General features: G+C 32.5%; 2 protein-coding genes and 1 long non-coding RNA gene across 4 annotated transcripts; 2 read left to right on the top strand and 1 right to left on the bottom strand.

Annotated features, from left to right (window-relative positions):
- Positions 1 to 10,186: 10,186 nt before the first annotated feature.
- Positions 10,187 to 19,480, top strand: LOC116770431 (putative inorganic phosphate cotransporter). Of its 2 annotated transcripts, none has more exons than XM_061527997.1 (11): positions 10,187 to 10,400; positions 14,870 to 15,000; positions 15,610 to 15,789; positions 16,198 to 16,336; positions 16,425 to 16,651; positions 16,743 to 16,892; positions 17,181 to 17,313; positions 17,410 to 17,534; positions 17,739 to 17,858; positions 18,005 to 18,137; positions 18,478 to 19,480. In XM_061527997.1, the coding sequence occupies exons 1-11, from the start codon at positions 10,364 to 10,366 to the stop codon at positions 18,528 to 18,530; spliced, it is 1,428 nt and encodes a 475-aa protein (XP_061383981.1). In that variant the 5' UTR covers positions 10,187 to 10,363; the 3' UTR covers positions 18,531 to 19,480. The 2 variants fall into 2 exon arrangements, with proteins under 2 accessions (XP_061383981.1, XP_032517793.2); XM_032661902.2 differs by lacking the exon at positions 10,187 to 10,400 and adding an exon at positions 13,680 to 13,773.
- A 6,409-nt stretch (positions 19,481 to 25,889) lies between these two features.
- Positions 25,890 to 26,794, bottom strand: LOC133320238 (uncharacterized). Its single transcript, XR_009753669.1, has 2 exons — positions 26,489 to 26,794; positions 25,890 to 26,374 (listed from the first exon to the last, which is right to left on the bottom strand). It is a non-coding gene; the product is annotated as an uncharacterized LOC133320238 (long non-coding RNA).
- Positions 26,795 to 29,981: 3,187 nt separating this feature from the next.
- LOC133320233 (putative gustatory receptor 28b) lies at positions 29,982 to 36,240 on the top strand. The gene is made up of 10 exons (XM_061527984.1): positions 29,982 to 29,992; positions 30,103 to 30,260; positions 30,663 to 30,847; positions 31,232 to 31,376; positions 31,579 to 31,734; positions 34,401 to 34,502; positions 34,803 to 34,997; positions 35,067 to 35,167; positions 35,570 to 35,731; positions 35,947 to 36,240. The coding sequence occupies exons 2-10, from the start codon at positions 30,125 to 30,127 to the stop codon at positions 35,998 to 36,000; spliced, it is 1,236 nt and encodes a 411-aa protein (XP_061383968.1). The 5' UTR covers positions 29,982 to 29,992; positions 30,103 to 30,124; the 3' UTR covers positions 36,001 to 36,240.
- Positions 36,241 to 68,453: the final 32,213 nt, after the last annotated feature.

Below are 68,453 nucleotides of genomic sequence, written 5' to 3'. Positions count from 1 at the left end.
ATACTTCCAAAGTTTCGGTTACTTTCCAGCAACTGTGATCACGGATAAAGCGATAAGATTCCTCCTTTCTGATGCGCACAACGAGAGATTGGAACAGTTTGAATGCGTTTGTATTTCCTTCACGCTACAATGTGGGTGTCGACAAGAAAAGGGTAAATAGCCAAATACTAATGTAGCGCGTTCACCACCAAGACTTCATTTCCACCTTCTAAAGGGTGGAATGTAGGTCAAGCACTATCCAGTCGAGATAAAAAAAAATTGTATTATGAGGTTCTTTAAGAGAGGAATATACCGGTAATTGAAGGATCGGAACATGCAAGTAGTGTAGGAGTCTATAGTATATTGCGACCGCTTGCCATCAGGCGGCTTAGACGCTTGTTCGCCACCAGTATGTTTTTAAAAATATAATAAAAATAATTATATCAACTAAAGAAAAAAATTAAGAAAGTTGGCTTTGGTTTTACGTATTTTATTACATTTCTATTCACTTTTATCTTTCTTATCAAAGTTGCAAACCTTATTCAAAATAAAAAATATATTACAGTCGGGTAATTAGATACATTTTATTTGAGATCAGAAAGAAGTAGTCATAAACGTTGAAGAAACACCTTGATACATATTTAAACGGGATCATCCTAAAACAACACAAATTGGAGAATATGGCAAAAACCAAAAATAATATTGAAGTTTTCTCAAATGAAATGAATCCTTTCAATATTGAACATTTACTCAAGGTTCGAGTATTTTTAGATTACAAAGCTTTGTTATTTTTTGTAACAAGATACTAAAATATTTAAATCACTTTGTAAACCTATTTGAATATTTAATAATACGTCTTCAATATGTGAGTGTAATGAAAGTCCTTGACTTTTTATTTTTGTCTTATGATTTGGTCGTCTTTTGCATTGGTGAGATTGGAAAAAAGAAGAAATCGGTTACTTCATTACAGTGGAAATTGGTTTCATTGTCGCTATAACGACAATTCTCTTTAGAGTTTACTTATGATTTTTTATTAACACAGATTCCTAAATAGAATCATAATTCTGTAGAACCGCTGCTGTAGACATTAATTTTATTTATTCTACATATTTTAAGTGATTAATAAGTGTAGAGCAAGAGACTGAGAATTCTTCTGTCAGATATATATAAGGTACGGAAAGAAGAACTGACAGATATATAAAATTACTCTTCCATTTTCGTACTTGATCACAGATTGATCACAGTTTTCACAATCTATCTACCTTAGCTTGCCGACGCATAGATGACGTTAGTATAACCACTAGATCCAGACATCTCAGGGCTTGTCGTATTGGCGCTAACTTCAAGTCACATACGGTCATCAGTAGTTTTGAGAGGTTGATAAAGGATGAATATTACAGTTTTTTAAATTACATAATTACTCGTATCGTTTTTAATCGAATACAACTTTTGCCTTCAAAATATTTCAAAGCATTTCCTTGAAATTTACATTCCTATCTTTAAGTTATTATCTATTGAGTTCAGACTTATATTAAAAATTGCCGAACTGTGCAGACTACATGCAGTATGGTTCACGTAATGAATGTGATATAACGAAATCTATTTCGTCTTGTTGTAAACGCACATTTTGCTCTTAATGTAACCGACTTAATATTATAAATTGTCATGTAACAGATCTGATGATATTTATGAATTAGTTTGACCTATTTTATTACCTAATACGCTTTACATATTTGCTTTAAGTATACTCGTGACGTCAAACATCGATTATCAGGTATCAAGCAATAGATGACTTGAATGGCTAATTGAGGTTTTTCCTTGAAGTATGTTCGACAAAATATTGACATTCATAAATTGTAAACAGCTAATTTGAGTGCGACTTTATCTACTATTAGTAATTTCTGCTATCTTTGTAGTATTTTAATATCGCATAAAAAAATAATAACCCCAGGTGATACTTAGATTGTGGAAGATGTCAAAACTGTTAAACAAATAGCTCGACATTCACTTGTTGTAAAATAGTAAATATAAGATACTTAAAAATTCTAGTTTTAATGGTTGCTTACTAATAAAGAATACGCAATTCGAAAATTTGTTAATATTATTATTATGTTACAATAACAACAAATATGTGCCTTAATTGAACTGAAAATCGGAAGGGTAAGGACTTAGAGAGTTTCGAAACCCTTCGTAAAGGTATGTTAACTTAAAAATACATTTCCCTTTCTTACAATACTTTTTTTCTTTTTGTGTTTTTTTTTTTATTTCAGCCAAGTGACTTAAAGGGCATTGGAATAAAACTAATATTTTTCAGATTATTCTACGCATATGATATCGCGTATGTGATCAAACGGTTTCGTCTGTCCGGTGATCACGGTTGCTGCAAAGTAACCGAAACGTTGGGAGTATGTAGTTTTTTAAAATAATAAAATTAAGCGTCCCTGAAGTAAAAAATCCAAGGCTTAATAAATAGCAAAGCTGAAGTAAAGTGAAGCTGAATATAAGGATTGCTTGGCTAAAGTGAATTATTCATACAACTCTGAATTCTCACAAAGTGGTTACATAGAGTGCAGTCTGGAAACTTCACATATATTATGTGTTTTCAAGAAAATCATGCTTCTCCAGTGGTGATCATTAATTTCCTTATACGTGACTTTAGCATGCAACAAAAATGTATAAGTGTAAATTATATTTTAACAAATATGTTTTACAAGCATATTGTTTGTTTCGTTTTATTCCCGAACGTAATTGCTGAAACGACTGATATTCGCCAGAAAATAATTATACACGGGACTGCAGTTAAACGTACGGGTTATGAAAAACATCCTAATATCATAAGTCTATGAAATATTAGTTTATTATTGGTTGTCATGAAGTATTGTTCCATATATTATTTTAGATTCACCATGTAGGTGACCGGTCCATCACGTTGTCGGTAAGGGAGCGTTAATACTGCCGGAGACTTGCAACTTAGGCGTAGGTTTAAGGGGCCCCTGTCTAATGCGCATTAAACGCTCACTACCACCGTCCCAACTCCTCTCTACCTAAATAGATATAAATCGGACCTACTATGGCTACCATCGAAGTACGTTCTAAAAATGAATGGATGTTAGTTCTAGACAGGCCCAAGATTTTTAGTACGTTGTAGAGAGATTTAGCTTTTATACCTTCCCTTCACACTTCTACCATTTACAAATTTACTACGAACTTATTCCTAGTGAGTTCGTAATATTTATTAACCTTGATGACATAATGTTTGCGGATGTTGGTTTCCTAAGGAACCGTAAGCTCTATTATCACAACGTGCTTTAAAATTCATAAATAAAGAAATATGTCCAGCCTGGACGCCGACGCACAAATGTCCTTGGGGATTTTATATTGTTTCTAATACGTATCCATCATTATAATCTGATCCGGAGATGCTTTAAAGATAGAGTAAGGCTAGACGTTTCATTTTATAGTCCTAGTGCATTCATTCACAAAACCAATTGATCATTCGTTTGTGGTTATTTCTTTTTGCGCTCTAGCTATCGAAAGACTAACCGCTTCAAGTATGTTTTCTCAAAGCCTATTGTGACAACGCGAGTATTGACAGCTATCCAGAAGTACCGTACGTCCCACCAATACAGGCTTAGCAGTTTCAAGTGCCTCCCCGCAGATATAACAAATTTTTAGGTACCCTTACCCAATCTTACTAAATCACTCTGATCTGGGAGAATCATCTGGAACGCATTGAAATAAAATTTTTGTTATTCTAGATCCAAGTTTTTTTGACGTTACTTATCGTTTGGTTATTTACCTTTTTGAGATCGTTTAAAAAGCAACCTTCTATTTCCACCTAGAATGGAGTACAATCGATAATATTTTGTCTTACGATCTAGAAATTTAAATGAAGCATTTTCGGTTACCGCAGAAACGTACTGACCGCAAACGATAATCCTGGATCGTATGAGGTGTATCTTGTATTCCGCCTACCAAGACACAAACAGTGACATTTATTTGGTTTTGTCCTCAATCCATCCATCCAATCACAGAATTTATCCACTTCATCAGTACTTGACAGTGTTTGGGGTTACGTGTCAGTATTGCGAGATCGTCAGCGAGAGCTAAAATGTATTTTGTTTATTTATTATTAAACTTGAACCGATTTCACTACAATTTCTCGGTACTTATTGGTTTATTTACGAAGATATTAATTACAATAATAAATATTATTAGTAACAAATGGTCTTTGAAAGGATTGTTATAGAAAACTTTAATTTTGAGTAATATGACGTTATCATATCACTAACTAACTTGATATATATATAAATATGAATATAATATGTGAAAAAGATTTTTTTTTTTTATTTCTATAGAAATCTTTTTTAAGCATTCTCGATCGTCCAATACAGATTCATCCTAACAAATACTAGTAATTAGTTAATACTCAAAGATCAGATCTTTAATTAAGAATAATATTATAGGTTATAGATCTTGTATTAAATATGTAATATATTTATATGTTTAATGCGAGATCTGCTGTTTCGTTGTAAAATATTTCTAATTTTATTTAAAATTTTGTCTGCGTTCTTACTTCATGGTGAGATTCGTTCTTGTTATTCCATTAGCCGTGACATTTTAAAATTAAGTTTCAAATATACGACACGAACTTGAATTGCACCTGAGCACATCCAGCATACAGCAAACATTGTAAAAGAAAACCAAGAACAAAATAAATAATCATATTACCAACATCCTCTCTGTATTGATGGTAGCCTTAACGGAATTTTTGGAGACTATGTAATATACAAACAACTTTCTAGGTTATTCTTTTTATGACACGTTAGATGGTCTCGCTGAAGGTTCTTTAGGAATAATAAACCTTTGTTTAAAGTAAACACCTACAAGGTGTGTGACATTTATTAAATGGATTTACATTAATGTTACGCTGTGGTTTATCTCCTTATTTTATTAGGCAAATAAAAAACACTGTCTTAAATAGTTGGTGTATCGGATATTTAATAAATTTCAACTACTGCATACATCATAGCGTTATATTTTAAAAAAAAATTAATGTTTTTCCCAACACAATAACATGTAGGCCTACAAACTATGTCGAACTTAACTTTCTTATTCCAATAATAATATCTGTTGGATATTGAGGTCTTTGTAATTTTTTCTGTGGTATTGTCCTAGGAGATCAGTGTCAAAAAGGGTTGATCATAAAAAGGGCCATGTTAGTTAGGGATAAATTTATTCACGAATCTGTATAATTTTCATAGAGAAAAAAAAATTAAAATATTAATAATAAAAAAAAACATAACGTATTCGTAATTGTTGAATATATTTTGAACTATTTAAGGAATTCTTACAAGTTATATAATTATTTCTTTTATTGTATTGCAGATACAGAGGGGAATGAAAATATGTTTATATATAAATTTTTGTAAAAAGTTCTATAGTATATAAGATAATTCAAAAACAATACATGTACAGGTACAGGAGGTCGCTATAATAAAACAATACAGACATGTATCAAGGGTTTTATGACACCAAAACCATAACGCGGCCAAGCCTCCCGTAAAGTAGAGACGATCAGGAAATGTAATGAACTCAACTTGGAATTTCCTGTAACCCTGACTGATGTGCACTAAACACTCGTGACCCTATTGTCTAGAATCTTCCTTATTATGACCAACATTATTTATCACTAATTGTATTTAATGTTTTTTTTTTTAATCTAAAATTATGTAATTACTCTATGTAGTATGACTAGTAGTACATTTTTTCACCTTTGTGTAAGCTCATACATACCATGTTTTTTTGTGTCAAATAAAGATACCAGGGACCAGTTTTTGTATATCAATAAAAGATGCCATTTCGTACAATTAATATTCAAACTACCAGTAACTATAATATAAAACCCCGGACTTTTGTCTGAGTTAAGGTTTTTTACACTTTTAAAATTTGAAAGGGATAACTTAAGGTTTTTTGTTATTGGGAGTTTTTAAGATTTATAATTTTTTCTTTTGTTCTCCGTAGTTTTATCCTTGCAATTAAAATTAATCTACTGTTTCAAAGTATGGTAATTGTTATAGAAAGAGTACAAGCAATGATTTCTTATTTAGTAAGTAATATAGATTACAATGAATTTTTGTTGGTTTTTGTGACGTGTATAAGACTAAATTAATAGGAATTTTAACAATATAGTTTTTCAAAACAAAGAAATCAAAGTCAAATTTATTTTATAAAAAGAAATAGTATTAATTTAACATATTTCTTTTATATAGTAAGAGAGCGAAATACTAAACCGGCAACCTTTTTATAAATTCTTACATTTTATTTAAAAAATTTTTTTTTTTCTATTGATAGTGTTACTTACTATTAACACTTTAAATTTTAATAGCTTTACCTTAGATATTAATAATATTACAATATCTTCTATTTTACTTTTAATTAATTTGTTACGTGATAAACCAACGGTGTAGTTATTAAATGAAGGAAGAACCAAGACTTTTATTGCAAAAAAAAAAAAGAAATATATAAAATAAAAAATATTACCCGCCGATTATTTTTTAAATATTTGTATTTTAAACACGTATCAAAATTAGTTTCAATAAACGAGAAGTGAAATCATCAATGACGCAAAATCCCGCCAAGGTCCTAAGTGATAATGTGACAAGATTTAGAAAACGATTTACCTCAATAATTGACTTTCGTACTCATTTTCCTCGAACCTATTTAAGAAGCAATTGAATTAAATATAAACTATGTAAAACAGGCGATTAGAACTATGTCAATGATGAATGTATTGATTAATTTTGAATCCTTCATAAACTATGATAACGTACTTATATATTTTTTAAAGTGTTACATAAGTGTTTTTCAAATAATAAAAGGTACTACATACATAACTAGAAGCTGCATGTACATACATTAGGATAACATAAATAATATACTGAAAATAAAACATAACAAATTTAATGATATCATTATAATGTATAAGATATAGAGATAGAAACTGCGACGAATGGAATATGTTGTATCTCAAGTACAGGATTTACCTCTCCACGTACAAATCAGTCACACTTGATATTATTTGTTAAACTGATAACGATCCTCGCGGGACGTGAGGAAATGCGTTGAAAACATAATTATAAAGATATTATTTTAAATAAAGATACATTCCGATCACCATAGGATATAATAGAGTTAACTTAAGGAATGAAAAATATTAAATAGTTGTAACTAGAATTAATAAGTAATTCGAACAAACTGTTAATGATTTTTGAATGTTAGTAGCTTTCTAAGGATTTCAAATGCTTTTATTTGTTTCATCATCATCATCATCAGCCTATCGGAGCTCACTGCTGAGTAAAGGCCACTTCTCACATGGAGAAGGTTACAGCATTAATCACCACGCTTGCTCAAGACGGGTTTGCGATTTCAATCTTATAATTTGAAATTATAAGACCAGGTTTCCTCACGATGTTTTCCTTCACCGTCCGTCAGTGGTGTCTAAATACTCTTAGACACTACATATGACTCGGAAAAGATTACATTGGTACTTGCCAGGTTTCAAACCCACGCCCTCATGTATGAGAGGCGGGCCTTTAACCTCCAGGCCACCACGACTATATTTGTTTGTTGTGGTATAACTTTATTTATATAGTGATTTTCATTATTGTTTTTGAAAAAGGTTTTTTTTTTTTTTCAAATTATGTCTATTTAACATTAGAATTTTTTTATATTCTAAGAGGGCAAATAAGCATATGAACTACTAAAGGGAACTAGTCGCCATCGCTTATGGAAATCTGCAAAAAAATGAGTGGTGCGGATGGGTGGCTGGCTTTGTTCGTGGAAGAGCAGCCTTAATACCCGATATTTGAAAGACTCCATGGTGTAGCTCTTTGAGCGAAAGATCGGTCCTCCTTTAGACGGTAGTCTCCTGGATGTGTCCACAAAGACAGTTGACTTCGATGTTACCACTATGGGTTCTGTACAAGAACGATTACATGCGTGTGAGCTACCGTTAGCCACCGTTAGCTACCGTTATCCAAAAGAAAGGATGGGAAAAAGACAGGGTCACCAGAGTTCTCACTCATCGGATGAAAGGCAGCCATTAAAGACTACTTCTCGCCGAGTTTCTGTGAGAGTGTGGTACTTCCTTGGTCGATCCAGCTCAGGTTCGAACTGTAGTAATATGGCCATAGCTAGGATCCACCACCTAAAAAGTATTGATAATTAGACAGATTAGTTTACAAACTACTTCAAATTTGAAGGAAATTACGTGACACTCATTTCGACTTTTAATAAAAGTCACTACACTTTTGATATTTATTGTGTACTATCTATAGCATGAATTTTTTATCTTATCATACAATCTTTAAATCATACTGCTGTTAACTTCGAAAAAAACGAATTCTTTTTATGTACAAAAAGCATACATATTTGTTCGTCTGCTATAAAAGGTATTCCAATATACACACCACTCTTCAGAGGTTTTACCTTAGAAACTGTAAAAATCGGTGGGCTGAGTTATGGCTTAGACGAAGTCAAACGTTCAGAGCCGGATATTAAATACGTAGAACCATGTACATGTTACATACAAATCGTACGATCAATCATTTACGTTTAATTATTACTGACATTTAAATGAAACTAATATTTACATGTGAATGTTTCACATCTCGTCAGCCCGTGGTCAAGGTTGCTGCAAAGTAACCGAAACGTCGGCAGTGTGTAGTTTTAAAAATATTAAAATAACGCGTAGTAATCCGAAAATATTAGTTTCATTTAAATGAATACACGCGACAGTCTAAGATCTCATGAATACTGACTATGTTTAAATTTGGGTACAATAAGTTAAAACTATATCGATATCATCTTATTATCAGCGGTATGAACATGACGCTATATTTTGATGATTTTTTTAATGTATTTTTTTAACATATTTAAACTATTATGAAATCTAGAGAAGTAGATCGTAATACAAGTATTTCATATTTTTAATTGAACCATAATATTTTATATTTCTGAATTAAATTCGCGTTTTTAAGAATATTCACGTTTTTTATTTAAAATTTTCCATTTAGTGTAATATAATGTTGTTGATGAAAGTGAATCTAAATCCTTCAAAGTTATTATTTAAAGTTAAAAAATATTTCGATACATTTTTATTATAGAACAAGAATTGTTGACATATTACTATTTATATTATTGTATATATTTTACATTTCTAAATTTTGAGGTAAAATAACATGATTTTGTATTTTAATTGTAACTCCAAAATAACGGTTTATATAAAATATAATTCAGTTTGAGAGATAATCTTGAAATATTTCACTGTTTACAATAATCAATCCTAAACTATTGTAAGTTTTTTTAGAAAATAATATCTTGATTTTTAAAGAAGTATTTAGTCCTTAACCCTGCATCTCCACGACTTAACTAAATAAATGTCTCGTTTACTTAACCCATAAAGAAAGTTAAGAAGAGTCGCCGTACATCTATAAAATACGACCCACTGATCGATGGTTCCTGGCAAATATAGAATAATGAAAGTTTCGCTCATCAAACGACATTTAAGCAAGATTCAAGGTTATTCTATTTCCGTCGTAAAAGGCGTCATATAACATTTTAAAATTGTATTCGCTTTAAGTTGACACGGGAACGATTCCTTAGTTAATAAAATGATAAGCAACGCTTTATTGATAAAAAAATAATAAAACCTTGAAACTAAATATTTTTAATGTATCAAAATCGGAAATAAAAATTTAACATGTTTCGGAAGTAAAATTGCATTGCAATATTATAAATATTCATTAAAACAAAATCTCATACGATTATAAATGAAAGGTAAACGACCTCAGACAGATAAACAGAAACCGTACGTATTGATTTAGAAAAATCTTGACATTTATTTACACGGACCGATTTAAGATTCAATAGCGTTTGTTTGTCTCTATAAATAATATTCAACTATTTAGTTTTCGTTTCGATACTTTATTCTCTATTAATGAATTCCTTTTAAAATAACAAAATTTCCCTTCATGGTTTTATTTATTGAGTTATCTTTTATTGCATCTATATCAAGCCAATCAAACAATACAAATATATTACTAACATCATGAATACTAAAATATTGAATCAAAATCGGAAGGATATCCGCGGTATCAAAGGATCTAGGTGCTATATATAAGAATGCCGTGAGCGGCGCGGGCGCACTGCGCCGCTTCCTGCACTGCCAAGGCGCTGCCCTTGTCGTGTCCGAGTAGACGCAAACGAATAGTTAGTCTCTACGCGAGTGGACTGTGAAGTTTAGTTAAATTAATTTAACGGACCATTCCAATTAATTGGACTATACTCTTCTGTTTCGAAGAACTATTCGGCTTATTCTAAGATGGGCGTCGAAAATGATACACATTTGGCAATACCAAGTAAGTTTTATTATAAATATATTTTGAATGATAATTTCTTTTAATTATTAGTACAGTTTATTGACAACTAAACTTAGTTTATTATTTACTGCAATTAATATATACCTAGTATACATAGCTGTTATAACAAAAATTTTAATATATTATATTTTATATCTTAACGTGACACCTCCTTTTAGTAAACTCATAATAACCCAAAAAGTGTTGTATTATAATATTATTGCTATAACAATTTTATACTAATATTTAATTCGGATCAATGAATAATCCTAACTTAAAGTTATTAAGACAAAAAAATCTTTCTATAAAATGTGTTCTCATATTTTCTATATTAATTTATTTCACTCTGCACATTGCTCTGTTTTTGTTTTTGTTATAATAAAACTTAAAATCATAAATCCTTCGTAATTTGATCCAAAATTATAAATCCACGTTTATAGCTAGTAACATTAAAATCATTTTATCATAAATCAACTTCTGTATCGCGAAACATATGACACTAACTTTTGTTGGAATTTAAATTTGACAGCAATTTATAGTAAAATTATTCACAATTATTCATATAATTGTAATGTGAAATTTGTGTTTGTCTGTTTTTTCCAAACAACCATTTCAGCCTCCGTTACATTAGAAAGAAAAATTCAATGAAAGTAGTTTGTTGTCTTAATTGTTTTGTTAATTGATTAATAATAAAACGTTAAAAAAAGATTTAATTATTGAAAGTTAGTATAACACAATGAATTTATTATGAAAAGAGCCATTAGTAAATCAATATGATCATACACCACCTTAATATAGTTAGTTATTAAAATGTCAACAAAAAAAAACGACTGCTATAGAATCGTACCTATAGTTGACATTGTTACAGTTAAAAATAATTAAGTCTGAATCGTGACATAAAAAACTTAATTATTTTATTGTATACCAAGGGAAATGATTGTTATACTAATTCTAGTTTGACTGTAGTACAATTCTATTTGATTCAGATAAATAAATGATGTGGGTGACAGCACTTAATAAATACGTTAAACAGTAAACAAAACACTTACATACTTTATATATATCATATATGTATATCTGTGTGTGTATGTGTGTTTTAACGATTAATTGTTTTTTTTTTGTTTAAATACACAAATTTATCGTGACAGATCAGACAGACAGCATCTCATGCAATATACGTTAGAATATCTGTTATATCTGTTAAGATATTTTCGTGATGCCACAATACGAATTATTTATTTTCAGTCACCTCAAACACCGGAGGTTTCTTATTTGCCTTTTCGTTTTTAATATTACAAGTTCCTATCATTGTAAACAGTTTCTACCTCCGGAATTCTAAGTAATAATTAAGTTAATCTCCGTGTGTCAGTAGTTTTTTTTTGTAATGGTCGCATTTAATTTTTATGCGAACAGTTTTACCGGTTTTTTGGTTTGCTGACTTTATTTAAATATATTTTTGTTGAAAAAAAAACTTTTTTTAAGATTTTTAATATCGGTGTAATTATCTGTATGACAATAAAATTGCGATCACATCATTAGATCACAGCCATTATGTAAGCAAATTAATTTCGAGGTCACTTCAACTGGCGTACCCTTGTAGGTTGAAAAATGTTAGGATTTCTTTTGTATTATCAACGTTTTCAACAAAAGATGCGCTTCACAGAAACCCATTTGCTTTTTCATTCCCTACAGTTTAGATAGGATTAATTAAGAAAGAAAAGTTGTGTGATGTTATTCGTTTCAAAATCTTTCTTCGAAATTGTTTAAAATATAGCCGATAAAATTTAAGTACTTATAATGAAAAATTATTAAAACATTTTATTATAATCATTTACTGCACTGCACTGACTGAATCCAGGTTATGGACGTCGTTTTGAGAGTACTCAATATATTAGTAGATAAAAATAGACCAGAGTATACACTGAAATTACTTGAAACATTATAATTTACCTAATTTAAACTTTCTCGTCGCTTTAATTCTTAACCCTGAATCGTGACATTATAAACGCAAAAGTGATTTGAATATTAATGTTCATTTTCCACTCAACACTTATAATACAACGTAACTGTAAGCTGAAACTTTAACCTCATATTTAAATACTTGCCTTTTTTATTTCTAACAATTCTCTTTCAAACGATTTAACAGTTTTTCAATTAACGATACTTTAGAAGTTATGGACCAGAACAAAATTTATGAGTACAGCATAGATACAAATACATAGAACTGCAACCTAATCTTGTCGTTTCTTCATAAATTAAAAACTTCACTCGTATATTTTGTTATATACAACCTAACTATCGACATTTTTAACTTCAGAGTTATATTATTAAATAGGCGTAAAAAATAATATCAAAGGATTTGAAGATATACAGCATATTTCTATAAACTAACATATTGATCTCGTTGGCCACTGATATATGGTTACCTCAAAGGAATTGCAACTTCGGATAAATTGTAGCATAATAGACATACGCAAAGTTTTGTGGAAGTTGAAAAAAATTACTAATGTACACAACACGATTTCGAAATGATTTAAGTAAACTTTAACATGCCCAAAACCATTTAAACTCAATTTATAGATTAGAATTCATTAGATTCTTAGCATCTTTTTAATTTTAGTACAGGGTTTTAATAACGAGTTAACTTATTACTAGGCGAATTATATTTAATTGAGTAATAATAACATTATTAATTTATTAATAAATAGTAACCCATTAATGAGAACAAAGAAGAATAATTAGTATTCCTTACTGATAGTATTTAAAGCAAGGAAATTAATTATTTTCAATATTTATCTAATTGCGTCAGACTTTGAATTTAGGAACAGCACAAATAATAAATACAAATTAGTTTTGATTAAATTTGACTAATAATTAATTGTTTAGATTGTCAAGGATAGTATCGTATATAGTACTGGTATCTTTAGGTATTTAAAGGTTGCAGCGTTTTAATTTATTTATAAATAGACATTGTTATTGACTAATTTAGAAAACGTTACCTTTATTGATTGTGTCACAAAAATACCTGCAAATGAGCTAGCTCAAAGTGTTGTTTTTCCATTATTGTGGATTTAAATTAAATTACAAGTAAGCATATAATGATGACCAGACATTTGTATTTGAATGTAGATAATTATCTTTTTATATGAGTTATTATCAAATAGCGATGATTATTTCTTCAAGATAATGATACAACTAGTATCTAAATTTATGGTTCTATGACATTTTATCATTTTCGCAAAGGAATAAAAAGAAATGATTAAGTGGAAAAAGTTATTGCTGTTGTTTGTGAAAATGGTTTATAAAATAGTGAAAAAAACTACAAAAATTAATGTGAGTCTCAATGTGTCCAAACACAGTAGCAGTTTTGACGGTAAGTGTGTTTGAATTACCACTCACGATAAAACGAGATTGATAAACAACTTTGTGATAGTGAAACACGAGGATTTAATGTTTTGTATTTAGAGATGAAATAATGAAAACGTTTCAAATAAACGACACAAAAACAGACAAACAAAAAATTGCGAAGACGCTAAAAATCCACAATAAAACTATAGTAAATAAAACAACGCATCCTCCAATCACTGTAGGTACATAATAATAAATACTTTAAATTTCTATAAAATAATAAATAAAACAAAAATGTTCTTAATGAATTTCTAACTCTGATAGTGTTATATTTTTAATGGTTTGTGTTATGTAACTCATATCCCGTGAAGTAAAAACTAAACTGAATAAAACAATAATGAAAATGTATCCGTGAGAAATCGCCTTATGCAATGATTGCTCTGTGTGCTACAATTGAGACATACGATGACATTACATTTATTTCACGAGTGGTGAACGATTCAGATTAAAAGGTTTCGTACACCAATAAAGAGCCAATGAAATGGACTGTAAATATTAATGTTATAATCCGTAAAGTCTGCAGCACGCACGGCGTTCATGCAGACTTCACATACTCGTACAAAAGTGTAACAATGAATTTATATAATGGATACATTCAAACCACACATCGGATACACAGGTCATTAGATACGTGCGTTGCGTTACTACGACATGTAATCATATTTTGCCGAGATTCATACAATAGCAAATTGTTACTTGAATTTCAATACAAATTTATAGCATGAAAATTTGGGGTATCGGAGACATTAATACTTTAATGTTACATGTACAATACATGAATACAATCACTGTTTTTGAATGGAGTTGTGATTTGTCGTTATTTATAAAGATAATAATTAGCGCTGTCTGAACTTATGTAAAAGTATGTTCTGTGAACAGAAAAGATTAAATCTTATGGTTAATGCAGAATTAAAAGTTAATGCAAGTGAATATTTAACGCAAATAATGTAATTAATGATAAACTTTTCAAGAACGATTAATATGTAAAAATTGAAAATTTATTTGTTGTGTTAGACCTGGACCTGACTGTTACAATATTAACGTATTATCGGTTTATCCAGCGCGTATGTTTGGTGTCCGACATGTTGTTGTGTCGCTGCTCTTCCTCGCCACCGTTGTCTCGTACGCCACACGTGTCAGTATGAGCGTCACTATTCTTGCCATGACAAAAGAAAATAACTACGGATATCAGGTAAAAATTTCAGAGCTTACATCTAATTTATTCTTTGTTTATGAAATATGTCTCATGAAAGGGCCTTTTCGATAACATTATAAGAGTCATTGTGCGAATATGGAGTTTGAAATAGTGCTCTTTATTATAAAAGGTGATATGAATATACTTATAAGAAATAAAAATCTAGAAAGATTAAATTATTTATGAATTCAGGAACTTACAAATGAATTAATTTTACCATGAATTCGGAATAGAATTATCAACAAAGAAATATTTTGGGCGCATAACACAAAATTGTCTTACACCGTAGTTAAGATACGACTTTCTAATTTTCCGTATCGCAAAGTTTAATTAGAAACTTTGTAAACGTATAAATGCTACTTTTCCTAATGAAAGTTCGTAAACAGTTAAAATTTCATCCCCGCCCATCTAGAATTGGATTTTATTCGAAAATATTTTGGTTATGTTTATTAATGAGATGTTATCATATAACTCTTTGGATAAATGGTCGTTTCTATGTTATGTCCTGTTATTATAATTTTATTTTCATAATAAATTAAAACTTAATTTTTACCCCTTAACACTACTTAGTAAATTAGTTTCATTAAAATCATTTGGTCCGTACAGGTGTTCGATTGGAATAAAACAATTCAAGATACGATTCTATCTTCCTTTTTTTGGGGCTACATAGTTCTACAGATTCCAGCAGGTGTATTTGCTGGTCGTTTCGGTGGCAAGATGCTGATACTTGTGTCTATGATAGTGACCGGCTTGATTAACTTGATTGTACCGATCTCCGCAGTGAAGGTGAGTACTACATTACTTACTTTCAAATGATACGAAGTATAACTTACAGCAATAAATACGTTTGCACTGAAATAAAATAAAAAAAAGGATAGAATTAAAAGCAGTTGGAAATAAATGCTGACAAGTCAAGGTTTTAACGATTCAACAAAACGTCCATCAATTGTAGTCGTAAAAGAAAGCCTACCGTAATTCTTTTTTATAGATGCTTCGGAAGACCGAGACGAATTAGTGTAATTTGTTACTGATCCGAACCACCTCTTTAATGCCACATTTAACCCCTTCCTAATGACAGGCAAATTAAACTCTTTTTGTACGAACTTGAATTTATAGTGATATATTTAATTAACACTGGAAACAATAAATAACAATATCTTCTCGATTCAATTAGGATATTAAATTTTTTTTTAGGGAGATTGGATGGCAGTCTGCGGTTGTAGGATAGGTATGGGTCTTTTCCAAGGAATATTGTATCCAAGTCTTCATGGACTTCTGGGACAATGGGCTCCGATTACAGAGCGAAGTCGTATGGGCACCTTCGTATATTCTGGTAATATATGTCACTATCTAGCTTGATACGCCTGTAATATTTAATATTTATTTTATTTTTATCAGACATTCTATTTTATTTATCAAAGGATCACAATTGGGAACCGTTATCGAGATGATGTTGGCTGGTGTTTTGTCGGATAGTAAGTTTGGTTGGCCGTCTGTTTATTACGTTGCTGGCATTACCTGCATTTTATGGTCAGTTCTGTGGATCATATTCGGAGCTTCTAACCCCGCTGAAAGCAAATGGATATCTAAAGAGGAACGGAAGTATATTGAAAGCAACGCAGGATCCTCTAACGCTAACGAAAATAAAGTATACTTATGTTTAATAATAAATGTTTTATATAGTTATGGATATTACTAAAAGACTAAGCAGTGACATAAAATTTCGTGTGGTCTTTCAGAAAATTCCAGTACCATGGAAAAGTATTTTAACTTCATTGCCGTTTTGGTCAATTTTACTATCTCATTGTGGCCAAAGCCTCGGCTTTTGGACACTGCTAACAGAAATGCCGTCTTATATGGATAAAGTTCTCGGAGTAAATATAAAAAGTGTGAGTAGCTTTCTTACATTAAGATGTCATTTAATTTGTATTTACATAAATTTATTTTATCATAAAGGAACAGTTTATAATGCTATGTTTGTCTTTATTGAATAATATTATATATCGCTAAGCTTGACTTTATTAAAATTTATTTTGTAAGAAAATAAATTACAGTATTTAAATTAATATCTAATTTTTATATATTGTACTAAACTTTAATCTATATAATTGTAAAATTTCAAGATTTAAAAAAACCTTCATCACAATAACAAGTTATAATATCTACTTTTCTCTCAGACTGGTTACCTTTCGGCGTTACCCTACGTGGCCATGTATATCCTCAGCTTTGTATTCAGTTGGATTGCCGAATATCTGGTCAACAATAACGTCACCTCTCTCTCTTCCACGCGGAAGATCTTCAATACGATCGGTATTATTTTTTTGCTTTCAGAATAATGAACAAAATATTTGTATAAATATTACTTTTACCGCGTATCATGGTATCTGTAAAATAAATTTATTTCAGCATTTTGGGGTCCAGCCGCTTCACTGCTGGCTCTATGCTACATTCCCGCGGGCCACCTCACACTTGCTGTGGTTATGCTTACAATAACTGTTGGACTTAATGGAGCTCACTATGTTGGGTTTCTGGTGAGTTTTACTCTAAAACTAATTAATACACTATTAATAAACTTAATTAAACTTGTAATAATCTATTTTACGTCATAATTTTTTTTAAACATTATTTTTTTTATGAAATACAATATAAAAAGTAAACAATTGTAAAAATAAACTTAGCTCGTTCAGGTAATCCGTCTCAAAGGAATAATTTTTTTATTTTGATATTGCTTCCAGATTTCTCATATTGACTTATCGCCAAACTTCGCTAGTACCTTGATGGGTATCACAAATGGCTGCGGAAACATATTCTCTATAATGGCACCTTTAAGTGTGTCAGTCGTTGTCTCGGATGAGGTAAGGAAAATATGTTTTTTATATGTATATATAATACTAGAATTATATTTCAAATAACGCCCATATAGTTTATGACAACATTGTCTTTAAGTCAACTAATAATATATGTAATACAGATTAATTTTCATTATATATATTCATTGCAGAAAAGTGCAGCTGACTGGAGGAAAGTGTTCTTTATATCTATAGCCTTTTATTTTCTCAGCAATCTCTTTTTTATTCTCTTTATGTCTGGGAATGTTCAAGATTGGAATGAACCACAAAGCAAAAACACTATCGGTAAGTTTATTTGCTCCGTCATACTAATACTGTTTGCATGTTAATCAAAGTAATTGACATTCATATAGAAAATAGTTTTGATTGAAATTTACTTTTACATAAAAAATAATGATAAGGTTTTATGCAATGCGACCAATAAAGTCTAAACACTAAATGAGATTGAACGTCATCTCAAAACATTATAAATGATCCGGGTGATGTCTCGGAACGTCGAGTCATTCCTCATAAATTTTAAAGATTAATGGTTTCTCTAAATTCATTTCCAAATAATATTTAATTTATTCTGATAACTTATTAAACGTCTTAATTATTATAAATAAAAATCTTCAACATGTTACAGAGGAAGGAGAGAAAAAATCTAAAAAGGAGAAAACTGGAGAACACAAGTTTTAAAATAATTTTAAATCACTTCACACGAAGCGGACTAGTCATAGTAATTAAACAAGCAATTTGCTTCAACATGCTTGACAGTTTTGTGATATAAACACTTTACTTATATGTGATAGTGCAGTAAATTATGTTTTTATGCAGTTGGAATTTAGTTTGATAGACTCATCTGGATGATATCATGACAGGAGGTCCTTTTGTCATAAAAATATTAAGTTCAACAGGAAATATACCTAACGTAATATTATATGAGAAGAGATATTAAGTTTAAGGAGACGATTAAATGTGTACTACTTAATAGTAAATGAGATACAAACAAAGCCTCGCATTCTCGTGTGACATTCTTATTAATTAGTGTTTTTATTTAAAGAAGCCTTTAAATTTGTTTAGATAACATATGAATTCAAATTGTTTTATAATTTTTTTAACGGATGCGTGTTTATAGTTATAATAAATAAATATTTATTTTTGTAACACATAGTGAAGAATACCAAAGCTTACGATGTTAAATAATAAGATACTCCATTTACACTTATTAAATAAATGTAGGAAAAATCTTCAGATTTATCTAAAACTCTTTCATAATAATAGTGCCGCAAATTTTCTTTTCGCAACGCAATATAAGTTATAATAAAAGTCACATCACTTTCTTGCATTTTTGTATTCTCTGTTAGAATCTATTTAACTAGAAAATTGTTAATCAAAATATTAAGTTTAAACTAGTTACATCTAGATGTTAATCAATCAATGGACCCTCGGCTGGCTGGTGATTGAGTTATGACTTATGATGACATTTAAATTGTTTTCATTTATAATATTACCAGATTATCGCAAATTGTTATTCTTCATAGTTTTAAGTGTAATATATTAAAATGACATCTTTGTATGGTAATATGAAATATAAATTAATTTATTGTGAGTGCAATAAAGACAGTTTTATAAAAGAACTATTAAAACTTCATGTTTGGTGACAGTTCCACCTGCATACATACATACATATACATAAAGTAATGCCATGTAAAGGAAATAAATTATTGAAAAATTCCAAAATATCGCAACAATCTAAAACCGGTCACGATGCATCAACGTGACGCGAAACTTTAATAGATAATTTTATAGCCGTACCACAGCAATAACACAGACATTAAAGTTTTACATGATTCTAGGGAGAAAACTTGAATTAATTTAACAGAGAAAACTTTAAATTTCACCCGCAATATCTTAGTGGCAAAAACGTAATTTTTTAAACAAATTAAGCCTTTACATCTCGTCAGGTATTCAGATACTAGAACCGTAATTATAATAAAATAAAATTCGTAAAGTTATAATGATCGATGTACATACTAAGTTAGTTTTGTGTAACTTTTAAAACGTTTTATCTTTATGTGGAGAACATCTTACTTAAGAATTCTTCTCTACTCTAGTGTACCACAAAAAAAACTCCATAAAATAAGTTTAAAGCAGAGATGAATATAAAATCATATTTTTAACAATTTGGTGTTCGCTTTGAAAACAGTAAAAAAATCTTGTTTTAATTTTTTGCTCTAATACTGCAAAAATAATATTTTTTTACTCGTTAAAAATAATTCATTCCTTTGACAATGAAATGAAACGAAATCCTGAAAACCCCAGTTTTGTGGAATTTTTATTACAAGTGAGCGATAATAAATAGCCATAGAATATTTTAACACGTCGCTTATATTTCACGGAACTCGTTAAAAAAAATTATAAACAAAAAATAAAGTCTATACCAATTCTATAACTTGAAAAGATATTATTGAATTATTCCTCTTTCTTATCCAGTTATATTCTCTTACATTACATTCGGATATATGTAGTCACGTTTAATTCTAAAGCATCTTTTCTCCCCTAAAATGGATTGAAGGCTACGAAAAAGCTTCTGAATAATATCAATATCTTATTTGCGTTGAAACAAGACCTATACTAAACTGGTATTTAAATAAAACTTAAAAAGTAAAGAATATCTCCATCAAACATTTCTCGTTTAATTTGATATACCTTACTGTGTTTAAATACTATATTATTCGTAGTACAACAATTGTCATTTCGTTGGTCCCTATAATGTGGCAGAAGTTAGACGCGAGAATTTTTTTTAATAAGAACATGAACACATTATGATTCATTATGAAGTCAGAGTCTTGTTTCTTTTCAATTAACTAGTGAGTTTCCCAGATTCGGTTTAAAATATGCGTGCATTCACATAAAAAAAATCGTATACAATACGTTTACTGATATGACTTATGATGTGTGACTTCAGGAACTAAAAATACCAATGTAAAATAGTCCTTTCAACGCTAGCGGATTTAAAATGATAAAAACAAATAAGCAATTTAAATAAGGAAAACCTATGATTTTCTGTTTAAGTACACATAGTTAGTCATAAACCAGCTTGGCAATTTGCCAAAATATATAGTCGTCAAATAATTGTCTATAAAGCGGCAATCTTCTATGACTATACTGCTTCAGACAAAGCAGTATTGGTAGCATGTCAATCTCTCCGATGCACTATAACCAGCCAATATATTACTTAGCCGGAGACATTAAAGTTATGTTGGTATTAACGTATGTCCTTAACTTAAGGCGAATTTGTTTAAAAATTAATTTAAACACAACACTTCCTATAAAAGTATTTCTTTAAAACCCTTAACCTTATTAAACAGACTTCAAACTCATATGTTAGACAGTTGACCCGTGGAATACCAGCCACGAACATCAAATCAGTTTGAAATAACCGTCAAGCTACTAAGGCTCCATGCAAAACACATTTATTTAAAAGAAAAAAAAAATAAGTATTTACGAATAATAACTAACAGAGATTTCTAGAAAGTATTTTATTTAAAAAGGTACCTAAAGTCACGAAAAACTTCCAAATACCTTCCGAAGAAACACCAGCAACCTGATCAGGAATAAACTGTTTTGTGTCTTGTTGAATTCTTTTTATCAAAGCTTCAGCATCACTCAATCGGGAATTGTATTATTAGTAGATTTATTACTATAATGGACGTGAAACCTATAAAATTGGTTTTGTTTTACAGGTTAACGAATTTTTTAACATTCTTTTGATTAACTAAGAATAATTCGTATTAATTGTGTGAATATATTCAGTATTCTTATTAAATGAATATTTATTATATTTTTCTTTAAATTAATATAATTACCAACAATAACTCTATTTAACCAATATTTTTATTTTTTTTGAGTAAAATAAATAGTTTCCAGTATGCATGTACATACATGACTATACAATTTTTAATGATAACTACAACTAAACCTTTTATAAAAAGAGGACCACTTTTTAAAAAGTATTGTTTTTATTTAAAAAGCCATCTCTACATTTGAACACGAACTTATAACATCAAGAATTTACGTACGTATATATCCCGGAAAGCAACTTTTTCACTACAGCCAGCAGATGGGGCTTTTAAGGAATAATCTAAGTCAAGATTATTTCTTTCTATATAAGAAATTGTAGTTACTTATCGTTTAACGAAAACGTTAATATACATAGACCTTCTTAATAATAATTTGGCATCAATTTATATAAAAACTGGACGTTCTCAAAAAATGTGAGACAACAATAAATGAAATCGTACAAATACGGGTCCCTTTATGAATCTAAAAATTCCTCCTCGACAAGTACATTTAATCAAGTTAAAGGCAGCTGGGAAATGTATACCTAGATTTATGCAAGAATTTTGACTATCTCCTTATTTTTTTTTAAGACGTCAGAAGTAGAAAAGTTAGGCAGCTGCTAAAAATTATTAAGGTCCTCAACTGCCATCCCAGATGAGTTCGAGAGCCAACATACAATTAAAAATATGCAACTACAAACCAAAATATTGACATCCCAGAAGGATGTTACTGATACAATTTATTAAAATTTATAAGGGTTTTAAAAAAGGGACTTGCTTCACTTATACTATATTAAATTATGTATTTTAATTCTTTTGAGCTTTTTGAAATTATAAAAAGTAATTATTATCTGCTCATTAAAAAAAAGAAACGAGATTAAAGTTCGATATGAAATGATCAATATATAATAAAATATTCTCTGTTAAAATCTCTAAATAATTGTTTGCTACGTATACGTACATGAAACTCATACAAATTAATATATTCCTACAAAAATAACAAAGTAAGCATTACAAATACATAAATATACCAAATGACTGTTTTAAAAATTTAAAAGTTTCAACGCCTTCAAATTTTAAAATAATTCTTTAACAATTTCTGATTATCTAAAGCAAAATATCCATTAATCTGTGGTAAGTAATTTTCTGCTTTACTTTTTAGTATCCTGTTTGAAGTTGGTTGTTCTTTTTATTAAAAATAATCTTATCTGACTCGCTAATGTTTTTTTTTAATTAAATCGTCTAAACTTCAGAGAACGATAATTTAGAATACAACTGCCACTCTGTATATATAAATACAATTAAACGGCAGAAGTATGTGGTAAGGTTTAATGGAACACAATAAAACCCAACAAAATCTCCATATCTTACCAAAACCAGACTATTTTATATATTATTGATGAATTGAGTTTTATACACCATACCACATATGGTACACAAGCCTTTTTTTTAACAAGGACAGGACAAAAAGTGTTGCCATTCTTATGTTGTATTCATTACCGATAACTTTTTCTAAGGTTAGACAATATGCATTACTCTGTTCCAACCGCCATAACTAGAGTCGTTTTGTGGTGGCTCTCGATAATTGTGCGAGACGAATTGTGTCTTTTCGCAAATGTGTGGGTTTGTGTCCGGGCAGAGTTGACCGAGATCCACCTTTTCTGTGGCATATTCATGAAATTTGTTCGTATGTCACCCCTTTCATAACCGCCTCGATTTGCAGGCTGTTACGAACCACTGGTAACCGATGCTATGACGATTTGGGTTTGGTGAGCATTTTAACGGACTCCTTAACCTTCGGCGAACTTTCTGAACCCGGCTTAAGTTGCACTCCTGTGCCTGCTTCGGAGGAGGCGGAGCAGCAAGTGACTGCGCTTTTTTAGCAACCTGCTAACAATTGTCGTCCACTCTTTCTTCTTCCTAGGAGTGAAGTAAAAGGACGCACCAGGAGTCGGCAAAATAAGAGAGTTATAACTTTTTCGACTTTTCCAAGCGATACTAATCTGTAATACCATAAAAGCCGTGCTAATCTGTAATACCATAAGAGCGAGAGCGACTTTCGCCGTTGAAGTCCTCATCTCGGTGAACTCAAGTCTGTCACCGGTGGGACTCCAGCACACCTTTTAAGCTCTCCATTTCCCTATGAAGACGCGCATTGTTTGCTCGAAGGCGGCACGTTGCCTCCATATCAGTATTAACCACATTTGTTATAGCCGAGAGCATTTTTATTCTTAATGCAACAGGACACAACATGATTGTCACATATTTTTTTATTTAAATGTAAATAGTAACGGTTATTTTATTATTATAGTTTCTGGAAAGTTTTGTTGTCAAATAATTATTAAACAAATTGCCGGTAGTCAAAGTAATTTTGATCATATCACGACTTTGTACAAACATTTTCAGTACCTTATTATTGATGTATGTATTATCGTTTAGATTTTGTCCCTAAAGCTTTGAATAATATTTGTGATATTAATTTATATTAACTTTCTTTTTTTTAATATATTAAACTTTTTTTTTGTATATTGTTAAACGTATTCCGTTACGCAATATTTTTTGAAAACTACATTTTTCCTTTGTTTCTTAGATATGTTTGAAGAAAGTTTTAATATTATCTTTATTCAGATTGATACCAGCCCAATGATTTTTCAATTTAGAACGTAAATAAAAGAATTATTGTATTTCCTAATAAATATTACCCATTTAGCTGTAAACCTAGGGCACCGACTTTAAAAGGTGATTAGATATTAAGAGATTGTATATATTTAGTTGGGTGCTAAATTAGATTATTGGAAAGTAAATAGAAATAGTGTTCGTCTATCTACATTAAATAAGAAATTCAGTCGAATTTTGTGCCGATATTTAGAGTTTATTGTTAGATAGGTGAAGTGAGGAAATACTATTTACGTGTAAAATTATTTTTTGCTTTTTAGTTTATGTGTTCCTATGTTACTATTTTGCGAAGCTGATTTTTTACTTAAAAATAATTTCATTTCTGGCTTTTTGGTGTAATTTTAAAAATATGTACGTGAGATACAGGAGCTGTTTCCAGATGGGGCGACCTTCCTTGGGAGCATCTCGCGTGAAAAAGAGTCGATCTCAAGAGTCTTAATTTAATAAACATGATCGTCTTCTTTAATTTAATACAGCACGATGCCTTCAAGAGTCACCCGAAAAACGTGAAGAAAGACTTCCTCAAATACATATTGACATAAAAATAATTGATTTCGCTCAATTTTTAGAGGATTCCATTATAAAAACCTGACTTGGTGACCATGATACCTTTCTGATATAAAAAGAATTCGAAGATATAGGCCCAGGAGTATTCGATAAATCACGAAACATACAAAATAAAATATTTCCACAAATTGAGAAACTCCTCTTCATTGAAGTGGGATAAAAATAACAAGATTGATGTAGTCAGTATTCTATAACTTGTGTGATACATATTATAATAATGTCTTAAAACTTCTCTGTCAATCTAAAAAAGAAAAGAACAATAACTACATTAATATCTAAATTCTGAATTTAATAACATATATATGTAAAAGAAAGTTGTGTTAGTTACACTATTTATTACTTAAGAACGGCTTAGGGATATGGTTGAAAATTGAAGGGGAGATAACTTAGAACTAGGAGACGGATAAAGGATATTTAATTCTGTTCGAACGAAAAAGAAAATAAAAACTTAATAAAGTTCAATATTTGGTTACTTACGGCCTCTCGGACGGAATTGAGTTCGCCCGGTCAGATATACATACATTACTAATTCCGAAATTAAACTAGTTAATAATAATATTGTTTAAGTAAAAATTTGAGACGAAAACAATGTAAAACTTATGTAATTATGCAATAAAAAGTTATACACGTATTTTGTACATACCTTAGTCAATATATTGTACTACATGAAAAAAATATAACTAAATAGAAATCGATGCATAGAATCTTATTTTATGGGTAAATATTTGACATATTCTTATTTTTGAATCAAAGTCAACACAAAATTTACCAAAGAGTTCTGTTCATTGGTTTGAAATCGTTTAAATTATTTGTATTCAACTATCGCTAGATGATTGATTACAACACACCGAGAGCGACGTGTAAGTTGAATTATTATAGTTTTTATTTCTATTCTCACCGGAACACTAAAACTGGTATGATTTAAATTAATTTATTAGACATAGCAATAAGTCTGCATCAATAAAATTAATTTTAGAATATGGATAACATTTAATATGCACATATAAAGGAATAAATAACACCAGAACTTAACTCCAACTTTGCGGAATGTATGCTGTGAATACTCCGATCACCTTCGATTATTAGGTCTTGACGCATCTTATAACCTTAAAACTTTGAACGTTTCTTTGAGTTGAAAGCTGAGAAATATCCAGGTTTCGAATAAATTATACCAAACACTTTCAAGAGCTTGCAGAGGAATTACACAATTTTATTCTTCAATCCTCATTTTACCATCGGACGACCAATCTTCTTTACTGACCTTCGAATGATTAAACTTCTTCATCCTTTCTGTTTTGACCTTCCTCGCATCCGAACGAAGTGATAGGCTTTATCCTTCCTCATGGTCATCATGAGGGATTGGAACCGTTTGCCTGAGTCTGTGTAAGAAAACCCACTGAATAGACTGGTACCGAGATAGTGTGTTAACTAACTACGACTTCATGCTTATCTACTCTAAAAAAGAATGATAGTCTATTAATATCAAGTTCTTATTACAAAATGAAGAAACTAGTCATAGAGAGGCACAACACTCTGACTTCCCCAAGAGATGATTTTTAAAGGACTTACGAGTATTGCAAGGTCTAAAAGCGCGATCATGTTAAGACCGACTGTGAAACTCTGTTCGATACTTTTTGACTCTTTACATAGTACAAAGCGTCACTGATCAATAAAATTGGGAAAATCCGGTTTATTTTGCTTGATTAAATGTAGGAGATCTATTATTTTTATAAATACGATACTTGTTATAATCCGTTTAATATCGTTACCAAAGCAGTAAAGTAAGAAAAAGGTAAAATATAAGTAATAATAATAGATAACTAAGAAGCTTTGAAATTAAGTTATATTAGTAAGAATTAACAAGTTTTTAATAATTTTTTAATACTGTAAACAGGAGAACGACTAAAACGATTGTTGGAGACAAAATAAATAAAAAAGCGAGATTGAATGTTTGGTGACTGATAATGATGAGGGGCAAGCTATTATTATAATAATTATTAGAGGTTTTAAAGAATGAAAAAATAACTTGAATTAAATAGAACTGTATATAATAGAAGTGTGTTTTTTATTTACAATAATAACGGAATAATTTTTTATATAAAATTAAAAAACATTACATATTGGAACATCAAATTTTTATTTACCACTTAGTCTATTGGTCTTGTAGACATTTGAAGTTCATAAGTTTTATATGAAGTTTATTTAATTAGCATTATGTTGCCTGGAAACAACCTCCAAAATCAGGCAACTCGTAGTATTATCACAAATCACATCTTAATTTCTCTTATCAGAATTAAGACTAGGATGTTTGCAAAAAATAAAACCATCATGTACTTAAAATTTTTAGAAAGTATGTTTTTTTTAATAAATTAATATTATTTTGACTGGTTTTGATTGTTATTATAAAATAGGTACATTAAAATTTATGACAAAAATAAGTTTTTTTCATAAGCCCGTTTAAGATTCCATGTAATTATTAATTTACTTATTACTTCAATAATTTTAAACTTGAATCAAAGTTTTCCTTAGGAAAGATGTTAGCAGACATCGATGCTGAACTTCTAAAAGTGGATACTTATTTTAATGAAAATATCAAGAAAATATTGAATTTTATTTTTACAAATTATGCGCATAAGGGTAGTTATTATAGTAATGATCTGATTTATTGTGTTTTATAGTAAATTGCTGTACACAATTTATAATTTTGATCGTATCACGACGCTGTACATGTATATGCTGTTAATTATAGGCTTGCAGTGATTTATACTTTTGTCTTTGATGAAATTGAAAATTTTAAACAATTTTGTTCCGTTTTCATTAATAGTTAGATAGCTTCTTGATGCTTTGTGCGTTGGTCACGCGATTGAAGTGGATTTGAAGCAGAGAATTTAAACATATTTGTAAGTCCAAATATTCTGCTAACCTCGTTATTTTTTTTATAAAAAACTTTAAGGTTTAAAAATAATTACGGAGCTTTAGCCGTGAAAAAATCACTTGTAATATGTATATTTTGAATTCAATAACTTAATAAAACAACTTAGAACAAAATAAATACTAGAACTCGATCTCGCGAAGTGTTTGTACATATATTTAAAATATAAATCTTGTTATATATACAATTTGTATATACGTGTAATAGAAATATTGGTATAAAATGTATTTCTGGATTTAATGTGTTTTTAAAGGTAGTAAGAAGGTTTAAATTCATTTTTATGATAAACAAAACAATTACCTACAATGATTATAAGTTATAGCAATAAAGATATGTCCAAAACAAAAGATCAAAGGAGAGCGCAATTTGTTGAAATGCTTTAAGAAATTTCTATATACAACTACATATATAGATTTTTTAAATATTTTTTTAATAGCTTTATATTTTTATTCGTTACTTTCCTTGAAGATGTATCTAAATTGTATAATATAACGATCATTCAAATGCACTCTCATTTCTATTATATTATCTCATGACATTTTTCCATGAATCTTTCTTTTTGAGATATTTAAAAGTCGTGACAAGTGGATTTACCCTGCCCTAAGAACTGATAATAAAGGAATATAAAGGAAGTTCATGTTGACATGTCGTATTGTCCGCTTTTAGGAGTTGTGTATATAAAGAGCACGGTGCGACCACTAGGAGCGAAGCATCGATAAAAAATATGGTAAAGACTGAAAAATCATTCAGTACCATGTGTTGGTAAATGGTTAAAAGTATATTTAAGACTACCTTTTCAGACATAGGGTATTGTTATAAAGTACGTATGTATGTATGAGGTAGCATTAAACTAGGCATTTGAATAGATTTACATTAAGACTGCTATTAACTAGGACAATGTATATTATGCATTATAATTATAAGGCTGCACAGAACACCAGTATGTCGTACAACCACAATAAATACGACTCTAATGTTAAAAACTATTAATTGATCTCATTGGTACTACATTTTCTTTTAAAGATTTACGAAGAACATTCAATACAGATCAAACAGCAATTATCAATTTTTTTCGTCCTAAAAAGGTCATTTCCTCCTTGCGTCGGTTTCCTCACTGCTGAAAGTCGTGACCTCGCATGAACATTTTTCTGAGGACAGTATCGCACTATCTGTGTCTTTCTTACGCAGTGTGCATTGCCTCGTGAACAGTGGACTCGAGTGCGGAGCGGTCCTGGTCCGATCAACACATCAGATTACGCCCTCTGCCTCTCCTTCCTTTGGCCGTGCCAGTTATCCTGAGCTTTTCTGGTAATATGGCCGAGCTATTCAAGGATTCGTTTGAAAGGAACTTTGTAATTTTTAATTCTTATCGTATAGATGCGTTGGTCCTGCAAAGTATTCTGAGCATTCTACGCCAACACCACATCTCAAATCCATTAATACGGAGATGGTCAGTTTTCTTTAGCGTCCATGTTTCAGCTTCGTATAAGATAATGGAGAAGACTAAAGTGATAACAAGTCTGGTTTTCATGTTCCGAAAGATGTTCTTGTCACTCCAGACACCATAGAGTTATTCCATTTCGGTCTTTGCAATGCCTATACATCCTATATCCCGTTCGCATTACCATTATTGGTGTATTTAATAAGCCAGTAAGAGGAAGTTCGCTTCTACGGTCTATCACCATCACTTTAATTTTGATCCTATTGGTACGTAATCCCATTTCGTCGCTGATGCGCTCCATCCTCTCAAATAGGGTGAACATTTCAGTTTCTTTCGCAACGAAAAAAGTTGTATCCTCGGTAAGTTATCTTATTACCGCCTATTGGTACTCCCCTTCCCAGTTCTCGCATGTACGTCGCATTATGTACTCTCCATAGATTTAAAAGAAGATGGGTGAGAGAATACAACCTTGCTGAACTCCTTTCTGAATTTTGAAGGGCTTTGAGAGAATCTTGTCTATCTTGACTACGCCCACATTGTTGGTGTAAAGATTTTGTAATAGCGAGAATAGGTGCCTTGGCATTCCCAGCTCCACCAGTATGGACCACAATCAGTTCCAGTCGACGCAATCAAAGGTTTTGTTGTATTCAATAAAGCACATTTTGAAAGGGTTGTTGAGTTCACAAGATTTCTCAAAAAGGTATAATAATAATTTTGTTTTATTACAGATTTATAATACCGTGGTATCTTCATGTTATGAATAGAATAATTATGATGTACATGAGTCAAATTAAAAATGTATTATTTCAGTTTTGTACTTCACTGAAGAAAAATGTTACAAGGAGTACTTGGTGTTGTGTTGCATTTGTCTCGAATATCGGGTGTTTTCCCTTTATCTCCCAAGGGACCAAAATTAAGCGTGTCATTTCGGCTGGTAGTATGCGCGAAAATATTTGCTGTCGTTGTGGGTAAAACGCTTTATTCCTATATTTTGAATTGAATTTTTAAGACAATCCGTTGTAAGTAGTTATATTTTAAGATTTATCACCTTTTTCTTTCAATGCCTTTGAGTGTTTGCTGTTATTGTATAATGTTAGAGCTGCATGTATAATAAAAATTACATCTTGCTTATTATGATAAAATATATTAATTAACGAATAGTAATTTAATAACTTACAATATATATTAAGAAGCTTAGCGTTGCCGAATTCAGAAGCCAAATAAAATATAAAAAAATTCCAGAATTATCAAACTATGAAAATTTAAATAAAATATACTTGTCTTGTACGTGCGGCCTCCATGAAACATGCGAAAACTAAAATTAATTACGAAAGACAAGCATTAATATTTTATATTTTTTCATATTTCAGTTATAGTAAATTGTCTATTTACTGCAAATACATTACTGTTTCATGAATTTAAACGACCTACCCTCATCTTTGAACTTCTTCGAATTTTTGCGAACATAATAACTGCTGTCGCATTATTGATAGCTGTGTTTACTTCACCTCAGAGAACGATACGGTTCACACGGATCCTCCAGGAACTCGATGAGGTTAACATTTTGTGCAAACTAAATTTGGAATAGCTAAGTCATAAAGAAGTTCCAAAAATGAGATCTAAGATTTTCGCGAGTATTCATTTAAATAAAACTAGTATTATTCGGATTTACTACGCGGATTTTAGGTGTCCTCGAGGACACCTCGTCTGCCCGTGATCACGGTTGCTGCAAAGTAACCGAAACGTCGGGATTATGTAGTTTTTAAATAATAAAATCCGCGTAGTAAATCCGAATAATACTAGTTTTATTTAAATGCCAAAAACTTTTTTATTGATTATTATTATAATAAAAGCTGCTACCAAGATTTGCCATATGTTATTTTGAATCGTAAATTTGAATTTATATCTTTGATACTTTGATGACTTTATTTCTTTACAGATGGACAAAGAAGTTTTAGAAAATAACAGTAAAAATAAAAGTGAGATAAAACTAACGATATTTGTTTTATCATTCCTTCTTATAAGTTTTGTAGTACGAGCATACAGCTTTATTTATTTCATCAATAACGAGAAATCTTCACAGTGTACGTATAGTATTTAAATATTTTCTTGACATATACATACTCATATTATTTATTCATATCATGTTTAAAACTATCAAATATTCACTTCATCATTCGTTTTAAAAGATATGTTTTTATAAGACATAAATCTTAGTATGTTAATGGCTATTTATTTTCGAATAATGTTGTATATAGATGTTTTAATGTATTTTTTTTCATTCAGTGAGAGTGGCAATTTATCTTTTTATTCTTTGGCTTGCTTTGCTTATGCTAAGTTTAACTGAAGTACAAGTATCTTTACTCGCTCGGAGAATCAACCTTAGTTTAAAAGAAGTCAACAATACTCTTGAACATTTATATACAAGGAAATCCAGTAACGGTAAGTTTGAAAGCAATTTTTCCTTAAATAATGTCTTCTATCCAGAAATTATTACTAAGTAAAACTAACTCCTTTTTTTCGTTTGGCACATTTATAATATTTACAAACGAATACTCATTGTATTCAGTACATAAAAAAAATATTTGCTATGTATGTATTTGGTTTACTCTCAGTATGAAATTAATAATTAATGAATAGTCACCTCGTGAACACTCAAGTTTTTGTCTTTTATATTTAAAATGAATTTAAAGAAACGAAAATTAAAATAGGAGAAAGAGTAAAGAACATTCACTTTTTGTTCCCAAAGGATTATTTTCTGAAGGAAAAATATAAAATTAGTCAAATTTCTAAATAAAGCTTTCTCAAACCGTCTCTTTTTTTTCATAATTAAAATTTAATTAAATAAAAATAGTAAAAAATACAGGGTGAATAATGTTAGCATATATTTATTATTTAAGAAAAGATAATAAAACTAATATTTTTTATTACAAGCTCTATTGTACTCTTTGTACATATTGTAACTCTCTACATATTGTACTCTTTGTTGATAAATTTGATTGTAACAAAAAATAAGTAAGTTAAAAAAATAAGTAAATTTAGTGAAACTCTTTAACGAAAGAAATAAATGCAACAGCTGGATGATGTGATAGCTAAAAAGGGTTTCTATTGCCCAAGAGGTGGTAGCGATCATACGTGAAGAAATCATCATAGCTCGCTCATATTCCATGGACATACACAACATAAGATACTCAATATATACATATGTCACCAGCTTCGATTTCATAGCACATACCTAAAAGATTGGCTTTTATAAGAAAAATCATTTAACATCCTTTAATAATAAAAATGAGGTTATGAGGTGGATGACAACAAAAATTACAACTAGGAGAACGGTGTGATACATTCGTAACGAAAGCATTGATATGATAATTAAGAAATACTCTACATTAGAGCCGAGAATAATATTACATTGAGGTGATCAGCGAAAACTAATAATGTGGGAGTTCCGATGATCCAAACAGACTTCCTCATCTGAACACCCCTTTTCCCAGAAAATATTAGATTTATTGTTCAAACTATTCCGAATCTGGGTTCTTCTCGGTAAGTCTTTCCGCAAGATCCTAATATTTTAGGTGATATATGACACCTTCTGTTCTGCTGATTTTTTATTCATACTAAGAATTATTGTATTGACCAGCAAGAAGAATTTCGCGCGTTATGCGTATAGCACTGTATATTGAAGGCTTGAAACATGTGTTTGATATGTAGAATAAACTGGACACATGGTAGCCCTGTAAGCAAAAAATACTACACATAAGTAAACAACAAAGAAGGTACTCACTTTAGAACGAAAAGGAAGCTGGTTACCGATTTGCCTGAGTACTCTGTGACAGTAACGGAAAGAGAATCATTCTATACCAGACAGATAGAAGACATTTATAAAACCTAAACAACCTATCAGAGTTCACATGTTCTCTCAGTAACTATAAAATATTGATGAGTAAGTTATTCATTGGAATTCAGATTCGGACTCGATTCAGATCAATAGAACTTCGACCATGATGAAAACCTAACTTTCAGTAATTAATAAACCTTATCTCTTTTAATTACCGAAAAGCTGGAAATTTTGAAAATTGGACGCATCCATGTTGCTTATATGGTAGAGAAATGACCACTTTCATATACAGTAGAAAATTGCTCAAATAGGCATGATGAGACCAAAAAAAATTTATCTTTAGTATGAAATTCAGAATACACTATTTGAAGTTAAAAAAAAAAACAGACCAGTACTCAATGCGGTGAAACACACTTTGAGTGTGATATCTCTATAGCGTAGTATGCCTGGTAGTATTTTAACTTTACTATTGAGACTAGAATACTGTTTAAAAAAGGGGGGTGCCCTTTTAATAAAAAAAAATCTAAACATGTAAGTAAAAACTTGAGTAACCTATCGCTACTGCTTGGTAACAGATATCATACCTGATAAAAATCCCTTAATACATTTGCCAATTTTGCATACGCGCTTGTTCTTCTCTTCAGTATTACCTTGTTTTACGGATGAAAGCCACGTTTTACTCTCTTTTAAGATTGATTGTATTATTTTATTTCGTAGCTAGTGCTGCAGCCTAAGTTTAATGTCCCATCGAACTGCCGTTTTTACGTTGATATTTTACAACAAACATTTCATTTATTCACAATGTTGTAGATTCAAAGCCGTCAACTTTTGTAGCCATACAAGTTACATGCAAGGTATCAGGCAAAGCCTGACATTTTATACATGGCTCACTTGTAGCACTTGACCCTAACCACCTACTATGAAAGGAACTATGCAAGAATTTAAAATCTCTGAAGAACAATACCTCCTCGTAGGAAAATCGTTGCAGTCCCAATAGCCGCTTGATGTGGCTCTATCAATTCCAGCTTTACCACAAAAGGCCCAATATGTCTGGATACATAGATACTAAAGACATCACCGTGATATACACGTACACAAAAATAAACATGTCCCAATTTTCATAGTTGTTGGCTCCTAACACATAAATTTATCTGCGGGACAGAAGAGTGAACTCGATATATGTATAGATATAAAATGTAAAAAATGTGGAGCAAATTCAAGTGTAATATTATTTGGTGAACATAATTAACCAAAATGTTTGAGTTTTCAGATTACAACCGGTCGCGTCCACAACAGATGATCTTTGTAACAACTAAAAGAGTGAACGAAATACAGTCGACTACTGAAAAATTAAAACAAGATAATTCTGGTGGTACTCCCTATCCTGTCTATATCCAAACATTATACGAATTAGTTATCATACAATCATTTGCAAATAATGGTTATGCATTTATTAACATTTTAAATTTTAAAGACCATTATGAACTTAACAGAAAGTTCCCGATGCCTTTAATTTTTATGGTTCTTCAGTGTGACTATCGTTACACTTTTATAGAATATATTTAAAAATATAAAAAAAAGGATTTCTTTAAACTTCTTTGGTTAGACATGTTGTTTCGTCAATACTTTAGAAATCACTGCTCCTGTTATAGTCAACAAATTTATTTTCTAGGCAAACTCATAAAAGTATTAGATAAAAACCCAGTCAAATTAATTCGCCAATGTATTAAAAACTATTTAAGTATATGTGACATTATTACAAATATTACACAAAGTGATGGTATTTTACTTGGGATTTTAATATTTTGTCACATACTGTACCTAATGTCGAACTCTTATAAAATTATTAGTTATTCTTCAAGTCCAAGTAAGAAGAACAATTATAATTCTGTTATTTTATTTTATGAAATAATAATAATAATCTATATTTTTTAAGTTGACGAGGAAGCAAATATTTATATTGCATTTTATTCGTCATTGTTACATGCTATGATTATGACATTTTGCGTGGAACCTTATCATGGAACGGAAACGGAGGTACTTTTAAAATAGTATTGTTTCTGTGTTATTTATTAAATTATTTAAATAGTAAAAGTAATATGTAGTTGTAGGTAACTAATTAATTTAGTACTATAAACATAAATACGAGTACACAAACGAGGACACAGGTACACAGACACCACGAGGTCAAACATTTTGACACTATAACCTTAACTTTTCATGTTTAATGAGTTTTATAGTTTGGAATAAATAGAATAGTACAGACAGAACATATCTTAAAAATATGAGAAGGATTTGCAAATATTCATCCCGATAAAAAAGTACGAATAAAAATACAACAAAACGGAGAGAAACATTTCTTCTTACTTTAAAACCTTAGGAGCCGCTGCGAATATTATAAATGAGAGTTCAAAAAGTAATAAAAAAGTAATCTTCCAGATGCAGAGGCTGCAATTCTTACTAAGGTCCATGAAGTGGAAAAATATAGACAAAACTGAGATCAGGAATGAATTGAATCTGTTTTGGTCTATCATGTGTATGAATAAAGCAACTTATTCACCTTTAGGAATGTTTACACTCGATAGAATGTTCGTGTTGAAGGTAAATTTTGGCATTGGGAAAAAAAAATCGAGAAAAGGGTTTTGATGAATTATCGAATGTACATAATATATTATTAACATGGAACAAAATTGAATAACTCGTAAACATGATCCTTATTGAATAACATATTCTCAAACAACTATTAAAACTTATTCTTAAGGTATTTGAATCAATAAGTTCGATGTTATTAGTTTTCTTAAACATTTTTGTTTCAGGTATTTGGAAGTTTGGTAACTTACATGGTCATTGTTTTTACTTATGGATCATAACTAAAAGTAGGCGAAAATCACTCGGAACAGAAAGTCAGTAACAGAGAAGCACACATCAATAAGATTTCAAAATATACCAAAGGGATCTACCGACAATTCAAAGCTTTATAGATTTTTTTTAATTGCAAAAACATACAAAGACGGGTGTTTTGTTGGTCTCTTGCAGTAATTGGAGATAAAATGAGTATGCATAACCGTTCGGTTCCACGGTTAAGGTTGTTTTACCTTATGGGCCATAAATTCTTAACGTTTGATGATCTGAGTAATATCAGATACCTTAAAATTAAAGTAGGATACAGAGCTGAAGAAGCTCATATTAAACCTTACATAAGTAAGTAATTAGGTATTTGTGGTTATTTGGATAATTTGCGTAAGGTTGCTTCGACGTATTAGGGTTTATGATTATGGGTCAGTATAGGAAATGTAACGTTGCAGAAATCTATTACTTTAAGAAATTTTTAATAAGAAGATATTTTTAACATCACGTTCAATTAAAGAGCAGAAAGAAGGCGGTATATATATAAATTTTATAAGCCCTGTCAGTAATTTTTGAAGAAGAAAAATGTTTATTAGGAAGCTCACTACAAAATTTATGTATCTGCATTATAAGCGATATTAGAAACATTAAAATTCAAGATAGCTTATAGATTCACACTAAAATGATATTAGTAATGTAAAAAATTAAGATTAGTAAGAGTAAGAATTAGACTAAGAATTTTAAGTAAATTTGTAAATAAAACTGTGTTTTGGGTTTTAATAATGTATAACAATAAAGGAAGCAAACGTTGCAAGCCTTATTTTTATTTAAATAATATAAAATTCGTACATGTGACAATAATATAGGTACCTCGACATGCATAGTTACGAGTACTAAAAAAATGTGTAATCAAAAAACCTTTTCCCTTAAATTATAATTTAAGTATTATGTTGGCACACGTGAGGACCTTATCAAGTAAGTAAACAAAAATTTCTGAAATTGTTTTGAAAACCAGGTAGTAGTCTTATACTGCAGACGGATTTATCGAAACATAGCTAAAAACCACTGCAAGGCAACCGGATTTTGAATTAAAAAGTCGTATCCTGGTCAGTCAATCCTTATGAGATCTAAGATGCCATAGATATACGCGTAAACACACACGATATCTAGTTTTGCGTCAGAGTTTATAATTAATTTAAATATAATTAATTAAACACTAACGAATATTACATATTTAAGCTAATATGTTACGCAAACCCGAACCACAGCTGACACCGCACCGAACAGCCGCACTTACAAATCCATGTACTAAAGATAAGAACAATTCAAATACCTAATTAGGAAATACACTGAGACAGCGTCTTACATCCTACACCCTCCACCCGCACTCAATAATGAGATTCCTAACAATATATGTGTATATATGTAATTCCTAACAATAGAGAGTTAAGGTAATATTAGACCAGAATGTAAGGTAGCCGAAGTGATAACTTGTTTTACATTAATTAATTTTTTTATATAAATAATATTATTTCGGTGTTGCAATGAGTAAATGTTCTCTTTTATTAAAACTTTTTATTCAGTTGGCTACCTAATATTGGTGATTTATTTCGAAAAATTTTTTATAAGATTAGAAAGTGTATTTAAATTGATCGTTCATATTATATAAATGATTTTACTTATAATAGAAGAGTTTTTAACAACGACCATGTCCTGCCCTGGCCTCATCATCTAGGCCTATAATAACTATTTCATTTGAATATTTTCGTGGATTAACATTTGATGATATTAAAATTAAAGGGTAATTTAGTTTTCAAATGAAGTTATAAATGATTTGAATGTCACTGCGTGTATCGTGAACTTTTAGTTTCAATTTATAATTAAAGTCATATCGCAACTTTGAACGTGCACTTACACTAGACTATTAACTTACATTAATGTAGATTTTTATCTTGATGTTGCGAACAATAAAATCTTTGTGCTTTTACGATTAATAGATAGATAATTTGTTCGCTCATAACGCGATAGAAATTGAACCTTGTATACACTGTATAATTGTAAGTTCAGCGTTCAGATTGTCTCTCAATATATAAAAATCTTAAATACTTTATTCACGAAATTTACTCTTGTAAGTGTACATAGAATATCTTGAACTGGTAAATATCTTGTTCATATATAGGATAAACATGATGTCATTGATTCAACTTAAACAATGTGTTTTTTCTCTTTGCGAGTTCAGTCCGTTATTGAAGAATAATGGTTCGAGGAGCACTCGGTGTGATTCTGTATTTGTCTCGTATGGCAGGTGTTTTTCCATCTTACTTCGAGGGAACTAAGTATCGCTTGTCATTGCCAAGGATATTTTGTGCGAAACTTTTTGCTGTTGCTGTTGGTAATTTTCTTTTCCATAAATATTCAATCAATTAACTTAAATGGTTTAAAAAAAATATTTTATTTTTATGGATTTTCTTGTGATAATTTATATTTTAGGTTTTATAGGATTTTTCCTCGAATGTTTTCTCTTTCTTAAACGAGTATATATATATAATATATATATATATATATATTCTTGGGCCCAATAAACATCAATATCAATCAAGTCAAATACTATAACAGTATAAAATATAATTGTCTTCTTTCATATTTCAGCTCTACTCTTTCTTGCAGCGGTTACAAGTAAATTCTTTAACCAAAAATTGGGACTATCAGAATCAGTGATTCATTTTCTTCGGATATTAGCTGGTTTAATAACTGTTATTGCATTATTGATAGCTGTGTTTACTTCACCTCGGAGAACGATACGCTTCATACGGATCCTCCAGGAACTCGATGAGGGAAATATTTTAGGCATATTTAATTTAGAGTAGATGATCATATAAAGTGAATCCTACTAAAATTATAAATGCGACAATAGTGAGAATCTATGAATTTATAAATGTAGGAATGCCTGGTCGTACGGATGTATGGGTCTTTGTTCATCATTAACACAAAAACTACTTTACGTATTTTGATGAAAATGACTCCAGAATAGTAACTAAGCTATAGTTTCTCAAGACATCCATTCAGTTTCTTTGGGGTTACGACATTACCGTTTCTTTAGTACTTGTAGGTATAGTATGAAACTACATGACAGATCGATTACAAATGAAGCTGTCAGTTGGTTACCATATCTATTGTATTGATAGACTTGATTCATTACTCCCTCGACCCAATTTCAAAAGTCAAGCAAACAGAGTCAAGAGTACAAACTAGTAATATATTAAAATATATGAACGAATTGGGAGAATGGAGTTTTTTTAAAACTCATATTAAAGTGTTTATTTAAATTAACCGGCTTTTTTTACAGATTGACAAAGAAATATTAAAAAACACCAATCAGAAAAGTAACAGTGAAAGAAAACTAACTACGTTCATCTTACTATTCTCTTTCGTAACCTTACTAATACGCAGCTGCGATTTATACTGTGACCTCCTTGACGACAACACAACAGATTGTACGATAGTTTCTTTTTTTAGTACTTTAATATTTGTTAAGTTCTTATGTTTAAAAGTGATAGTTATCAAGAAAAATAGTTTTTGCAGATATAGTAGTTAGAAAAGTACACATTAAGCCGACTTTAGTTTTTTGATATCAAGTTTTTACCAGATTATTTAAGTAGACGTTAATAGAAATTCCATGTCTGAAGCCGACATTAACCAACTAATTGATTACAATGAGATTCTCTTCTCCTATTAATCCTTGCAGTTATTTTCTAAGCATACTGTACATAGGTACATCATTTCTCCTTGTTTTCTTGTAGCGTTCATTGTGATTTATGCTGTATCTCTTTGGGTTGCTCTGTGTATGATAAATTTATCGGATATACTAGTATCTTTAATAGCTTGGAGAACGAAGTTAAGTTTAAAAGTCCTCAACAATACTCTTCAACGTTTGTATGAAGTTCCATCACAGAACGGTAAGATAAGTAAGAAATCTACTTATATTTTATACTTTTGTAAACCATAACCATAAGTTTGGGATACTGTTAACACTATCAAATGCTTAACAACAAAAGTAAAATCAATTCTCTTTTTCATACGTAGCGCGTCATCCTCAGTATGAATTTTATAATTGACCAATGAAGGTTTCGAAGTTTCAGTCTACATGTTTGAAATGTGTATCAGTATCTTTTACTATTTGTTCTCAAAGATTTCAGTAATGTGATTTTACACTGTGCATATCTGATTAACGTTAAACAATAAGAGAATCAATATCCAAATGTATCATTAACTATTACAAATAAAACACCAGTATGTGTTAATATGATATTCTATGGTTTCAAAAAGTGACAAAGTAGAAAATGATTAAGTGGGGGTTTGCTGTTGGCCTTGCTTATGTAATCAAAACCTGTGCTCTGGACTTTTGGAAGACGCCATAATGTGGATAGTGTGAATTCCTCAGATGAAAGACTGTTCCACATTCTGTAAGTGCTTGAAATAAGTGTGATGTTGTTGTGAGTTTCCCTTTTTCAATAAAAACGGTCCAGATAATGTGAATGGCATCCAACGGAAGAGCGAAGAATGTGATGATAAAACCGTCATAAAGCACTACAAAGAATATTTCTCTCTCATTTTAATTCTGTATAAGATAGAACATAGCATAAAATAGATAGATGACCTGATTAAATCCACACTAAAGGTTCTATATCATCTCTAATTCCCTCCATACAAATGAGGTGTACTTACAAATCCCCAGCATTTCAACTGTTAGAAAAAAAAACTGTTTGTTATTAATGAAATTTCTTTTAGTATGTTTAAAAAATGCTTATTTATAATACGTTTTACCATCTTTAAGAATAGAGAGGTATAATATTGTAACATCGGGAATGACACCTTCATGTATTATTTACCTTACATAACATTTCGGCCAAGGTGCGGTGTTCGTTGTTACGAGCTAACTTCAAACATGATAAATAGTACATAGTCATGTCAACGCAAGTATTTTGAGATTACGAGTATATTTGTAATAAATCAACGCGAAAGTCTCAAAGTTAGTAGAAGGTAATCGCTATGGACCTGTGACGGGTCAGGTCTTTGCTGAGTATAAAGCTAACGCCCTACAATTTCCACTTACACTTTCCTTTAGGTGAGTGATAATAGGACCAAGTTACTGCAATTTACAGACACGCAATTTAAGCACTTAACCATCTAGCAGGAATAAGGTCTAGATTACTTAATTTGTTGAGGTCAAAAGAGAAGGTACAGTCAATACTACGCTTTTCGTAAAACTTTCTTTGTTTCTCTGTGTTGTGGTATGCATGATGAGTTACTTTTTTGTCATCAAAATTTTACTCGATGATAGGGCCCAGGCTTCTTCTATAGAGAAATTTGCATGCGAATCATCGCTCTCTGAGAGGAGATAGAAGGAGAGACTTGTAGATGTTTCTAAAACAAGTAAGAAGAATGAATGCCTTGTAAATTTATGCCAAATTTGCTTGCGATCTTAACTCTAATTAAAGACGAGATTACTCTACTTAAATGAATAGAGAGTTCTACGAAATATGTCCGATATTTACGGTTCAAGCCTGACGCTTTTGCACTGGACTTTTCGGGTCAGGGCTGTTACTTACTACGGAAGTGATATTTCTGTAAATTAAATTTCATATAGGAACCACCCAAATCAACAGATTATCTAACTGTAGAAGGGTTGCCTAAATGGTGCATAAACATTTTAGTGAACAATTCCGATCGCATGCATGGTAAGTGGGGAATCCTAACATGAACTGATGGTGAGTTTGAGTATTAAAAGAAAGGACCTGAATTTCTAGGACGTCTCCTAAACAAATTTTTGATAATTATCTGTGCTAGAAATAAGTAGTGGCTCTATAAACGAATGATTCTGTTAAACCGATCTACTCCTAAGGCTCTAAGATAGTCTAAAAAAATGTAATGTGGTGTATAAAGTGCACATAGTTTTAAACAGCCAATAATATAGATTAAGCAAAGAGATAGTTAAAAAAAGGCCAGTAATATGAAAAATAAAGATAATTTATTAGACAAAACGAAGCATGTAGCACAAACATTGATATCGGTAAGGTCGAGGTATAATTTGGGCATGAGATTTAAATTAAATTTAAGTTATAAATGTATTGCATATAAAGGGCTTAAAGCATTTTCAAATATAACCGTATGACCGTGTATAAAGTAAATTTATAGGCTATATAAAATGTGTTTTAAATTTAAGAAACTGGGCCGTTATGTGGAAAACATAAATCATGTGTAACAATGAGGAAGACGAACAAAATACTGTCAATAACCGAAACCTCGAATCAAAATAATTACGGAGGTATTTACCATCCATTCTGTATTTACAATACAATACACATTATACGAGCTTATCATTATTTTACTAAATAGAGTCATTTTTACAATTTATTAACGGTCCCTTTTTTACAAACACATTATCTACTAAAAAGATAATTTTAGTTCCAATAATGTTTATCTTGAATTTTTAAACAGAATTTCTTTAAAACGTATCAGAGAATATAGTAAAAGACCTTTTCAGTATTCTAGTGTTAAATAGACGGAACATAATATTTAAGTGATCACTTTTCCTATTGTAACGTTCCTCACGTGACTTTGCTTTGTAGAGAAATAAAAACATAGTACAATTTAATTAAACAAAATTAATTTTTATTTTAGACGAACAGATAAAAGTGTTATATCAAAATTCAACCACAGTAATACGTCAATGTACAAACAACTTCCTCAGTATATGTGACATTATCACAGATATAACAGAAGGAGATGGAATTTTATTTGTGATTATAATATTGTATCACATGCTCAGCCTACTATCAAACTCTTATAGGATTGTTGTTTATTCAATACGCTTAAGTGAGAAGCACAATTCATAGATTGGTCATTAAAATAAAAAAAGCATAACTATAAGCCAATTATACTTCTTTTCTAGATGACTTTGGACTTAATGTATATGTCGCAATTTATGCCGCTATACTTCATGTTATCGCATTGTCAGTTTGGATGGAACCTTATCACAGAACAGAGTCCGAGGTACTTTAAAAATATATACATTATACATATGCACTAATAGTATTGCTAATTATTGATCAATGACCAGTACTCCTTGTCTAGTTATTAAAGGAGACATTAGATAAAACCATTTAAACTGTTATCAAAAAAACATTCAAAGTATTATCTGTAATGTTTAGGAATGTCTTTATTACAAGCACGCCACGATTCAAGAAGCAATTCAGCAGAATATAAAATGTGCTCTACATTGTATCAAAATGGATGAAATAAAAATATCTCTCGTGAAGATTAATATATTTTATTGATTTACAAATATGTAAAAATGTTTAAATAGAATATGGAAATAAAATCATTAATTAGTATTATGCGTGAACGCCTGAAAAGACTTTGTGTCAGCAAGTCATAAACCGACATAAGTCCGACATTTATGCCTTCAACTACTATCGAAAAAATTTAACAATTTGGAAAAACAATATTAGTAAAATAATAATTTATCAAATATAAGGGCGCACAATGAAAGCATAATAAATAATAATTAATTTTAACACAAAGTTTAGTGATGGCTGATATAAATGAGAGTTCAATTGAAAAACAATAAAAAAGTAAAATCTTTGCAGATGCAGAAGCTGCAATTCTTACTAAGGTCCATGAAGTGGAAAAATATGGACAAAACTGAGATCAGGAATGAATTGAATCTGTTTTGGTCTATCATGTGTATGAATAAAGCAACTTATTCACCTTTAGGAATGTTTACACTCAATAGAATGTTCTTGTTGAGGGTGAGCAGTGGTAGAGAGATTTGATAAAATTTCTAAGCCATAATTAATTAAAGTGGCAAGGACCAAGTTACACAGGATAAGGATCTATTAATTCCCCTTTTTTATAATTGAATCAATAAGTTTGTTATTATCAGTTTTAAATATCAGTTTCTCATATTATTTTTCAGGTTTTTGGAAGTTTGGTTACGTACCTAATAATCTTAGTTACTTATGGACCTGAAATAAATCAGTCACAATGAGAAGAAAACATACATTATTGATAATTGTCTTAATTGATTGCAGTGTCGTGATATTAATATGTATACTTTAAATGTTTGCAGTGTAAATTTGCAACCAATTAAAAGTTGCCATTCCTTACTTGTATTTTAAATTACTCGTCTCACTTTTTACGTTGTGGTTGTTAAATGTCATATAGTTATCGGCGGTTTACTTTGAGCCTACGCACAACGAAAAAAAATTATCGGATTTATGTCTTTTTTATTTGAGTATATCAAGCAAATGCAATACGATGTAAAAATTATTTTACTTTCTTGTTTTGTAACGTGGTTCCTACGTCGAAGAAAGAAAGCGGTGTAGATCCTAAACTTTGGTCATATTACAATTACCTCTATAGTCTTCAAGACTTTGTTTATTCAGCGGATTTTCATAGCACACCAAGAACATAATGATTTTCTTAGTACCGACAGTACGGGTACACGGGTATCTACTGGTACAGTCCACACTCATATAGGAAAAAGCTTTAGAAAACAGTTGTTCAGTGAGCTCTAACAGGTTCACTTGACGTTTCAAAACTTTTAACAGGGTCTGGCATGATAGCATTATTGGAAAGCTATTTAGCTACTACTGGATCCAAAGTTTTCTAACTTTCTGAGGGCTCGAGCTCTATGAGTAATTTTTAATGTCTGTTAAATTAATAGATGGAATTCAAAATCAAGTTACGGGCAATAAAACTCGCCAACCAGTATTGAACAGGACGTAATGAAAAGTTTTGAAATGGACGTTCGCAGACTACATTTGCTTTAATTAGGGCATACTTAATTATAATAATATTTCATGAATGATAAAAAATAATACCAATAAAACAAAGAAATATAATTATTTAATGAATATAATAAGTTAGTTTGAGCGATGTAGCTTATATTCACTTATTATTTGTACCTCTTCTCTTTACTTCCATAAAATTTACGCAAATAGTACTTTTAGTATGAAAATATCTATTAAAAGTAACATTGACTATAATTGGTGCAATTGTTTTTTTCATTGGTGTTGTAATTCTCTAGTGAATTTTAAGAAATACAATTTCATGAATTAAATCTTTTGAATACAAAAGTGAAAAACAACATACACGTCGCAATATATAAGTTAGAAGTTTTTTTTATGTGTATATTACTATTAAATATACAAATAATGTATAAATTATGGAAATCAGAGAATTTAATTTGAAGTAAAAGAGTACTCTATAGAGACATAACCATTTACGCAGGAATTTTTATAATAACGAGAATCTAAAGTAAACAGTCATCAGCTGGAATCTCATTAGTGAGAATTATTTTCTGTCTCCGATAGACGAATGAATTAAAAAACTATAATATAATGAGATGTAAGACTTTCGCGACTTTTATTCATGTAAATGAAACTAATATTTTTGGGATATACTACGCGTGCTTTATTATTGTAAAAAACTACATGCTCCCTTCGTTTCCGTTACTTTTCAGCAACCGTGATCACGGGCAGACGAGATGTGAATGTCTGTCAGTCGGTCCTTGTTATTTATCATCTACCACCATCGATTTCTTAATTTTCTGGCGTACCGCTTGGAATGCTGACAGAATGTGCTTACGGTGTCCCGAGGTCCTGCTGTGTGATCACGGACATGGGATTATATATTTTTAAGAAAGGGGTCCCAGGTGTTTGATAAATTCCAGCCATCTTCTCTATTGAAATTGGGATGTTTCTTTCTATTTCAATAGCCTCGCGGATTCACCTCGGTATGTATATGTCTTCACGAGCGAGAATTTGTGGTTTATCAAACCGAATGTAATGGCCTGTTTTGTCCATTGTGTGTTCAAACATCACTGACTTCGACGCGCGCCTGTTTTTGATGTCTGGGATGTGTTCTTTAACCCTCGTACCGATGCTCCTCTTTGTTTGTCCAATTTATGACAAGCCACAGTCACAATCAAGTTTGTATACACCCGCTTGTTGCAAAGGAATGATACTCTTGAACGGTCTCTAGAATTGACTCACTTTTTTATGTGGTTTGTAAATAGTCTTGATCAAAACTTACTTCAAGATGTTGCCTATTCTGTCAGTAAATCCCTTCACATATGGTAGTATCGCAGGTTGTCGCTCAACTCTGGATGGCTTCAAGTTGTTATTGCGATGCTTGCGAGGCACGAGCAGGTTCAGGAGTATGTAATTTTTACAAAAATAAAGCACGCGTAGTATATTCGAAAAATATTAATTTCATTTGAACTATAATATTTTTATTTGACATAAAAGTTAAATTATTCTTAGTAAAGTTCGTGCTATTGTAGTTTAAATTATATAAGAATCTATCGTGTTACTGTGAATAAGCCAACCACAATCGCGCTTTCAATAGTCTTCCTTCCGTTGAGTTTAAATCGGATTTCGTTGCACAAAGGAAAGACTGCGGTGAAACCTTTTGTCTTCAATATGTAATAAAGCTTAGTTAAAGTAGCACTAGATTCTCATTCAAAGACTGTTAAAATGTAAGTAGTGCTTTTCATTTACAATTGAAATCTATAAAAAAATAAACGATCTTACACCAAATAACAAACAGGTTGTTAAGATGTTGATTGAGCTATAAAATATATATTATCTTATGCATGTTGCACATAAAAGATCAACAACAGAAAGTGTTCGTAATTTCAGCCTTCATTGGAGAATGAATCGCGCTGCATTACTTTCTTCATTGAGGTTTAGACGTTCATTTTTGACAATTTTACTCTCCTTAGGTCGACTCTTTGTTATACGAAATGAACGTAAAGAAGGTCTTCCCATCTTGAAACAGACTCTTATCTACGGACCTATTAATTAATAACACTAAAAAACAAAAAATAAAATTATGTTTTATGTAAAAACACCCACTTCAAAAAAAATATAAACAACATAGGATCACGGGAACTTAAAAACAAACCATTTTTTTACACTTAAATCTTAATGTAACGTATTTTATAATAAATTCTAAATATTTGCATAAAAATCGACTAAACATCTAATTTAGATAACACTATTTTTATTTACTTTCCAATAATCAAATTTAATACCTAATTACATATATACAATTTCTTAGTATCTAATCACTTTTTGAAGTCGACGCCTTGGTAAATAATTTGGCAGAAAATGTTCTCTCAGCCATAAACATTATTTACATTGTTGAAAACATTTAGAATTTACATAAAACTTAATGTACGACTTATTCTTGATAAAATAAAACAAATTTTATTTCTCTTTGTATTACTTAGGAGAGAATATTTTACTATGTCGTGTTCTTCCTTTTTATACCATACATACGTTGTGATGAATATTTTATAATATATACAAAGAAAGTAACGCACGAGTCTGGTATGTAAGTAAAAGTATTCGTTTAAATAAAACTAATATTTTCGGATTACAACTCGTTAGTTTATTATTTTACACTAAATACTCCCGAGACGAAACCTCTCAGCATTCCATGGATTCACCATGCGGGTGCCAGGACCATCGCGTTGCAGGGAAAGGAGCTTCAACAGTGCCTGGGACTTGCGACCCAGGTGTAAGTTAAAGGGGCCCCTATCTAACGCGCGTTAAACGCTCACCTCCACTGTCCAAGCTCCTCTCTCTACCTAACCAAATATGAAACGAACCTGCTAGGGCTGCTTTCGAAGTACGTTCCAAGAATGAATTGATGTGAGTTCTGGACAGGCCCAAGTCTTTTAGTAGGTTGTAGATAGATTTAACCGTTATACCTCTCGCTCCCACTTCTACCGCGTATAAATCCACGACGAACCTATTTAGAGTGAGTTCGTTAGTGAGCTCGTAATATTTGTTGACCTTGATGGTACGGTCTCTGGGGATGTTAGTTTCCCAAGGCACCGTAAGCTCTATCATCACAATGCTCTTTAAAATTCGCGAATAAATAAATATGTCTGGTCTGGAGGCCGACGCAGAAATATCCTCGGGGATTTTGTATTGTTTTTCATACGTATCCATCATTATAGTCCAATCCGAAGCCGCTTTAAGGATGGAGTAAGGCTTGACATTTGATTTTATACGTTTGTGGTTATTTTCCTTTGCAATCTGGATACCGAAAGACGAACCGCTTCACGTATGATTTCCAGACACCTTTCGTGACGTCGCGAGTATTGACCTCTATCCAGAAGTACCTTACATCCCACTAACAAATGCCTAGCAGTTCCAACTGCCTTCCCACAGATATAGCAAGTCTTTTCGGTACCTTTACCTCATCTTACTAAATTACTCTGATCTGGGAGAGTCATCTGGAACGCATTAATATAGAATTTTAGCAATGCTGGCGACAAATCATGGATTAAGGTGCGCTATTTTAGTGCTAATGGAATGCAAAAATCTCCTATCTCTAAGCACTCGTTCTGCATTTCTAAACTCATTGCATGGATCTTATATTTATCATTCTCGTGTATCCAAATAAAAGACTTCAATATATCCATATCTTGGACTTTCTTACTTGATCTTAACTCTACTCTGTTACTTTGTACTCCTATCATAAACTGCTTGTGGAATTGAAGCTTGACTCCTAGCTCTGGGGCAACTTTGTCTTTTGGGAGCGATGTAACGACGTCATCATAGGATTTCCCCAGGATATATCTCTTGGAAACTCTCAGGTGTTTATAGAGCTCCGATGGCCTTTTTAGACTCATCCCAAAACTATTGCGATCCCTGAATAAAGCAGATGAATCAGCCGTTAGCGCAAGCCCGAGCCACAAGTTCAACATCTTTATGAGGCCTGCATCTAACTTTGACAAAATGGTTTTATTAAAATCTTAGACGAGGAAAGGCCAATTTAAAAGTGAAGTTAGGTAATTATCGTAGATCCAAGCTTTTTTAACGTTACTGGTCCGTTGGCTATCTACCTTGTTGAGATCGTTTAAAAAGCTGTCTACTATACCTTCTAAAGATGGAGTACGACCTACATTATCAATCTGCTGACCGAGAAATTTAAATGGTGCATTTTCGGTAACCGCAAAAATGCATTGACCGCCTAACGATAATCCCGGATCGTGTGACCACTATCTTGTATTCCGCCTACCGAGACACAGACAGTGACATTTACATGGTTTTGTCCTCAATCCATCGATCCACTCACAGAATTTAACCACTTCATCTAATAGTACTTGACAGTGTTTGGGGTTCCGTGTCAGTATTGCGAGATCGTTAGCGAATGCTAAAATGGATTCCGTGTATTTATTATTAAACTTGAACCGATACTCCCATTTTTTCTCGTTGCTGATTAATTTATCTACTAAGATATTAAATACATCTCCAATTGTATTTAATATTATAGTATTAAATACAATTGGAGATAAACAGCAACCTTGAAATAGTCCTACATTGTAATTAAAAGTTTTTGAATGGCCTTCTTTAGTTGTTATAGAAAACTTTAATTTTGAGTAATACGACACGAATCATCATCATATCACTAACTAGGGGTGGAAAGTTGTACCATCTCAGCGCGAATAGCATCAATTCGTGTTGTATCGACCCGAACGCGTTCTGTAAGTCTATCCAACAAACTGTAATTTGCCTCTCGCTTTTCCTAGCATCTTTTAAACTCTCAGACAGCAAAGTGTTATGTTCTAGGCATCCAGAAATTCCGGGTAAAAACTCTTTCTGGTTATTTGGCCTAAAATACCTTTTGCTGAGCATGAATCGCGTCATTCTCCTTTGTAGAACTGAGAAAAAGATTTTGGATATAGTATTTGTTAAGGCTATCGGTCTAGTATCTTTCGGATCTGTGACTCGATCTTTTTTGGGAATCGATCGGTGGACAGATCTTTCGCCCCCCCTCTCGGACTGTCCTAGGGGTTTTTTCTTTATGGGACTTTTAGTTTCGTAAATCCAGGGCTATGCTTACTAGGCCGTTGCCCTCGGCTGTCTTTCCAGCAGTCATCTGTCTTTCCAGCGCCACCAGTCTTTCCAGCGTCAGCTATCTTTCCAGCGTCAACCAGACTCTCTGGGCAGTCGTTTCAAATGAGACGAAGCCTCTTAGCATTCAAATTATTTTGTAGCAACCGTAATCAGGAGTGAAATAGATGAAAATGTCTGAAAGTATTAGGTTAAAACAATGTAACAATAGGGTAAGACAAAGGTCATGAAGCGAAATGTTTCGTTGCCAATTTCAATGAAAATGACATGTTAAGGAACCAAAATACTATATCTCAGCAAATTATGAGATAAATCAAAAATAACATAAAATAAAAAGCATACATATATATATAATATAAGTCGTGGTGCCCTGGAGGATAAAGGCCCGCCTCTCATACGTGAGGGCGCGGGTTCGAAACCTGGCATGTACCAATGTGATCTTTTTCGAGTCATATCTACTTTTTAAGAGTATTTAGACACCATTGACAGACGGTCAAAGAAAACATGGTGAGGAAGCCTGGTCTTATAATTTCAAATAATAAGGTTGAAATCGCCAACCCGTCTTGAGCAAGCGTGGTGATTAATGCTCTAACCTTCTCCATGTGAGAAGAGGCCTTTGCTCAGCACTGGGCTCCGATAGGCTGATGATGATGATGATGATATAATATAAGCGATAGGATATAACATACGTTATTGAATGTCCGTACATCGCTATAAGATAAAACACACTTTTAGCAATTGCATTATGACATCAATGAATACATGATAAAATCTATTTATTTTATTAAAAAGAAAAAAATATTGTTTAGTTTTGTGATACTAATAAATTATTTTATTAATTCATAAAATTTTATTATGTGAAGCCATTTTTACAAACGCTTTGTTACAGTAGCGAGCAGGTTGTCGTCAGTTGCATTGAAAGAAACATTTGAGAATGAATTGTACTCGTAATTAAAAGTTATAATTAAAACTCTCCACAAATGCGAAACAAAATATTTATAGAGATGTTTCTCAATTGTTTTCTGGATTTATTAATAATGCTGCGAATGCTTTATATTTTATGCTCCAAATTTATTTGACATTTACTAATTGAACTTGATCTTCTTTTGTCCAATTTATGTATATTATATAGACTTATTTATAATAGCAATAACAGTTCAAAAACTAACTAACTAATTAATGTAAACTAAATCTTCAATATGAATGAAATATATAATATGTCTATTTTAATTTTGTTCCTTAATTAAATTACAAATCAATCTTTATATTTGAATTAATTAATGATATGTCAATATTAAATTACTGAAGATTTATACTTTTAGATAATGATTTTACAAACAAACCAAACAAAAGGACAATATATCAAACTTAACTTATATTTAACTGAAAATCATGTGGGTGGATTTCCTTAAAAGAAATAACATTAGTTTCAACTGCCTGCTTCGTTCAAGAAACGATCAATTATATTATATCAGATAAATAGATATCAGAGTGATCGTTTTTTTGTTTCAAAGGGGAAAATCATCAAATCATCTTGTCCTGGGTAGGACAAAAGGAACTGTCTGACTCCTACTGACTAAAAACCTCCCGTACCTTATCCTGCTCGGAGCCAGGCTGCGGTACATCATTATGCTTGCACCCGTAACCCGGCTTGATATTGGCTCTGGGGTTCTATCTATGGTGGTCAGATGGCCCTTCGAGCCGCGTGGTACGCTACGCGTCGTACGCTCAAGTTTGGTCATAACTGGCTGTCCGCTAGGCGAAGCTGTTTGAAAGTATTATTTTAAAGAGATTTCCACCCCGTCCAGCAGCACGATAGGCCCGTACTCGAACGGAGAGCCCGCAGGGCGATCCAGCTTCCTCACGAGGACCAGTCTACCTGTCTTCCAAGATAGCGGAAATTGGGCCCTCTCCAAACATGCACAGAAGAGACCAACTAGTCGAGGTTTGAAAGACTCCGAGGGTCGGATCCATGCCTTAGCAGGCAGGCTGTCGGGCCCTAGGGCGGTTTTCTTGGCGCTCAATCGGTGCAAAGCTGCGCTCAATTCTAACTCGGTCACCACAGGAATGCTGTCGTCGTCCTCGTCATAATCCACATAAGGCCCTGGGAGGCGGAGTCGTTGCCGAAGGGGTGTAACCCCTTTGCAGTCGGGGAAATAGTGCGCGAAACAAGAACCCAAACGACGATCATTGACACTCATTGACACTTTTTAAGTTTGGTGCAATGAGGAAATATTGGCTGCATCGCCAGCGGAGCGTTGAGGAAACCTAAACATGGCTTTTAAGTAATATTGAAACTATTTCATGAATAATAATCTAGGGTTTCTGGCAGAAATTTAAGAGAAATGTCGTCGATTGTGTATCTAATTTTGTGTACAAAATTGTAAAGTTATTTTTATTATTGCATTAAAGTATAAAAATAAAATAAATAAGTAATGGATATAACAGAAAAAGCTATATGATATTTCCTGTTAAAAAATTACAAATAAAATTAACTGTATCCTAATCCACAGAATCTCCTCAAGCTTTTCTCTATTTCGGAAAATATCTGAGAAAATATCTCATTAAATTATCAAACATTTACCGTCAGATAATTGTAAGTCGGCTCGTTAATTATTTTTGCTACTAAAGTCTTTCATCTAAATCTTCGTCTTTTAATGATTCACAATGTATGTCTATCAGATAACAAATTGAGGGATTCATTTTACGATAACTTAATAATATGAACTCAAAAGACGTTCCAAAATTCCTTATTCATTTAAACTGTGTGAATAGAAAGGCGTTCATTATGTTCATTCATTCATTATTTGTTACGTTTTGATAAAACATTGCACGAACAATAAAAACCAAATCATGTTGTTGCTTTTGAACAGTTGACGTACCTTTAAAGTGGTCAATTTATTATCACCTCAAAATAAAGCGTTCTCACAGGACACAATTTTCATCATCAAAAGCCAAGTTGAAGGATTAAAATTGAAACAGATCAAAGAGAATCATTATCACAGCCCATTAAATTCCGCAGACCAATTAGAATTATAAATTAATTGTATACTAACAATATCAGCCTTTCGACTAATTTTACATTCAGCAATTGAAAGATATGTCGTTTTTCAATCTTTATTATGTGACATTATTTTTAAAATGTTTGTTTAGGCGATACGAGAACATAACTTCTTATGAACTCTCTAACATAACCTTCCGACGTTAAAACCTGTACTTTAGTATCTATATGAAAACGTTATCTCACAGAATTCCTTTGATACCGATCGGTCAAAGCTATGATAGTATGTTTATCTTATTAATTAATCTTTTGTCGTGAAAAGTTTTATCTATATTGAAAATTAAATCAGAACATTTTCTTGTCTTTGCGTAATATTCAACTGCATTTAATAATTAATATAAGCCACATTAAGCGGTCATCATTAAATTCTTCTGAAACTCTTCACTAATTAGTTTTAAATTCTTTTACACTAAACTAATTATGAGTTTCTTGGAAACTATGTAAAGTTAAGAAGGAGAGACCTGTTAATTCACAATGTTGCTTAGCGCAAATGTCCACGAAAACATAAAATAAAAAAGTTAAAACTGTAAAAAGGACCTTATTTTAAAGCGACAAGATCTCTGAGATAATAATTTACTACTCTACACAATTCAAACATCATCATAGTTTTAATTTTTTGAGATGTTATTAAGCTTGCCTCGGACGCAAGTGCCATATCATAACTTGAGTAGATTCAAAAATAATTCCATCAAATAAATAGATAATTAGTAGAGTTTATTATTATTATAATAATGTCATTCCCCAACGACAATATTGTTCTTACCGACTAAAGCTCTCCTAACAAAGGGCTATAAATAAAGTCGTCAATCGTGGGAGTTAATATATTACAATCAAGACCGGATCAAAACAGAAACTGAGCATTAATAAGAAACTTTGATTTAAGACGATAGTAAAACTGAAATAGGCGAAGGCTTGACTAATAGTTAATGCTTTAATTAAATGCTCTGTTTTCTAATATAGTTGCAATTTACGATTCAACTCTCAACAACCGTATTTAGAATTTCCATGGATTCGAGACTGTTGCAACACTAACAGTATAGTACAGGCTCTTTATAAAATACTCCTATGCTCTTTATAGACCCCTGGTCGTCGAACCAGGTCTTCTAATAGAAGAATGTTGTAAACTATTATATTTTATACGTTAATAATAATTACAGCCGAAAAATTATAAGATATTTATCGTTTTAATAGTCTTGACTCTGACTCTGACTGACTTGGTTAAATAAGTGTTTTGTTAATAATAAAGAATGTCAAATCGTCTCGGATGTGCTAGCCTGAATATTATTTTCAGAATATCAGATGCTGAAAATCACTTTTCATAATAGGGTACGATAGAAGGTAAATACGTCCTGAACATCACTTTACGAACAAGTTTAAAGTAGTTATAAATTTGCTTATTATAATAATAAGAAGAGTATTATTAAAGTCATAGAGCCTTGCTACAATTATATTTAGAGGTTGTTGTAATTCTATATCTACTCTCTTTAAGATATCCTTGCTCTCCTCTCGCTTTCAGTTCAATCACATCATTGTGTCAAATATTTCCACAGCGCCCTCTAGTTCCTGTGGGTGTAGATATGTTGGTGGTCAATTACTACATGAAAAATAGCTTTACACAGACGTTATTTCGTGTGAAACACAAAGAGAGAGTATATATAGGAGTAACAGACAGAGTATATTAATCAAGCCCCACCAAAGACCTCATTACTGTTTTTAATTAATAAAGGTAACACAATATATTACTTCAATGAAATACTTTATGACCTTCCAGTTACGAAATCAATAAAAATAATTGCTCCAACATGTACGAGTACAAACCTCCGATATCATCAAAATTAATAGCTTTTATTATTTACTGGAAATTTGATTGATTAATACTATTCTTCTGTAGTTAAAGCAGCAAATCAGTAAACAATCAGGAATCAGCGGTATACGAATAGTAACAAAAAAAAACAGTTTTTATCAAAAATAATTATTGACATATTCAAATGTAACACGGATTAGTTTAGCTTAATTTGACTTTAAAATAGCGAGGTTAGTAACTGTAGTTTTAAAGGATGAATTCAAGAAAAATACATTTTTATATGGCTCTTTTTTAGTGTTATACAGACACATGATTACATATGATTGTGTTCGTATACGATTCCATTTTTTTGTAATGGTTTCTATTGCAAAGGTAGCCCAAAACGCCCAAGAAATATTTGAAGTACAATATGGGCGGAATATATTATTGCTCTACACATATTATTATATATATAATCTGTCTTCATTCATAGATTTATGATGAAAGTATTGTGAAATTCAGAGAGTTTATTTAATTTATTACTTAAACTTTTTATGCGAAACAAACTTTTTAACCCCTGATAGTGTTTTTTAGAACTGAACGATTAGTTTTGAACAATTTATTTTAATTTTTCTTTTTATTCTGATTTTAGAATGGTTCTTATGAATGGTACTGAATTACTCTCTAAGATTCTGATTTACTGTTAAAATAGTTAACCCCTTCTTCAAAACTATGATCACAGAAAAATGTCTCGTTAAAATTTGGTAAACTTCACCGCGCCTTCCATATACGAGTATATTGTTTTAAATCTTATAATACCAAATATTTTAGAATTAGAAAAAGGAATATCTAAGACTTCCGCTAATATTCGAATCAAAGTGGATAAATCATGTTATTTTATTCCACTACTTTTTCCCAGACGTTTCTGCTACTTTGCAATAACTGTTATAAAATCGTTTACTTTGTGAAAGTTTGAATTTAAAAAAAAAAACAGAATTCACGAAGAAACAGCAATGAAATATTTTATTTAAGAAATAAAATTTATTAAAAAAAGTTATACATCTTTTTTTGCGTACCTTATAAAAACGACATGAAATAATAGTTGGTTAAATCATGTCTAAATATGTAACCGGTTCGTCATATTACTTTCGATCTTTACCGAACAGTGACGCTTAGAGACATTAGAAATAAAATAACATGTACGATAAATTGTTACAGTGAAAGATAATATCAATAGATTGACTTAAAGCAGCTACATAAATAAATAAATAAATGCATTGACATTTAATTAATAATTATATAATAAACATTTGAAGTAATTTAAAAATATCCTAATACACACAACAGTTAATATTTATATTTAAAGGTGAATGATGGAGCCAGGTGCCTTAGGTGTGATACTTCGTTTGAGTCGGGTATTGGGTCTCGCACCTTACACCCTCGACGATGATCAACATTTCTCCAGACTTCGTTTCATTATCGCTAGATTTTTTATTTTTATACTGGGTTAGTATGACATCGTTTTTTATGCTAAAGGAGACAAACGAACAGATGGCCTACCTGATGAGAGGTAGATACCGTCGCCCATGGACATCTGCAATGTGGTATTGCGGATGAGTTGCCATCCTTGAGATGGAAGGAATTTGGAAGGATGCCGATGATACAATAACCATACTGTCAAAGAATAGTCTCCTTGGTCTGAACTGAGCGTCGAGTTTTGTGTGTCACTGACATGGGGTACGGGAGGGCCCCCGATCCGACCCACAAGTGCAGGGTCTCCATGGAGATAAATAACGCTCAACACCTTTTCTTTCTAGGTACATACAATATTATAAAAAAATTAACTACGTCTACACTTTATTCGGCAAGCGGAAAATTTATGGCATTTAATTTCTTTGCTACCATATGCGAATTATTAGCAGTTGTCGTGTCATTTTTTTTCCTGTTTACTTCTGGTAAAAGGATAGCTAGATATATAAGCATTCTCAAAAAACTTAGACAGGTTATTTTTTGTCAAATTTATTAACTTTTATATTATCTTATAATGAGTGCTACCTGTACTTATAAGTTTTTAATATTTTCAGATGGATAAGGATATTACAGGCGATAGTATTGAAAATACCAAGGAGAAAAAACTGACCGTTTTAATTTTAATATACTTGGCTTTATCTGTGGTTCTTGGTTTCTTGGATTTGTTCAAAACATATGACTTCAGCGTTTTGAAACAAAGTATAAAAATATAAATATATATGTTGATTCAATGTACAGTACATACAGTACATTCAATGTACATTTACAGAGTTCGTCAGTCATAAATACGACTACATACTTTAGCACTTAAAATAAATCATTTGAGTTGTCTTTTTTACTATTCAAATTTATAGTGTCCATAGAGTATTCGAAATAATGCCATTAATTAATTTTATTTTTAATATATATGTAAATATAACATTTTCTCCTTTTTAGTACAAATTGTAATTAGTAGAATTACGTTCATTACTGTGAACTTCATAATAAGATTGTATATGTTTCAACTATGTTTGTTCGCCAGAAGGACAATGATAAGTTTAAAAGTAATAAATTCGGCTCTTGATGCTTTATGTAAGCGAAAATCGACTTATGGTAAGAAGAATGAAATATGAACTTAAAAAATTCGGCATGTTTTTTTGATATGATAAACTATATTTTCAGATTGTACTTATTTCAATATAGCTAAAAGCATATCCAAAAACGCTTGGGAGAAAGAAAGTAAAGTAAAAAAATTTACCACAAAATTTCGAAAAGGTAAATGTTAAGTATCTACGTACATAGTTATTATTTTGCTTGTATAATATTATTTTTTCTATGCTTTTGACTGCCATTACAGCTCATTAGTTGGTTTTTCACTACTTTTAATCTATGTCAGATTCTTGCCTACCTTTTACATCACAAACAAGGTCTATTGAAAAGTCCAATACTGGAGTGATGACTCTTTTCCTATGGACAAGATGTAGCAATTAAAACCAAATTCGTTACTGCCTCCTTCAGCTACCCTCTTTGTCGCCAAATTTTGAATTACTATTTTTTAGTCTGTTTTTTATGCATACGTGATTAAAAATGAGATCGAATATTGATTGCTTTGAAAGTTAACGAAGTTGAAAACAGGTGAGCGGGAGATTATTAATATTTTGGGGTAGGGTAGGCGAAATCTTAGATCGCATTAACTAGATCTAAACTCACATTACTTGTATATAACTCCCAACTATAATTTTCCCTAAATAACATATCAAGTGCATTATCGACGAACAAACCCCTTGAGTAATATTGATCAGGAAGACAAGGTCTAATAAAGAAAGATTTCACGTCTAGAAAATCAGTTTCACAATTATAAAACTAGTTGTGTTAAACAGATCTCCCCGTCCAGTTTAGATCACAGCGGTTACTTTATGTCTGCTGAAGTATTTGTCGAGGTAATTGGATCAGTCCATCGTCCTGAATTACGATTCAAGGTCAAAGTCACTAAGTGTAGTAGTTTTGAGGACAGAATCAGTTGGATCAAAAATAACAGAGCAACCTGAATGTACTGAATTAGTTTGACATTTGCCGTCACTAATAGTTACTACATATACATATATACATATTGACACAGAGACGGTCATTGTAGACTAAAGTTGACATAAAGACACCATATAAACAAATCCTCATTTTTAAAATTGTCACAATCAAATACTCAGTCAAAAATATACACACTTCACCTTCGCTATAGCCCGTTTCTAAGAAAAAACTAGATAACATACATCAGAAGAAGTGATATGTGTACTTCAGTGAAAAACATCCTTAATTTTTAAAATGAAAACAGTTATCTTTGTGGCAGGAAGTTTTGATAAAAAACTGTTTATTTAAAAAGGAATTTTCTAGGGATGAGTCTTCAGTACAATTATTCATACATATTAATTACTACGGTTTTTTTTGTGGTTCAATCTATTTATGCTGTATCGTGGTCCTGATATGTTTGTAGTTTGGAAGTGCTATTCTTTCACACCATATTAATAGAGATCATAATCTTACCCATCGCGTTCTTCTTGAATTGGTACTTTTACTGTTACACAATTTAAACTTTTGCATTTCTGTTTCTTATGATTCAACAAAAGTTAATTTACATCTTCCACCCCAAATTACAACCTTCCGTCAAGTATTAATTGTCTGCACTTCAATTAGCTGATGCCCATTGTTTGCAATGTTTATATGTCTCTAATGAATACTTACAGAAAGTAATCTTATGTCTCTCTCCATCTTTTCAATATTTTTTTGCCTTAATAATTATTATGAAGATCTTAATATTCTCAAAATTATATTTTATTTATATTCATAAAAACAATCCAAAAAATTCCTTGTACTTATAGGACATTCAACAAAAATTTTGCAAGAAAATATTCAGGAACCTTATAAATTGATACGTCAGTGTATTTTAAACTATATGCAAGTGAATGACGTCATCATAGAAATTTCAAATGCTGAAGGTTTTGCTATCCTGATTTTAATAATAAAAATTACCCTTCATTTATTACAAATCTCCTACGGAGTTATAATGTTATTTGTAATAGAACAATTGGGTGAGTTAAGTCTACACTTTCGATAAAACTTTAAATCACTATTTCTTTAAATAATTATGTCTTTGTTTTCAGGACTTTTTTCTCTGAAACTATTTTTTTCATTCTATTGGATGGTGACGTTTATTGTCCTTTTAATATTCTTCATTGAACCATATCACAGAACTCACACGGAGGTAGATATTTTAAATTAATATTAATAAATCTTATCTTAATCATTAATTATTTATAAAAATATTAAGAATATCAAAGTTTCTACACATATATTTATATAGATATATTTTAATTTCGACTGTATAGTATTTGACTAACATTCTACCCATTGGAAAGTGGAAACGAAAGCGTATAGTATAGTTAAATTTAAAGTATAGTTTTTGGCTTCACTTAGCTTAGGCGCGGCGTGGAATATAAAAAAGTGCTTTGAGTGCTACTGAATAAAATTAACGGAAATGGCTATAAACTCTTTATTGACCAGCATTTCAAAGCTGAAAGGTAGGAAGAACTATGACGAGTCGTCGTTTGCGGTGGAAAATTTGCTAATTCTAGAGGGTGTGGCTGATTGTATACAGCAAAAAAGACCAGCAGCAACCGCAACAGCAATCGCAATATCAGAAGTTGCCAAAGCGAAAGCGACGTTAATTTTCACAATAGATCCATCATTGTATGTTCACATTAAGAAAGCTAAAAGTACTAAGGATTTGAGGCAGAAATTGAAGTAGATGTTTGATGATTATGGGTTTTCAATGAGAATCACATTGTTACGTAATCTCATATCAATTCGCCTAGGTGGTTGCGACTCAATGACTACCTACATCACACAAATAATGGACACACCCAAAAATTAGCAGGAACAGGATTTCCAGTGAATGATGAGTGGATCGGCTATTTATCGTTGGCTGGTTTGCCTGATAAATATTTTCTAATGATTATGGCCAAAGAGCATTCCGGAATCGCCATTACAGCTGAAAGTAATTGCGCTTGCCATTTGGTCCTGCAGGAACAAGGAGCAGCAAGCTTTCGGATGTTAACTATGCCGTTTTTATAGACCAATGGAGATAACTTCAATCGGTGGATCAAGGTACTTTCTTACATTTGTTGACGACTTTACCCGTATGGCTTTTGTTTATTTTCTCAAAGCTAAAGGTGAAGGTTTCAAGTACTTTAAAGAGTTGAAGTCGTTGGTAAAAAACCAACAGGATGCAAAAAATACTTTTTTCGGACTGATAATGGCCTAGAGTTCTGCAGTAATGAGTTTGAAGATTATTTGAAAGCTGCAGGTATTCTTCATCAAAAGACAAATGCCTACACTCATTAACATAATGGTATGAGCAACCGTATCAATATAACTATTGTTGAAAGAACTCGTTGTTTATTATTTGATGCTTGGTCAGGTAAGAAGTTTTGAGCGAAAACAACAAATACTGCCTTCTATTTTAGAAACAGATCCGTTGCATCAGGATTTGATAATAAAATTCCATATGAACTCTGGACAAAACAGAAACCAGATTTTAGTCTTATCCGAATATTCGGTAGACCGTTAATGGTTCACATTCCAAAAGAAAAAAGACTTAAATGGGATTGATAGTTGGTTTTGCAGTGAATGTGAAAGGTTATATGTGTGATGTGAATGTATGATCCTGTAAAGCGTAATATAACGACAAATAGAGATATCATAGTACATGAGAATACTGAAAGGATGAATATAATAAATAACAATAAAGCAGTTTCAGTTGGGGTTACAATCCAAACAGATAAGTCAGGCAGCTATGTTGAGAGCAGTGAGAAAAAGATAGCAAAAGAAACTTCTCATAATGACGAATCAAAATCAAACAAAAACACGTGGTAAAAGCAGACTATTAATGTGTTCCAAAAGATCTCCAGTTGACCGATTTCGTCGAAACCCATATTGTCGGTCATTGAGGTGATCATTGTCTTCCAGGTATGCCATGAGGTGTATGTAAGTTCCATAATTTAACAGATTCTGGAGATATTGAAATCGCACGATACGCATGAATCGCTGGATCTGCTCGGCTTTCGTTTTTCGAGACTACGTATGCAAGCTTTCGAGCCCTAGGGACTATTCTGGTCATTAATGACAGGCGGTATAATCGTGTCAAAACAGGAGACAACTCGGGTGCACATGTTGTTCGCAGAGTATTCAGTACCTATTTATTAGTAATGCAGATTTCTATTATAAAGAACTCGATACAAATTTAACCAAACAGTGGACAGAGGTTCCTAATAGGTATGACACTTTGATGGTGTATCTATCTGGATCTGTTGACAGCAGAAAGTCCAGGCAATTGGCTGTGCGGTCATCCACATCTGGCACTCTTGTAGCTTCCTTTACCAGCTAAGAAAGACTTAGCGATAAGGCGAAATCACGATCTCCTCTCCCAGTGTTGTCAATCACCTCAAATGAAAACAGCCAGACTTGATGGTGGGCATTAAAATCTCCTAGAATGACCAACTGTGCAGAAGGGTAACCAATTAGATCCACATTGGCAGCCTCACTAAGATATTCAAATAAGCATGTCGTCTCCTGGTCACCCCTGTGCGATCGGTAGACACCGGCATCGCCTTTTTGGTCCACAACTGAGTCCACCAGCATCATGAGAGTAGAATATTAAAGGTCTTCAAAGTGACGAAGACGCTGAAAGCAGATGTCATTGCCGATAAACACACATACCCCACCACGGTGAAGTTATATTCAAGAATGTAACTTGGGTACTTAAGGTACGCCGCGTTTGTAGGACGTCGCATCTGCTGTGTAGACCTTTAATGTTACTGGGGCTCACAAATGATGAGAGGTTTTCATTATTTTTATAAAGTAAATAGGAAACATAGAGGATGAGAGTTGAACGAGGCCTTGAAATTATTACCCAACAAGAGAGCCAGACTCGTCGTGGTTGTGAGTAATTGATCTGGAGATTGACGGGACGACCGAACCCCCCCGAAGGATTGCCGTCAGGTCTTCTCATCCGGTCGCCACACGGCACTATGAAACTACCTTGGGATTTTTTAAGTTAGCTGGGCAGCCTTACTTGGGTGGCTAGACCATCAATTGGGTCCCTATACTCTGCAGGAGGCCAGCGGAGCACCCGTCTTTGGATCTCGCTACCCTCAAAGACTAAGATGCATTTACTTTTAATGTAAATTATCTCATGATTCAATTCAACACTTTTCTCATATTTTATATATTTTTTGTAGATTCAAAGGCTGCAAGCACTGCTTTTAACTTTGAAATGGGAAAATATGGATGGAGTAAAAATAAATGCAGAGTTGCAACTTTTCTTGCGAATCATCCACATAAGCAAGGCAACGTACTCTCCCTTAGGAATAATCACTCTCGATAGATCTCTTACTATTAGGGTAAGCTTTATAATACAATTAAAAGTTATTTTAATTTATTTGGCAACAATATATGCTAACGATTTAATTTTTCTATTAGAAATTGAATGGTTTGATATATGACGCAATTAATTATAATATAAAAAGACAATGTATTCGTTTATACGACTTTTAAAATTTTATTTCAGATTTTTGGAAATCTCCTCACTTACATCGTCATAATAGTTGCTTTTGCCCCCGATACTCAGAACTTGGTTCAATAGTTTTATAATACAACGGTACGTTACAGTTAGTAATTTTTTATTATTATTATTTATTTAATGAGATCTAAGACTTTCGGGAGTTTTATTCATTTAAATTATTATTCATTCTTAAATTAATATCCTTCCTCTTTTGACTATTTATATTAAACATATTTAAAAGTTTAAGTTGAACATTTATAAGTTGATATGAACGCCGCGCCGGTCTGGGTAAAGGCCTCCTCCAAAGATGTCTATCTTCGTCGGTCTTTTGATATGAAGCACTTTTTTTCTCAAATTTTATTACTTTTCCTAGATAGAGATTATTTCTTATAGATATGTCCAGATATAAATTCTTCCAGTTCTAATAGTCTGCCGTTTGAGAACAGAGATCTAACGTTATACGATATAATTCTTAATTGTTAGATTGACTTTGAATAGTTTATTGAGATTTTAAGGGGTTTTAAAGGTTGAGTGTTTTATCTTCGGAGGATTTCGGTCACAATCCTCCAAAGTTACTAACCGGGTTAGAGGATTTTTGGGTTTTTATTACAGTTTTCTTATTTGTGTGTCATCGGTGTGAGTAGAGTTCAGTAGTTGCTATGCAGTTTGATTAGGTTTTTTTTATTTGTCAAATACTTCATCATAATTGGTTTTACGACTCCATCGGTCACACTATTGAACCTTGTGACTTTGATTTTTGAGCCAGACTGTTATTTTTTATTCTTTTTTGTTTTATTCTCTTAACTATGAATATTTTCTGGAGATATTGCGAGATTTCTCTCATTTCTTATTTTTATCTAATTTTAATAATTTTACAAGTTTATCGTATTTTAATACGGCTGTGTTTCCTTTTTCTCGGTCAATCTTCATTTTTTCTTGTAGTTTCTATCTTGTAATATATAAAACGTGCGTAGTATTTTTTACTGTAGTATTTTGTGTCTCTTAGGGTTGTTATTTTGTTTAGATGTGTTTATTTTTTTCCCTCATAGTTTAGCTGTTAATTTTGAGTAAATATTGTTCTTATATCCTAAACAGCTAGATTATTTCATTGTTATTGCTATTCAATGTTTTAGACGGACAAGTTTTTATTTCACTGTCTCCAAAATATATGATGTAAAATTATTGTTTATATGCTGTTATAAACTGATGCACTACGTTTTAAACGTCGATTTTAATTTTTAAATCATATAATATTCATAGAGCTGATGTTGAACTTGGTACAGTTTCGACTACCCTCTCCCGTTGTTTGACTCTTTACTTGACTGTAATTATTCTTTGTACTATTTTCGTGTGTGAAATGTATTTAAAATTTGCAAGTTATTATTTAAATGATTTTCTGTTGTCTTTTAATTATTCTGGTATTTATAATATTCAATAATGTATTTGAATAGCAGCATGTGTAACATACTATCGCTACGAAAGGGCTTAGAATATTCTGTCGTTATTTTAAATACTGTAAGCAATAGTACCTTTTTTTTTTTGATGACGCAGGGAAACTCTTTTTGTGAGCTGTCTAACAGGCTTTGGTGGGGCCGGAAGGGATGTGTGACACTCGGCCTGGGCAGGCCCCTACTCACTAAAACCACTGCGAAAGCCATCGGCCGCTATGTTGGTGTAACCCGGATCTGTCAGCGACAGGGCACACCAGCGACTGGCCGGTCCTGGCAGAGACCGGACTTATTCCCTCGGAGAAAGGGGGCGATCCCGGCAAGTAGGATCGCCCCGACGACGCCGGGCTTTCACTGGAGCTGGGTTACCAGCCCGACCCCAGCCCGGAGTGCAGGGGCGCTATTAGAGGCGTTGATATCGCCTCCGGCACACCCCTGATCGTCGTCTGCGGAGGGAGGGTGCATCGGCAGCATCCTCCCTTTCTCGCTCAGATGCCTCCTTCGCGGACATGGCCGTCTCACAGAAGGAGGACACCGCTAGCCAGGACCTGTCACTCTCGAGCATCTTCTCCGCGACACTCGAAAGTGACAAGCCCACTCCGCCGAGTGTCGCCACAAGGTCTTGGCGCTGCGCAGCCCATCTCGGGCACACCTCGAGGGTGTGCTGGGCTGAGTCTACCGCAGCGCCGCACTCATGGCAGCCTCCTTCCGGCTCTCTCCTGGCCACCCGACACAAGTAGTCACCGAAGCAGCCGTGCCCGGTGAAAACCTGCGTCAGACGGAAAGTGAGAGGCTTGCGTTTCCGCCTCATCCAACGCTCTAGGACCGGACGGAGCGCAGCCGTTGTACGTTTACCGTACGGCTGGCCCGCCAGGTCCTCCCCCCACTCCCGCATAAGGCGCGACTCCCCCTGCCGGCGAACCGCCAGGTTCTCCTCTGTCGAAGGGTTCTCTCCGAGAGCCCTCCTACCCGAGACGTAAGAGAACACCTCGGCGAGAACCGACGCCACAAGATCCCAAGGCAGATAGCCGGCAAGAGCCGTCGCTGCGGCCCAGGAGACCGTACGGTACCCCCTAACCACCCTCACCGCGGGCGCCCTTTGCGCCGAGCGCAGAAGGGCCTTGACCCCGCGGCTCATCGGGCGATCAGCCCAAACGGGAGCACCGTACGTGGCTATACTCCGACAGACCCCAGAGGATAGCCGCCTGCAAGCTGCGCTGGGACCTCCGAGGTTCGGGAGGAATTTCCCCAGCGCACCTGCCGTCCTCATGACCTTCGGCCCCAACTCCCTGAAATGGGGCACGAAGGTCCACCCTCCGTCAAGGGTGAGCCCCAGATATTTCATGGTCGGGCTCACCCTGACCCTCCCTCCTCCTATAAGGAGGGTGGCTCCCAGCGGGGGTCCTTTCCGCCCAGTCCCGCCGAAGAGGAGGGCTTCGGTCTTGTCGATTCTGACCCGAAGCCCCAACCTCTCTATGCGGCTGACCACGAGATCAGTTCCGACCTCGGCCAGCCGCGCCGCCTCCTTGTAGCTTCGTCCCCGGGATAAGACGAAGGTGTCATCTGCATAGCAAATGACGCCCATCCCGGGGAGGAGGCGACTCCGCAGGACCCAGTCATACCCGACGTTCCACAGAACAGGTCCCAATACCGAACCCTGTGGAACGCCGTTGTCGACTGTCCACCACTCTATGGACCCCCTCCGGTTCTCGACTGCCACCCTCCTCTAGGAGAGGTAGCTGCCTAACAGCCTCCTCAGATACAGGGGCACTCCGAAGTATAAGAGTGCCGCCTGTATCGCGCTGTGTGGGAGGCTGTTGAAGGCGTTGGCGATGTCCAGCGATACCGCCGACACTACCTCTCCTCTGCGTTCCGCCTCTTCCGTCACCGCCCTCAGGCGTTTGAGGGCATCAACGGTCGACCGGTGGGCTCGGAACCCGAACTGGGACTCTGAAAGTCCCGGTCCCGAGCCTTCCTCCAGGTGCCGAACGAGACGAGTGGCTATAATCTTCTCAAAAGCCTTCCCCGCCTCGTGCAGCACAACCACCGGTCGCACCGCCGAAGCCGAGTCCGGAGGCCGGCTGCCTTTCGGAAGTAGGCATAGCCGGCCTTCCTTCCAGGCCCTCGGGAACTGCTCGGACCTCAGACAGAGGTCGAACAGCTCCCTGAGGGCTCCTCCGAGGTGCACCAGGGAGAGGGCCAGAACCCTCCCGTGCACCCCGTCCGGACCCGGTGCGCTCTTCTTACTCTGGAGGCGAGCTAGAATCGCCTCCATTTCAGACTCCGTGACTGTGGGCGGAACGCGGTCGCCCTCTTCCAGCGTCTGCAGAGCCATTCTGGGGGGAGTGAATCCCGCCGGGGCGTCGGGGAAGAGTTCCCCGACGATCCCCCTCAGAACAGCCGGCTGGAGCACCTCCGTGATGGGGGCCGACTGGGCGCAGATTTTGTTCCGCGCCCGCTTGTACGGTCGGCCCCAGGGGTCTCGATCGAGCCCCTCCACCAGAAGCAATAGTACCTAAAGTAATGAGATCTAAGACTGTCGCGAGTTTTATTCATTGAAATATAGTACCTAAAGTTAATTATATATTTTGTAAGCACTTTTTGCTGTGATGAATTAAAAGAAAGTGGTTGTTATAAGTAGTCATAAGTAATTTTCCGATGTAGTAGTATTTACTGTCCACGATTTTTTAGCAGTCTTGAAGAAATAAAAATTATAATCACCAAGAACAAATGTTTATCACACACTCGCACACTCTAAAATAAAACGACAATACAAACTAAAAGTGTTGTATGTCACGACATTTTTTTACCTCCTGATAATATAGATGTAAGTATATATTTTTTGTAATTATGATTGCTTATTTATTTTTACTAATTATTGTGAAGTGTATCGTTAACAAGTTTTTTAAAGATCACTTTTGGGCTTTTTTCCATTCACTGTCTAACAAATCTGATATGCAGTTTTAATGAACTAATCAAACGTAATAACAGAAAATTAAAGAAGCTTTTTATATTTTGATTTAAAAGGAATAAAAAATGCAAACACTCGTTTTTAATTTAATATTATCTTTGTACATACATTACTACTCTAACAACTCATTTATGTTTCTAATACTTTAGGATTTTGTTCGTGTATTTTATATAATTCTTTCATTAGACACGCTTTCATTTCTTTTGAGGAACCGTGTTCACGGAAAAATTTGGTAAAATTACCCCTCAGTCTTATTTTTGGATCTCGAGGTCTTGCAGTGCAAATATGGACATGAATTTTTGAAGCGTTTTGATGAGTGGATCCTCTGTGTAAGATGAGCTGATGTATGATTCGCTGTTACTCACAAAATTGTGCATTCTCTTTTTAACATCAGATATCCAGAAGCCCGGTGGGTCCCCAGTCTTTCGTTATAAACCTACCTTGTATCAGGGCGAAACGACACGCTCTCTGCGTTCCTTATGCGCACAGCTAAGGTTTGGAGTAATTTGGCTGCTTCTGTATTTCCTTCAAGTTGTAAATCGAGTGTCTTCACGGTTAGATTGATAATTAATGAGACAAGTTTAAAGTTAATAATAAGTGCTGCGATGGTGCGTTCACCGCCTGTGGTTTGATGTCTACGTATTTATATGGAGAATGATTGTCAAGCATCAATCAGTTCAAATTTAAAAATGTATATATCTCTTAATTTTTTGATGTACATATATATGTTCTCTAGTTTAGGAGTTCAATACTATATATCAACACTCAAATTACAGACGTTGATTGTGACTTTAGGAGTATCAAAAAAATAACGATACGGCTAAATTATTTCCTATTTCTGATTACTTGATCAAGAAATTATTTTGAATATCCTATAAATTTTTGGCCTTCACTGTTTTTATAATAATATACTGAAATAGTATTGTGTTTCAAAAAGAAAGTAAACTATTCACAACCCTAAATACTCTTTAAATGATTCTTAGATTTCTAATACTGAATCAAATTTTTATACGAAAATGTAGGTGATGACGAAACAGTGATTTTTTTATTTTCTTGCCAGGACTATACTAATTAAATGTCAGGTAAGGATAACGACGGTGCATGATAAAACAAACAGTCTGGCCTTTAAAGTGTTAGAAGTTGAATAGAGACGG

This window comes from Danaus plexippus, assembly GCF_018135715.1.
Source record: "Danaus plexippus chromosome 13 unlocalized genomic scaffold, MEX_DaPlex mxdp_40, whole genome shotgun sequence".
Taxonomy (NCBI): Eukaryota; Metazoa; Arthropoda; class Insecta; order Lepidoptera; family Nymphalidae; genus Danaus; species Danaus plexippus.
Note: the sequence above shows the minus strand (reverse complement) of the source record. Positions and strands in the feature narration are given on the sequence as shown.

Bases quoted from the DNA above. Each gene is read 5' to 3' on its own strand.
- LOC116770431 (XM_032661902.2), top strand. From the start codon at position 13,695: ATGGTTTATAAAATAGTGAAAAAAACTACAAAAATTAATGTGAGTCTC. The intron at 15,001-15,609 runs GTAAAAATTTCA...TGGTCCGTACAG, and splicing joins AAAATAACTACGGATATCAG to GTGTTCGATTGGAATAAAAC. The intron at 16,893-17,180 runs GTGAGTAGCTTT...CTTTTCTCTCAG, and splicing joins TCGGAGTAAATATAAAAAGT to ACTGGTTACCTTTCGGCGTT.
- LOC133320233 (XM_061527984.1), top strand. From the start codon at position 30,125: ATGTTACAAGGAGTACTTGGTGTTGTGTTGCATTTGTCTCGAATATCG. The intron at 31,377-31,578 runs GTACGTATAGTA...TTTTTCATTCAG, and splicing joins TAACGAGAAATCTTCACAGT to TGAGAGTGGCAATTTATCTT. The intron at 34,998-35,066 runs GTAAGAAGAACA...ATATTTTTTAAG, and splicing joins TAGTTATTCTTCAAGTCCAA to TTGACGAGGAAGCAAATATT.